Raw genomic sequence first — 65,786 nt, forward strand, 5'->3', positions numbered from 1 at the left:
TGCATTGCTCTGTGTATGTGTTTTGATTTTTTTCCCCAAAGTTCTCTTGTACAATTTGGATGAGCTCAAAAAGATGATGGACAAAATGAAACATTGGCAAATGAGCTTTCTTAACGGCTCATTTGGGCAAGAGCAGTATACAACACCCTCTCAAACACACCATCCTAATTCATTTATATGTCACACTACTGAATTATACAGAAACGGATACATTTGTATTTGTTCATCCTTTCACAGTTTTAATAAATATCATGAGTATTTATAATATCAATAAATTATTCATCCTAAAACCTATACAATGTTCTGTTTCATCCTGAGATTCACACGGTGAAAAGAAGCACAATTGAACAGAGGAGGTCAGAAGCCAGCAAGAATATTTACAGCAAATAACAGCAGAGTCAAGATCCGGTCCAGAATTTGGATTAACAAACTGCAGGATCAGTTGCCATCAGATCCACTCAAAGGTCCACAGTCCAGAGGTCACATAAGGATTGGAGTCAAGATGCTAGGCCAGCATATCACAGAATTTGTTGCAGCTTTTGATTGTTGCCGTGCTAGAATCTGGCTATCACATAACCCATTTGATGCTGATTAGAACTGACTTCAGAAATTGAAATATTCTAGAATTATAATCTACTTTCAAATTTATCATTTTTCTCAAGCGGACTATTTTGCCTGTTCTATTCTATGCTATTCTTCCTTATTCTGTTCTGTTAAGCAATCTGGCATGTCTTTGTCTCTCTGCCTTTGTTTCAGGTCATGTCTCTGCATCAGTTAGGGGAAATGGAAAAGAGTTTCACTAAGTTCTTATCAATCAAATCAGACTCCTACAGCTATTTATTCAGGTCTTAGTCTTCCATATCCTTCTTAGATGAGGACTTGGCTGAGAGGCCTCAGTAATTATAAGATGTACAACTAATTCCTTTCCTCTCCAATTGGCTGTGTCAAGAAGTTTTGAAAAGTCAGAACTCATACCTGGAACCTACTTGAGGGAGTTCTGTTACAAAACTGAAGTTGTTGCCAAACTGAAAGCAATGGAATATAGTTGTTTTCAATTGGAACAATCTTACTGAGACAGATGACAACTAATTTTAACTGGATGAGTATTTTTCAAACGCTTGTTTCACCCCTGTTCAAATAGTTATGAAATCTATGTTTGCTTCTGTAGGCTACTTTCAATATGATCAGGAAGTTTTATTTTAAAAAGATGACTAATATTAAGAATATCACAAAAGCACCATCCAGAGAGAACATATTCCAAAATATTGACCAGATTTTTTTAATATATATATATATATAATTTTCCTAAGTAAAGATAATTCCAGAGTTATTTCAATATTTTAAGGTTGCCAACACACTCCTATTTATGGAGCTGCTGACTTCAATGGGCAAAACAACAGATAAAAAACATCCATGTGTTGGGCAAGGAGAAGATAGCTCTCAGGATTTTATAAATACCCCAATTCTGATGGATCTTAATTTAGATATATCTGTATTTTAGACTTGTACCTACTATTTTGTTGATGTATTCCTCAACAATATTGTCTCTTGAATCTGTCTGCTTTCCTTGTCAAAGTGTCTTATATATAATTTTCTACAGCACACATGCCACTACAAAGAGCCTCTCATGAGTTAACTCGCTTTTTCCACACATGACTTGCTGAGTAAAGACATTGTTCCATATCAGTCAAAACATGCTTCTTCATGGAAAAAGCTAGTAGCTGTCCTCATTTTGACCTCTGCAAGTACATAATGCAACAGTAAAAGAAAGAGAGAATAAGTTCTTCTATAAATATGTTTATAGGCAGCAAAGGTGATTTACTGCCTACTTAGTTAATCCCTATAAAATGGCACAGCTGAACGCCTTTAAGCTGCATGCATACAAATGATTAATTAAACACACAGTTTAATCGCTTGACCTGCCACAATTCAGACCATTAAAATCATTATAGTAATGGAGCTTCCACTTTGCTTTGGGTACAAAGGCTTTTGATTTTATAGGCGCCTGTGGGCAAATTGCCCTCCTCCCCATTTCAGCCAAGGATGGATCAAGAAATAATTTTTGTTAGCACTGTCTTTGAGAAAATTATAATTATACAGTGCTGTATTGTATCTATGAAAATAGGAATGGAAATGAAAAAGAATCAAGTTCCAATCCTATGGATATTTATTTAGTAGAGGGCAAACCTCTGAGAAAACCTCTGTGGGATATTGCAACCCATCTCAAAATGGAGCTTGTTTCCAAATAAATATACTTAGAATTAGCAGCCTATTCCTTTTCTGTTCCCCTCTATATCAGTTTCTATAATCTCATATGATTGCAATCTGAAGGGACATTTGTGCAACTGAGAATTAGGAGCATCCATGCTGTCCGCCTTTTTTCATACAACTATGATAAGGAAAAAGAATAAAAGATCAAATGGATTTCCTATTTGCAAAGTCATTTTTTTAATGTTTTGCTTGAATGGCAAAGATCTGCTTTTAGAAATGACAAAGTGCAGTTCTAAAGATCAGGCTCTCAAATCTCAAAACATTTTTCCTTCCTGATCATCAGCTAAACAGCCAATATTATAATAATATTAATAGTTAATAGAAGAATCTGTTCTACACGGAGAAATTCTACTATGTTCAAATGTTGCTATTAATGGCAGCAATCTTTCAGCAACCCATAATTTTGACCATAGTACCCTTCTCGGATGGCTCAAGGGGTTGAATGTGGGAAGAACTACACTACAGTGCTTCTTCTTTTTTAAAAAAAAAACTTTTTAATTTTTTAAACAAATCAAAAACATAAAACAACCATCATCCATTACAATCACAAAAAGTGTATCGATCGGTTATAATTCTTTTATGCTTAATTTCATATCCTACAGTGCTTCTTCTTCTTTGTGGGAGCTGAGGTGGAACCCAAGGTCCCAGTTTTGTGAGTTATCTCAGGGTCCTACCCTCTTCCCACTCCTATTTAGCATCTGCATAAGACCATTAGGTGAGACCATCCATTGATGCAGGGGACAGGATCGTAAGAATGTTGATGATACTCAGTTGTACTTCTCTGCCCTGGGCCAACCAACAGTGGCAGTAGTGGATGGAGAGAGAGCCTTTACCCAAGCTTGCCTTCTACACCAATCTGGTCCATTCCTGGATTGTGAAGCCTTGCTCGTGATGATTCATGCCTTAGGCATTTTCTGTTTGGATGCTTACATTACATTATTGGATGTTCTACATGGGGCTGCTCTTGAAGCACATTCAGAAGCTACAACTGGCCCAGAATGCAATGACATAAGCAATTTGGGGCATTTCTTGTTACATTCATATAACACCACTGCTCTGGAGGCTGCACTTCCAATATGTTTTACTGTATGTGTGACTGAATATGCTGGATTTGCTTATAAAGTCTTAGCTGTCATAGAACCAGGGTATTTGCAGGAGTGCCTGTTTCCTATTGTCTCTACTCAGCCCCCAGATCTAGTAATGCATAGTAGTGCCTAATCCAGGTCCATTCCAACAAACAGTGCCATCTTATTGGACTCAGAAGCAATGCCTTTTCTGTGGCTGGGCTTCCCAGTAGAGCAGCATTGCTCCAGAATTCCAGAAATTGCTTTTCTCTCTCTCTCTCTTTATATATCTTGTGTGCAAATTTTTGGCTACTTTATATGTTTTTATGCATCCCATGGAAGGAAGAGTACCACCCGAGAAAGACTGCTGCTCCCAAACGAGGTAAAGTCACACTTGGAATACAAACTATAAATGTTAAATACATGCCATACAACTGTTTTGCAAGGATGGCATGCCACAAACTAGCTCCAACATAGTGTGCCTTGTTGGCATACCTTTGTAAAGAGGAAAAAAGATCCATGTATGCCATGAATTACAACACTGCAAAATTTTGTAATTTATGCCTTCCTCTTCCAGACTCTAACAATCTGTTGACAACCAGAACTTTGGGAGGGAAATGTATATGTGGAATAATCTGAATAATTCAGCTTCCAGATTTTATGATTGGCCTGTGAGATCTTAGGAATTTCTCCAAGATGGAAATGTTTCTGCAACATGTACACAGTTAAATATATAACACTACAAAATACATAAAAATCAAATACTTGTGGACTATTTATAAAAAGTAGCGTTATTGTAAATTGTTTCCACTAATGATCCAAACACAAAAAGGAGCAGTTCATTCCAAATATACCCATTTTTTTAAAAGTTTGTGTTTGTTATTCAGAAGGAACTTGACTATTTCTAAGTGATGTTTAAAATACGTCCCAAATCTAAGCTTATATGAACATGAAGCTAAGTAACATACAATTAATTTGTAGTTCCAAAATTTCCTTTATAGTTAGGAAACAGCCACATTCTGGAGTTAGAGGTTGTATTCATACCTGGACCTTAATCACATCTTCCTTTAAGACAGGGGTCCCCAACCCCTGGTTCATGGACCAGCACCGGTCCACGGCATGCCATAAACTGGACTGCGCAAACAAGCAAAGCCCCACCTACGGGATGGAGGCAGCATGTGAAACCACATCCCCTGTGGTCCATGGAAAACTCTCTCTTCATGAAATTGGTCCCTGGTGCCCAAAAGGTTGGGGGCTGCTGCTCTAAGAGTAATCTGCTCTGAGGGGAAAGCCTCCTTCATTCATTCTTTCTTTCAATCAATGAATCAGTTAATTGACCTAATTGACCTTTCTGAGAAGTGAAGATTTATTCAATTCACATGACTTACAATGATTCAAATTAGATTAATATTCCTTCTTTGTTCCAGAAGCTCAAGGCAATCTACATTGCATTTTCCCATTTTCTGGGCTGAGAGATAGCAACTGGTAAGTTTCCATGACTAAGGGTGGATTTATACTTGGTTCTCCCCAGCTTTTTTAATGAGATTTTAATGAAGGTATTTTAAACATTGCACTTCTCAAACAAACAAGGCAGGCCAAACATGGTTCTTTGAAATTCACATCTGCCTGAATTTAAAAAAAACAAACAAACATGTATATATAGTTTTTATTCAGGGAATGTGTACACCACAACTCATGTGCTACTGAAAATATGTCAGGGTTTTAAAAGATGTATTACATCAGGGGTGAAATGCTTCCGGTTTGGGGCAGTTCTGGATCCTTATTTTACTGACCCCGGAAGGATGGAAGGCTGAGTCAACCTTGAGCCAGTCAGGATCGAACTGCTGGCAGTCAGCAGAATTAGCCTGCAATACTGCGTTCTAACCACTATGCCACCAAGGCTCAGTGCTGCCACATTCCGTAGTCCCCATGTCCAATGGCAAAACCATGTTTTCAGGGCCTGTCAAAAGGCCAGTAGAAGTATTTCCTTTCTCTTAATGTCTTCTGTTGGCACATTATTTCTTATTCAACTCTATGCTTTGCATAATGTTGCTTATCCCCAAAGGAATAGCATGATGGGAATAGATGTATGTATGTCATTACTGACTTAATTCCTTATTGACTCTGTTACTAAACCTAATGCATGTATTTTAAACTAAAATAAGATTTACTTAAAATAAATAAATAAAGTAATAATAAATAAAGCCCCTGTGTTTCCTATTCCCACTGGCTCTGTGAGAAGGAGCACTTAGACCAGAGATCTTCAAACTTGGCAGCTTTAAGACTTGTGGACTTCAACTCCCAGAATAGCTGGCTGGAGAATTCTGGGAGTTGAAGTCCACAAGTCTTAAAGCTGCCAAGTTTGAAGACCTCTGACTTAGACGTTCTAGAAGAATGAAAAGAAAATATGGCCATGAAAAGAAAATAGGCTGTGCCACATCTTTTTCTTATCTCTCTGATTAATTTAAACAACTCCCTCATCTACTACTTTTAGATGAGAGAGTGTTGTAAGCCAAATCCAGATGTCCTTCTCCAGTGTATCCAAGCATATCATTATAACATTTGCTATGTATTGCTCTTACATATATATATATATATTTGCTTTTTTTATTGGCCATAAATTGCTGTATGAGGATGTTCTACATTCCATGTGAGTCATAGAGCCAAGAAAGGAAGCATTATCAGCCCAGGGAGAGATGAGTGATGGGAGATATATGAAAGCTCTAATTTGAACTGGTACACTGGTCCAAGCCATTACCATTCAGGTCTCTAATGAGAAGAAAACATCTGGACTTTTCAAGCCACTAACAGAATAAAAAAAAAATCTATAGAACATTTCATCCTAACTAGCTGAATCATCTCACTTAAAGGATGGTACATCTTGAATATACTGTCCATTTTTATTCTGCATATCTCAGCAAGAATAGTACTAGCTGCCATCATAGCTCAATATAATGCAATAGATGTCTTTGTACAGTTCTCCTCCAGCCCGTCCCAGTCCTTCAGATCAGTGGTGGGATTCAAATTTTTTTACTACCAGTTCTGTGGGCATGGCTTGGTGGGCCTGGCTTGGTGTGTGTGGCAGGGGAAGGATACTGTAAAATCTCCATTCCCTCCCCATTCCAGGGGAAAGTTACTGCAAAATCCCTATTTCCTCCTGATCAGCTGGGACTCAGGAGGCAGAGAATAGATGGGGGCGGGGCCAGTCAGAGGTGGTATTTACCGGTTGTCTGAAATACTCAAAATTTCTGCAACCAGTTCTCCAGAACTGGTCAGAACCTGCTGAATACCACCTCTGCTTCTGGGCCTATAATGTTTCACCTTCCCAGACAATGCCCTTGATAGCTAGAAATTATGAGAGTCATTGTGCCAATTTTTTTTGTGGGGTGGAAGAAGGCAAAACTATTTCCCCACAATGATGCATGGGCAACATGCATTTTACAGAATACAGGTAGTCCTTGACTTACAACCATAACTGAGCTCAACATTTCTGTTGCTAAGTGAAACATTTGTTAAGTCAGTTTTACCCCATTCTACAACCTTTGTTCCTACAGTTGTTAAATGAATCACTGCAGTTATTAGTAACACAGTTGTTAAGTAAATCTGGCTTCCCCCTTGACTTTGCTTGTCAGATGTTTGTTCCCAGGACACAGCAACTGTCATAAATATGAGTCAATTGCCAAGTGACTGAATTTTGATCACGTGACTGTGGGAATGCTGCAACAGTCTTAAGTGTGAAAAACAGTCATAAGTCACTTTTTTCAGTGCTGCTGTAACTATGAACGGTCACTAAATGAACGATTATAAGTCAAGCACATGGGTTATGTGTGTTGTTTATTTGTTTTATTTACTTCAGTTTTATCTGGCTGCCCTTGAAAATGAAAATTGTCCTGTATTTCTTTACATGAAGGTTTCTCTATATATGTCCCAAGTATAGGAAAAGAATAGATAATAATAATAAGATAAAGAAATTAAAGGAAAAGCATTGGATTTTAAAAATGAAAAGAAATATACTTAAAATTATTTGAAATCAACAGCAGTTTATATAGCATGCTGTATTGTTCTATACTTGCAAGTCATCCTTGATTTCATTGTATCCATACACTGCTTCTTACGTTGCCTTTTTATGTTTTATTGCTCCTTTTTTAAGGATTTCATTAACTCCATGCCACCATGATTTTCTCCACCTTCCTCTTCCTCTCGATCCATTTGGTCTTCCTTCATACATATATTTTCCAACCCATTCATCCTTTTTATATGATCAAACTATCCTGTTTCCCCCAAAATAAGACATCCCCTGATAATAAGTCCAATCGGGCTTTTGAACGCATGGCAATAAGGACAAGAGCTTATTTCAGGGTTTAAAAAAATACCTCAGTTTACTTTTTTTGAACGGGTGACTCACATTTATATTTGATCCTCGTTCGTTCATTACCCATTCATTCCTGATGCTCTCACTTCCTGTTTTACCACAAATCCTTCTTAAATCCCTGCAGTGAATATGGGGAATTCCATTTCAGGAGCTTTAGACAATGAAAATTTTAAAGGAAAGTTAGATTGACTATTTTCTATTCAGCCATCATGAGTCATGGGGAACTAGATAGCGTACAAATGTGATGATAGATATTTTAAATGGGGGTGGGGGGAGCTTCTATTTTACTATTGCCTTTTGAGGTTTGTTTCTCCTCTAAGGCTGCCTGAAAACAATGCTAAGGGCAAGGCTCCTAGGCAGCTGCAATGGAAGTGGAATCTAATTAATTTGGAGAGCAAGCTAGTATCGGTTACATACATAGATTCTATCTCACATTGTGGACTGAGACTTAGGGTAGGTGAACTTGTGTTGACTCTGTGTGTGAGAGAGAGAGTGGGGGGGAGGGAGAGAAAGAGGGGGGAAAGAGAGGGAGGGGAGAGAGAGAGATCCTAAAAGTGCACTTGTCTTGGCTAAAATTAACCTCTTCAGAAAGCCATTCTTCTTTTTCTTTTCAACTTTCTTCTAAATCTCTATTCTTGTCAGGTGTGATAATGCTTTACAACCTTCATTAACCAGCTGCTCATTTTTGTTGTTGTTGTATGCCCACTCAAAGTCACTTGCTTGCCCACCATGTCAGGCTACAAACAAAAGAAAAGAAGTTGCAATTTGAGTCCTCCCTAGTAAATCAGGGGCATCTTTATTTATCTTCTGAAATAAACATGGGAAGCAGCAAGGCTGTAGGAAAAAGGATTCAGGAATCCCTTAGGAGAATCAGCAGGGAGAGTTCAAGTCATTACATGCTCTGGGTGTGACCACTCCAGCCGTATACAACTTTTCTGTTTCTTCTAACATATCCAACTCTCACTGCTGTATGATAAAGAAGCATTACCCTTAATCACAATTTACACTTTTATCAGCATTCCTACCCCACAAGAGATTATACATTGCCCTCATCTTTCTTTCCATGTTTTCTATTCTTTTTCCCATTTTTAGCAAAGTACCGTATTTTTCGGAGTATAAAACGCTCCGGGGAGTATAAGACGCACCTTAGTTTTTGGGGAGGAAAATAGGTGGGGGTGAATTCTGCCTCTGCCTACCATGTATTCATCTGGCTAGGAGTCTTAGCCTGGTCAGCTTCAGCACATTAGTTCGCTGGTTATGAGCGTGCACGAATAATTGGAATAATTATTCCAATTATCTTGGAATAATTAATTTCGCACATATTCAGAAAATTGCATAATTTTAGCCAAAATTCATTTCTAGTTCTTCCATTGTGATAATTTAATTGGAGCTATCACTTACCCTATTTTGTTTAGTTTTATTTTAATCCTTTCATTGATAATTAAATCTACAACTTCCCTTTTCTGGATATTTTCATTCACTTCACAAAATCAGACCCCTGCATTCAGGTCTAATAAAGCCTTTCCCTTTCTTAATTGTGCACCCCGCGAATTTTTATTTATTTTTAATTAATTTCATTGAATAATTCATGCTCTTTAGCATTTACTCTTTTTTTCCATTCGAAGACATAATTTTCCATATCTGATAAGCATCACAGATGGCTCATAATGTTGACCTCTACCATCCCTAATAGCTACAGTCAATCTATACTTTTACACACTGATTTGTATCAGAATAGAGAAGGAGTAGAGTAGCTACCAGGCTTAGTAACACCACCACTTAATAATTTAGTAGTTAGCAGGCCTAATAGTTACCAGGCTTAGTAACAGCAGCATTCTTTTCTAATAATTAGTTCTGGCATATTTGGAAAAGTATACAGCAATCATAGTTAAAGTCCAAAGGGGCTTTTTTCCTATTCAACTTTTCCACATTTTATTTTAATTAAGTTTCTCAAATTCACAAGGTTTTTGAAATTAATTTCTGGGCCAAGATTCAAGAGGATGCTAGATAAACTCAAAATATAGAAGGACTATCCATGCTGCAGTTGATTCTGCTTTTTTAGAATTTACTTGAAAAGAAATCCTCTACCACCTGGGATTTTAGCAAAGGATTTGTGAAAGATCTGTTTCTCACTCCAGCATCAAATAGGAAAAGAAAATTGTACAAGTAGGACATATTGCTGAATGAATTGAAACAATTAGAATTAAGACACACATAACCTAGTTTTGGACATAGGTCATGAGATTAAAGTGATCCATAATCAAAGAGATTTTTTTTTAGCTTTTTTGCATGTCCACAGAACATGATAAATGTCCCCTCATGTTGCTTGCATTTCCAGCAAAGTTTTGAAATACCTTTACACAAGAGGTCTTCAAACTTGGCAGCTTTAAGACTTGTGGACTTCAGCTCTCAGAATTCTCCAGCCAGCTATGCCAAGTTTGAAGACCTCTGCTTTAGATAGTTTCTCCTGTGACAAATACGAATGATACATTTTATAAAAAATTCCCTTTAAGGAATAAGCTTCAGTCCTTTCAACCACATATTTTCTCATTGATCCATTTGTATATTATAGCCAAAGGTATTAGCTCATTTTATCACACATTCTTTCACTTGTTTGCCTTCTGTCTCATATTTCAATAAAACTTTAAACATTTTAGCAATGATGTGGTCATCACTAGTACATAATTTATTTCAAACTCAGTCTTACTTTGTTTTTAATAATAAGGTATTTTATCCACTTTAAATCTTTCTTATAATTATACTTTAGAAAACCATTGACATGAATATCCTGTTATCAAATCTGTCAAATTTTCTATTGATATCATCTTAGAGAATAATAGAGTTGGAAGGGACCTTGGAGGTCTTCTAGCCCAATCCTTTGCTCAGTCAGGAGACCCTATACCATTTTAGACAAATGACTGTCCAATCTTAAAAATCTCCAGTGATGGAGCACCCACGACTTCTGGAGGCAAGCTGTTCCACTAATTGATTTTTCTTTCAGGAAATTTCTCTTTAGTTCTAGGTTGGATCTCTCCTTGATTAGTTTTCATCCATTGTTTCTTGTCCTGCCTTCAGGTGCTTTGGAGAATTCCCTTCAAAAAATTCTAATACATCACAGTAAATTTACATTTGCCTTCCTATAAATACTTCTTGGGCTCAAGTCACAAAGGAATTTTCAGGCAAAACCTACATTTACGTTTATTCCATACTTTAAGGATAGGGCATCTAACATAATGGTTTTTAAAATGTATATTTTAGCTCTATCAAACCCTGGATAACTATTCCATTCAAATCTCAAATCATTATAGATCCAATAACCTTCTATTTCTTAACAACCAATCTTTCATTAAACTAAACAATTGACAGGAAATTTCAAATCTTGTCAACCCAGTCTTTCTCTTTCTTTGCATCTTATAGCACCTTATATTTAATTCATGTTTTTTTTTCTTTGCCATATAAATTTATGTTTTTCTGCTATTGGTACATCAGTTGTCAAAACAGGTATTGTCTGAAACAAAAATAACATTCTAGATAAATAATTCATCTTAATCACAGACATTCTACCCATCAATGATAATTGTAATTTTAATTGTCCCATGTTGGCATATCAAATCTATTTTCTTTTTCAAGAAGAAGATACAAATATCCAAATATGTAAGCTGGGCGAGAATATTGTTTCAGCAAAAATTTAAGTCAGCAACATCTCAGACCGTCCTCAAGAGAGATATGGCCATGTTTCAGCTAAGACACTAGATTTGCAGTTAATCAAGAGATATGAGAATGGCCTTCAAAAACTTAGACTGAATTTCTTCCAGGGTAAAAGTGTCCTTGTGCACAGAATTATACATCATAAGAAAGACTGACTCTGTGTAGACCCATATCTAAAGAAGTTCTACCAAATCCTTGCATCCTTCTACCAAATCCTTTCCTTGACTGAGAAAGATTTCCTTTTATGTGCAAGCAGTCTTGCCCAATTACTTTACAGTGGAATGATCTCAGCAGGTTATTTCAAGCTTGGAGCTCCCTCCATTCAAGACATTGACATTGCCTTCTGTAGCTGTTCGCCTCCATCACAGCAGGAACAGCAATCGCTCTTTTGAAAAGCTGATGTCATCATGTCAGCGCAGAAGAGAGCTACTAAACTTTCCTCTGCCTTGCAGATAATGGCATAACATTTAAGTACCTATTACAGCATAATGTTTGCTGCAGAAGAGATAACAAAGACTCTTTATTGTGCTTTCAATGCAATATTGATCCATAGATACATTGAAAAGCTTAAATATTGGCAGTGAAAATGCCACAATTTAAAACGTAGGCATGCGTGTTATTAACTTGGTCCCTGATTACCAATTGAGAAATTTGGCTAATCAGGAACCCTCCAATTCATAGCCAACAGTCACATTTCTATTATGTACAGATTTAGAGACTAATGGAAAATATCCTCAGGGTCCATTGTCCTTTTTAAGTCTAATTTTCCAGCATCTCTCCACTGTTAAAGAAACACAAGACAAAAATAAAAAAAGGTGTACAGGTAGTCCTTGTCTTATTATTGCTGCTAACCAACTCAATAGGTGAATCGTATTAATGATTCATCTGTGGAGATGGTTAGCAGCATCAAATTTCTGGGTGTGCAGCTAATGAGTAGGCTAGTTTGGTCGCTCAACAGCAAGACACTGGTGAAGTGGGCACAGCAGCGCCTGCATTTTCCACATCGCATGAGAAAAGTTCATTTTCTTTCCCCTGTCCTTACACTTTCTGTAGAGGGATGATCGTCCTCTCCCTTCCAAGCTGGGCAATGGAGCAAATTGCATGCATCTGGGGTTCTGCTTGTAGGCACCAGCAGCAGGTCGAGGCAGAAGCATGGGAGAAGCAGGCAATCAAGAAGCCCTGTGCTGGTGCTTGTTCGGCGCGGCCACAGGCAAGCTGAGAGATAGTGTGATGGAGTGCTGCGGACGCCCCTTGCTCTCCCCTTTGGTGTGGAGGGGGGCATGCTGTGACCCCTGCCCCCTGCACATGTACACATGACCCCCACCCAACTTGTGCATGCACGCGACCCCCCCCCCGGCCCAAAAGAGGCAGGGTGTGTGGTGCACATGGGCAGGGGGTGGGGTCACGTGCGCATGGGCGGGGCATGCGGGGGGCATTGCATTATGGGTGTGGGCACGTGTGCGTGCGACACCCCACACACACACGCTCCCTCCACTTTCGGCACGCCATAACAAAAAGGTTAGCCATCACTGGCTTAGGTAGTTATTAGCACATCTCATTATGGCCATGTAACAGCATGCACTCACCATAGGCTTTGGTGTGATTCAAGGATTCTGTCTGCTCCGGATTCCCGAGGATATTGACACCCACCAACAGTCCTTATCAAATTTATTAAGTAGCAAGAATAAACCAAAGTCCGGCAAAAGTTGGCAACCAGCCCAGAAAACAAAATACGAGAAGACTTTTCCAAAAATGCTCTGATGATAATTACAAGTTGTTTCCAGCAAGAAACTTACTAACCGCATGTGACTTAAATAGGCTAAGGGAGTGGCCAATTATCCTCAAGCCTTACTCTCGAGGAGACCTCCTCCTCCTGAGTAGCCACTCCTGCCTTTTGGCAGCCCTGCGTGCTTGAGCATTGAGGAGAGGCTCCTCCACTTCGCTCTCTCCACTTGAAGGAGCCTCTGGAGATTCTGAAGGCCCTGGCTGAGTCTCTGCCTCTGGCATCGCATCCTCTTCAGCCTCCTCGCTGTCCGACATGAGCGCCGGCTGCGCAGGCTACTGGCATGACCCCACACCAGCCTCCTCGTCAGCCACACAGGCTGCTGGCGGGCCACAACAGGTATTGGTTATCTTATCCTGAAGTCCAAACTACAAATTTGATTCTTCGTGTGCAGCTCTGTCCAGAACAGGTTGATCACCGCTTAACTAGAGAGATCCACTTAGTTTTTTTCTGAATTGAGTGTCCATTTCTTTGGCCCACATTCATCTCATTGCTGCAATCAGGCAATGGTTTTGCCATTCTACTGTTTCACCTGCTTCTGAAGAAAATGAAAGAAAGAGGAAGCTGATTATCATTTAATAGCCTGCTTCTACGATGGTCAACCACACATTGATGCCAGCTGCTTTCTAAACCCAGTTTAAGATGCTCCCTTTGGTGGACAAAGTCTTACAGAGCCTAGGTCTATATGAACTGAAGGAGTTTGCTTTTAAATCTTTAATGGGACTTTTGGGGAGATCCCATACAGATAAATCTAATAATGACTGCAAGTTTCACTTTTTTTTCCAGAATGGATAACAAACTCTTCTGGAGTTGAAAAAAAATCTTTTCCTTGGTACTGATTAAATCCTATTACTCAACCATTTAGTGGTATGGATTTTGTGTCCGTTTTTCAAATTTATACATAGGAAGTTGTTAACATTTACATAATTATATAGTAAGCCATCTAGGAGTGGGCAGCATGTCTATGTATTAAATAGATATACCTTGATTAATTAACTGTTGTTGAATTAGCATATTAATCTGTCATCTGCACCTCTATAACTGTCTGGTTTGGTTCTGCAACCCAACAAGACAGACACAGACTTCAGAGGATAATTAGAACTGCAGAAAAAACAATTGCTATCAACCTGCCTTCCATTGAGGACCTGTATACTGCATGAGTCAAAAAGAGGGCTGTGAAAATATTTACAGACCTCTCACATCCTGGACATAAACTGTTTCAACTCCTACCTTCAAAACGACACTATAGAGCACTGCACACCAGAACAACTAGACACAAGAGCATTTTTTTCCGGAACACCATCACTCTGCTAAACAAATAATTCCCTCAACACTGTCAAACTATTTACTAAGTCTGCACTACTATTAATCTTCTCATCGTTCCCACCACCCATCTCCTTCCACTTATGACTGTATGACTGTAACTTCATTGCTTGTATCCTTGCGATTTATATTGATATTGTTCCTGATTGCTTCTTTGTACCCTATGACAGTGGTGGGTTGCCCCCGGTTCAGACCGGTTTGCAAGAACCGGTAGTAAAACTGGCGGGAGGCTCCATCCACCACCCCAGATGTTGTCATCAGTGATCTGCACATGCACAGAAGCAAGGCATGATCCCGTTGCAAATCGGTAGTAAAGGTAAGTAGAACCCATCCCTGCCCTATGACTATCTTTAAGCGTTGTACCTTATGATTCTTGATGAATGTATCTTTTCTTTTATGTACACTGAGAACAAATGCACCAAGACAAATTTCTTTAGTGTCCAATCACATTTGGCCAATAAAAAATTCTTTTCTATTCTATTCTATTCTATTCTATTCTATTCTATTCTATTCTATTCTATTCTATTAATTAACCTATAATTTGATATATTCAGAGAACCCAGAATGCCTAGTATCAAGTAAAGCATCGTAAAACTATGACAGTAATACTTTTTCTTATTTCAGATAAGTAATACATTCTGATGCATGCATTTTTTTTGCTTTAGAAAAAGAAATAGCACAGCTTTTTTCTGATTTACAAGTTCATACTTGTTTTTTCTGTTCTTTGATTATATAAGAAATGTCAGTTGAAACAAAATCAGGTCTATTCAAGAATAGATTTTGAGATAAAACTCAAAGCATGACCATAACATTATTATATATTCTGATTTCCCCCTCCCCCCTACTTTCTGAAGCCCATGCTATTCCTGCTTGATTTGGCTAAAGAAAAGCATTGATTTTATGTGCTTGACGAACTGGTCAGTGAATTAATCAAGACATCTGGAGAAACAAGGAAGCCAACCTATGGATATGTGCCCAAACTGCTGGACAAATCTGTTTCTCGGGGGAAAAGACATTTGTGAAATGATAATGAAACAATTGCATGGGAAAAAAAGGTCTTCTGTTTTGCTGAACGTCAAGATCTAGCATTTACCCGGTTTTTTTTTTCTCTATGAAGTAATTATGCCACACCAAATGAAACAGAAGTTTAATTCCTGATCTATGAACTCCTTCTCCAAAAATGAAACACTGCTTTTTGTAAGATGTTTTGTTGTTTCTCCCCCACTATGTTTCCAATTGGAAAAAAGCTATTTAAACCACTGCAGATAGTTCTTGACTTACTGTCACAACTGGAACAGAAATTTACATCATAATTCAGAGTCACCATGTGACCAAATCCAATTTTATTACTACTTTTACCTCAGTCTTTAAGCAAATTATGCAGTCATTAAACTAATCCAGCTTCCCCAATGAACTTTTTTTTTTTTTTTGGGCTGGAAACCGGCAAAAAAGCTCACAAATTGCAATCATATGGCCACAGGTTGCTGAAAATGGTCATAAATGTGAATTGGTTGCCCAGTGCCTGAACTGTGATTATGTGACCACAGGTGTAGTGTGTGGTCACACGTACATAAGCGCTTTTTCCAAGGCTGTTGTTAACCTCGCACCATCATTAGATGAAGAGTTGAAAATTGAGGGCTATTTGTAAATTGTAAACTGTTCTGACTTCAATAGGTACAGCCATTCTTCTGTAGCCAGTGAAGACGCTTTCTTGCATTGGACAAATATAGCACCCTACTCCCAGGTCCTTTGCTCAATTTCATTATTTCACATTGATAATTAGTTCAGATATATTCCTACTTTTCCTTTATTGGTTTAGTTACAAGTTTGCCACCCCATCAGGCAATTTTAAAGTCATTTAATAGTATCCTCACCATCATATTAGCATTAATTGTTGTCTCTGTAAAAATAAATACGTGCTTATGATAATAGCAATACCACTTAGACTTATATACCGCTTCACAGTGCTTTACAGCCAGGGTTGGGTTCTACTTACCTTTACTACCGGATCGCAATGGGAAGCTTCTGCGCATGCGCAGATTGCCGATGACGACATCCGGGGCGGTGGGCGGGGCGTGCCACCGGTTTTACTACCGGTTCTTGCGAACCGGTCAAAACCGGGGGCAACCCACCACTGTTTACAGCCCTCTCTAAGCAGTTTACAGAGTCAGCATATTTCCCCCTACAATCTGGATCCTCATTTTACTGCCCTCAGAAGGATGGAAGGCTGATATTCTGAATATTCTGAATATTCAGGATATGTGTCTATGGAAATTCTCAATCATCCAGGTCATGGTTTTCCCAAAGGTGCTTTTCTCAAGAGGCAACTGGATTTTCTTGTTTTTCTTTGAAGATATTTCACTTCTCATCCAAGAAGCTTCTTCAGCTTCTTCAGAGCTGAAGAAGCATCTTAGATGACAAGCCAAACATTTTTTTAAACAAGTTTTATTTTAAAAAAAATCTTTCACATACATATTTTATGAACAGAGTATTGACCAGGTCACATCTTATACAATTTATAACATAGTCATATGTTGATTTTTATAATCTATTCCAATCTTTTTTTTTTCAAATACAATTTATATATTTCAATTTCTGCCATAAGATTCCTTTTTATCTTATCTCAATCTCTTCCTAATACATAAGATATGAACACTATCACCATCTGCCCTTCATATCCTAATTTCTTAGCATTACTTCAATTAATTAATTATTTTATTCCTCCATTTGTAAAGTATGTTTCTCAAAATCCCTATCATACTTTTTGACTATAAACAATGTATTTCATCTCATTCAATTCTTATATTGAAACCCTTTAACTTAATTGACCTTTCACATCTTTATCTTAATCTCTTCTTAGTACATAATAAGCAATATCACTATCCACTCTTAATTCCTGATTTCTTATTATAGCATAAATTAATTCTTTTATTTCATCATTTACAACCTATTATTTCAAAATTCCCATCACATTTTTTTACATTTCAATTTTGTCTCTTGATTTCAGTTTTTTTCATAATTGAACCAAATTACCACTTCATATTTCATCTGCTGTTCCATTTTACAATACACAATATACATCATCATATTTACTTCTTATATTCACAATTAGTAATGTTAATATAGTTCCCTTAGATCTACTAATATATACCTTATTTCCCTTCCTCCTTTCCACTATTCTTCCCCTTTTAACCATTTTCTCTTGGTCTCTCCAAAATTCCACTTCTTAATAATTTCCTCTCTTTGTCCCATTCTCTTATCTTCTTCTTTTTCTTTTTATATTTATTGTATCTTTTCTCCTGAATCCTTTCTCTAACTTTTGAGTCTATTACTCGCATAATTCTCCCCAAGCTTTTACCTAATCTTTTTCCATTTCCTTCTCCTCCCTTTGATTGATTCTTTTTTGGAGAATATACCCCCCATCCATTCTTTTTTTGCCACTGTAAATCCCAGTGTAATCATCTAACTTTTTACCTTCAATTTCTTTTCCTTCAATAGTATTTTCTTGCTTCTCATTTTTATTCTCTTTTTCCTGATTTGTGTGTTCTAACAAAGTTTCTAACTTTTTATTGCCCTTTATTGATTTGTGCACATTTTTAAGCATCCCAATTAATTCCTCACACATCCAAGACTCCATATTGTCAATTTAAAAAATTGATATTTTAACTTACATTTAATTAAGATTTAAGTCCATATAGTCTCTTTTTTATTTCCAGATGATATCCAGTACAAATGTTTGTCCAATCCACTCCAATTTAAAGCTTTATTGTTTTTCACCTCCTTTGAAAGTCGAGACTGAGCAGTTTAAAAGGAAACAAATACTCCTTAAAATTTCTCACAGTTGATCAAGGTCACTGTTGTTATTTCTTTCCATTTTCAGGCCAATTGTTGTAGTGCTTTCTTTCCACCAGCAGAGGTCTCTCTCCAATCCACAATTCTCAGAACAACAAAGTATCAAGCTTACAAAAGTATTTTAAATCCACATAGAAAATACTTTCTCTCAAATTTCTTTTCCTTTTATTGTTTTTAATTTCTCTAAATTCAGTTTTAAATCCAGTTGTAAAATTTCCTTTCTTGGGCTTTAATATTTTAACCTCTTCTTTGTTCTTCCTTCAAATATCAAAACTGTCAAAAATACTTCAAATCCTTATTAAAAAGTGCTTTCCCTCTGGTTTCTTTTTCTTGTATTAGTTTTAATTTCTCCAAATCCAATTTTAAATCCAAATATAAAGTTTTCTTTTTTGGGCTTTAGTACTTTAACTTCCTCTTTGTTCTTCTGCCTCCATTAAAATTCCCAAGTACCAATTAGCCGCTCATTTTCTCACCAGGACACCTTTTAAAGTGGTTTTTTTTTTATTTCCTTTTTTACCTGTGATTTGGCCAGTCACTCACCCGATACCAGTATTCCGTTCAGTTCACCGCTCCTGCACAAAATCTTATTCTGGTTGCCCCAGCTTCAAAGCAGTCATTTTTAATGGCCGCCACCCCCGCTGCTGGTTCGAAGAGCTGCCTCCGAACTTTCGAGGAACTTGCCTGTTCCTCTTGGTCGTCTGAGGCACGTCTCCTTCTTCACCGTCCCTATAGGATGGTTCCGGTCCGAAGACCCCCCAACAGTGATTTGTCTGGCTGGATTTTCACGAGGCTTGTCAGAGCCCACTATTTTCCAGCCAGTCTTGCTGTGATGTTTCAGTTTTCTTAAGCTAAACATCTTCAAAGAAAAGCAAGAAAGTCATTTCTTGAGAAAAACACCTTTGGGATTAGGGATATATATTTGTCAAGGTGGATTACACACCGTGCCAAAATGCAGCAAAGCAGAAGCACTTCATTCCCCCTTGGGTTAGAGTTCTCATCGTCCACACATGCAAGGAAGTCACTTGGCATTAAGGATCAATAGAAGTTAAAAACACAAGCAAGCTAATATATACTACGCTGTGGGTTTGTTTGGTTTTTCAGGAATGGAAATGCAAAGGTATTCGCCTTTTGTTCTCTGCCATTTTCTGCATATTTGATTCCATTGGGGATTTGGTAATTTTGTTCTCCCTTGGTTCTCTAAGTGACACTTAGACTTCTTAAGTCTTTCTATTCTACCTGTCATTAAGAAGCCAGTTTATTGCACATCTTAAAAGAGTCATAAAATGGTTTCCAGAATGTTGACTGTAATGGCATAGCTAAGTTTAATAATACACTAAATAAAACTTTATAGGTACCGGATAAATTGGGAAAAGATGAAACTGTCTGGAGAAAACAGCTTGGGTAAAATACAAATTAAATCTAAGCTTTCTCTAGCATGCAACCACTCTCCACTCTGATGACTGTAAAGGTTCAGAACATGACTTAATAAAATATAGTCTTTATCATCAGAAGTAGCAGAGTGTTACCAAAATAAAATTATTTTATATGACAACCAATCTCCTGTATTCCAAAAACTCTCTTATAGTGCAATAGTAGAAGGTGCATTCAAGCACAAGTTGCCGTAATGGCAATTAACCGCACCCTTTGAGATTAATGGCATTAAACCATTTTAAGCGGCTCCGGATCACAGTTCATCCAAAATCTACAATGTCTTTCCCCGTCTCCACATTCTGATTATTTGCTCAGTAATGTAATGCAATCTCTACCTTTTTTTGTCCTTCTTTCTTGTCTAAAAGTGTTGCTTATGCCCCCAGAATTGTACAAATAATAGAGTAAATAAATGTCTGTCTCCAACATGAATTTAGCAGAAAGCTTTCTTGTTGGAGCCTGTTCGTCCAAGCTGGCAAATCTTTTATATCCTGAAGTCTTCTGATATACTGAATAAGCAAGGGATTATCTTCCTGCCACCAAACCTCCTACCATTGCTCACTCAGCAACAACTTCATTCTTTTCCCAAGTGAAGTGAATTCCCAGGAGTTAAACCTACTCTTCAAATGGAACATTAATGGCAATGGATGTGTGAAACTGCCTTCCTCAACCAATTAGCATGCAAAACAAAGCTGTAGAAGTTAGCTGTTGTAACAGGGCATCAGAATCTTTTATTACTCTCACCCTGTAGCATGGTAGGCAGTTCCCAATGCATATAGTGGTTAAAGAGTTGTCACGGACATAGGCAACACAGTAAGCTCCAGATGGATATCCTGTGAACCAGTGTTCCTTAACTTTGGCAATTTTAAGATATGTAGACTGGAACTCTCAGAATTCCCCAGTCAGCCCTTCTGTCTTTGTCCATTCTCTTTTGGTTTGGTGAATCATGTAAAAAGAAACATGCTTGTGTTTGAGTTCCCTATAAAAATGCACTCAGTAGATTAACTTTAAGAATTTCCCTTATCTAAAATTTGTCTACAGTTTACTTAATTCCTTATTTTGGTGCTGCATATTTGACATGTGGTCCACGGCTTGGCTTGTTTGAGACATGTGTTCTGCAGATGGTTTTGCATTTAAATTGTTGCACAGTTTATTCTGAATAATGTGAGGGGTCCTGACAAGTAAAAATATATTATGTTGTCCAGTTAGATCTTATTGGTTATTTACATGCATTTTTCTTCTGTGTGAGATTGGGTGATAAAACAACATGAATGTAAAGATACCAAAGAACCAAATAATTCAGATACACAAATCTGAATCATCAGTCCTTGATAAACTTGAAATACTCTTTTTTTTTCATTCACTGATTATGATGAAGGCTATCACACTTTCAAGTAATGTAAAGAAGAAATTTAATTATGATGTTCCAAAAGGAGTGACATGATACCATCAGCTTTCAACAGAATCTAACCAACTTTCATAAAAGTCTTAAAATTAATTTTTAATCAGTATGTTTGCAAACCTTTTAAAATAATGCATGTAAAAACAATGAGCAGGATGATGGGGTAAGAACACCATTATGAAAATTAACAACATTAAGTGATTTTTGTTTGCCTCTACCATATTGCTAAATATGAATTGAGTGAATATGGTCAACCATCAATTATGGTCATATTATAGAAGAGAAGCATTATTTGTAGCAGCAGAAGCAATAACCCCCGCAGTAATTAATTAATAAGATAAAATAAAATTAAAGTAATTAATTAATTAATTAATCAATTAATTAAATAAATAAATAAATAAATAAATAATAAGTGATCCCTCTTTTCTGCAAGCAATTTCCTTCTATTTCAGCAGGTACACATTCCAGTCACAGGGATCTCAAGGGTTCTAGAACAGTGGTGTCAAACTCAATTTCATTGAGGGCTGCATCAGGGTTGTGTTTGATCTTGGGGTGGTGGGTGGAGTGGGTGTGGCCAGGGTGTCCATGGCCAGCTCAATGTCGCTCATGTCGAGTGTGCTTGTGATGGTCCAAGCGCTCTGCCAGCAAAAACGGGCTCGTGTGCTCCATTTTCGGCTGCGACAGCCTCCTGCAACTTTCTGCCAGCAAAAACGGAGCTTGGGAGGGCTACACACAACCTTCCCAAGTTCCATTTTTGTTGGCAGAGGCACCATGGGCCAGTCCTTCACCTTCCAGGGTGGCCCCATGGGCCAGATCTAAGCACCCTGCAGGCCAGATCTGGCCCGCAGACCTTGAGTTAGAGAATCAGGTTGAAATATGCAAACATCAGAAAATAAAATGAAATGGAAGAATAAAAAGCTCTGCCAATATGCATGATTTGTTGTCCTCCATTCCAACTGCATCGTTATAGATTTGTAAAGTTGGACAGGACCAAAAGAATCATCTCATCCAACCCAACAATCTGTAATGTACAGAAAATTATTTATTTATTGGTTATTAACATGCATTTGTCTTCTGTGTGAGATTGTGTGGAAATATTCTGAGGAGGTAACATGGAGATATCAATTTACATTTTATATTTTGTAACTGCCCATCTCCTTCAGAGACGGGATTTTATTAATCCATCAGTGAGATGTGGATGTCCACATTCTTCTCTAAAGCCTGCAGAGATAGAAATTCCACAGCCTCTCTACAGTAGGTACACTATTTCACTGTTTATAGATCTTATCATAAGGGCCTTTTTCTTTACATTGAAATGAAATCCAGGTAGCTGTAACTTATATCCATGAAATTACAGTTATGGACATTGCACCCTTTTATATCAAAGGCATATTACCTTTTCAATCCAAGAGCCACAGCTGGCTTCAGAATGGTACTCCAGCAGTAGATCGATAGATAGATGATAGCTGAAAGAGAACTAGAGAGAGAGAGATTGAAATGCCTGGCAGTAGGACCAGGTCTGAAACTACATTTGATTTAATAAAATGGATTTACTAACTTTGCATTAACTTTGCAAAAAAAAAAAAAAAACCCAGGAAAAATTGCTTTGATGATGCAATATATTCCTGGTTTTTTGTGAGGGTTTTTTTTAAAACAGTGATCACCTGTTTACTGATCATGGAAATATTAGCAAATATCATTCAGGTTAATTTTCAAAGATGAAGCAATCTTGCTTTCCTTGGCTTCAGAAATGGATATATAGAGTATTGAGAGTAGGACAGAAAGGTGGATGTAGGAGTACTTTCACATACATCTGCTGTCTGGAGGAGAGTTGCAAAGACTGAAGAGAGGTGCATAAATTCTAGCAAAGGGTGGAAGGGAGTGAAAAGAAAAGTTCAAACTAATAGCATATAATTGTCATCTCAAATCTCTAGTCTCTTTTTAAATGTGTAGGGATGACCTATGAATTCTGGGATAAGCAATTCAGCAACTCTGGAAGACATTAGATTTTAAAGACAGACAGAAGAGGTGGGGGGCAGTTCTTCTGCGCCCCTTTCATATACCCCTTTCATTTCTTCTTTACACCCAGGCTTATCCTCAGAGATAGAAAAATGAGAAACTAGGACTTGAGAAACTGGGATTCGAATTTGCAATCAGTCATGCTTTGAAGCACATCTCTCAACCTATCTTAACCCCAAAGTTGTTGTGGGGAGAAAGGAAGAGGAAGTCCTGAAGGACATATGGGGGAAGTAAAGGAGATTTTTAAAAAGAGATGCAGAGAAAACCTAATTTACTGGTCTCGCTAATAATTGTGATAATAGCTACAATAGAACATGGCAGAGGAAAAAAGGCAGTATGGAAAACTTTCTAGCCTCCTTAACTTAAAATTCTACTGATATCTTCCCTTTCCCAGCTTTGCAATACAGCTTCTGACTTCTAAAACATTTCTAACTTTTTTTAAGTCCTTAGTTTTTGTTTATTTCAGAAAATAAAGAAGGGCAGATTAAGGAAACTCCTCTTACTCTGATTTCTTGCTTGCTCTGGCCAAAAACTTAATCCAACCCGAGAAGACAAAGAGAAGACTGGAAGATATTTTCTTCAGGCAGTAAAGTTATACTGGATAAGAGACTAGCTTATTCTCATAAATTTGCTGATTCACTAATAAAGCTGGCTGGGGATTCTGGGAGTTGAAGTCCGCCAGGCTTAAAGTTGCCAAAGTTAGAGACCCCTGGTCTACAGATCTCCTCTTCTCTTAGAGGTACCTTTGGGAGAAACAGTTTCATCTTTATACCATTAGCTTACACATTATACATTATTTTTAATATATGTATATCATTTTTGCCTTCTCTCCCTGAACGGCAAAAATCTTAAAAGAAGCATGGAGCCTCCCTTTTTTTAATTTGAGATCATTCTGAACTAACTGACAAAGAAATAACTGAGAACGAAGGTGACTTCAGTATTATTTATGCTTCTGTTTGGCATCATGAGACCAGCAACTGATTTGCTTTTAAGATCAGCACATTTAAAAACCAACATTAAAGGCATTAAGCCCATATTTAACCACGCACAACAGCTGTTTATGAGATGAATCACGTACTTTACACATTTCTGAAATACAAGCTACAGATTTATGTGCCTGCATCTGTATATTTGGAAGGATAAGTAAGTGCACATTTACCATCAGCTCAGTCCTAAGTACCATTTGCTTTTGAAGGTTATACCATAGAGGAATCAGTCCTATCCGCTTTCCTTATAACATCTGTGAAGTAGGAAAGATGATTATGGGCAAAAGATATGGAAGAAAAAATTGTAGCACTTAGTCTTACTACTCTAACCCTAAAAAGAATAGAGGAAAATGAATTCACCAGGCCAGAAAATTTATCTTTCCAGCCCAGTAATACCTATTCTGATAGCTGGTAAACCCTTAAGAACTCATTCAGACAGCAGGGTTATCCATGGGTGATTGGGTGAACAAAGTCAAAATGGCAGCCATAACCATGAGGTTGAGGTCCTATTGCTTTTTTTATGTACAGTCATGGCCTTATATTGACTTTTTTTTAATTGCCCCAGATAGAAGTCCCAGTTTTTTAATCTGATTCTGTAAACTGGAGTATCAAAAATTAATTCCAGTCTTTCTATAAAACATACTTCTCCAATATGGTCCCCTTCAGATGCATTGGGATTCAGAATTCCCAACCAGCATGTGTTATAGGCCATATGCACTATCACTTAAATCTCTATGTGGTTTAATATAAGGGACCTCTTTGCTCACTCCTCATGCTCTTAATTTGTATATCGGATTCCAGTTTAAATGTTCAACAATTTATCTTTAAGAATACATCCTAGGTCTTTCTTTTCTGTTATCTAGTTTACTTCCAATCATAAACAATCCATATTAAATTTAAGTTTAGATATTGAAATAACTAATGGATAAATATTTGAAAGGAGGGAAAACATGCATTTTTTTCATTATCTGTCCCTATTAATCTTACTGTACAATCTCAGTTAAATAATTGCCGAATATTACATCAAAGTTATCAACCAATCAGCAATCTAACTTATTTTCTGTCAAGAGCATCACTGTCAGTTTTATCTGATGGTCACCACATTTTTCTATGCTCACACAATCATTCCCCCCCCCCCTACTTTTTGGCTCCAGAGAAGATTTATATTCTTGGCACTCTGTTCTCATTTGATGAGTTTCAGAAGACTCAAATTGTTGTTTTATCCCCAGGAGCAAAGCAAAAACTGACTTAAACTGATAATGACATAATTTAGCTGCCCTATAAACAGTCATTTTAACTCTGTGATATGTGATTGCTGCCTCAACTTTCAAGCAATGGAAACAAAATAATGATCAGTGAACTCAAGATAATGAAAAATGCTCTCCTTCAAGAAACTCAAAGAAACTTCATCCATTTGTCACTGACATAAAAATGCACAGGTGTCACTCTACAACTTGAAATGTATAAGTTATGATGGATGAATACAAGCATAAACACTTTAAAACATGCTAAATACTATTCTCAGATCGAATCTATGATAGTCAAGTATCAAATGTTTCAATAGATTAAATGTTTCTGGTACAAAAAAAATGTTTTCAAAAGCAATACAATTGTTGTTATTCTAGCTTTCTGGTTAGATTCTTTTTTAACAAACAGAAAATGTCTTCTGATTTGGTTCTGAAAATTTACAAGAGTTATCTTTGAAACTGACTAGAGGTAGACATTTTCAATTGAAATCATGGGATTGGTAGCCTATTTGGGAACAAACCTACCCCAAGTAAGTTAAATTACAGTTTTTAGTCCAAGTTATAGTTGTTCATTTGTTTGTTAAATCTAACCATTCTTTCTTCTGGATTCTGAAACTAGTTAAATAGGATTGTTTTATTCAATCTTCTTTTGGCATTACCTGTAGGCATTTTATGGTGAAGTGGATGAAATTTACAGATTGAAATGTCCATGAACACCAGCTAGCAGCCAGAGACGTGATGAAAACTCCTTAATTTCAGAACATAATATAGTTTCAACTAGGAAACTGTGAGCATCCTAGACCAAACCAAGTCCAAAAACCCTAGAGAATTTCTGGAAGCCTGGCACTCAGGCAAATCAACCATCAACAGACCCAGAGAGATAAATAACATCTACATACCACTCAAAAGAGATCATCAAAAAGCCAAAAAGGAAACAGCCAAAAAGGAAACAGCAGTCAAAACCGAGATGACCCCAGAGAGGGGTGGGAATGGAGATTTTGCAATATCCTTCCCCTGGAGTGAGGTAGGAATGGAGATTTTGCAGTTTCCCTCCCCTGTCATGCCCACCAAGCCATGCCCACCAAGCCACATCACACCCACCAAGTCAGGCCCACAGAACTGGTAGTAAAAAAATTTGGATTTCACCACAGCACTAGACCAACAATCAAGAAGTAAACAATACCCCAATTAAGGAACTACCAATTCAGACAAACTAGCTAACAGTAAACAAAAGCCTACTCAAGACCTCATCCACCAACACTGACAGGACAAGCCACTATTATATAAAATGAGAGCAAACCCTACTCCCTTTTAGCACTGATGGTGTTATTTAGTTTGGTAATGAAACTGCAAGAAAGTAATTAAGCTCAGACTGTACCAAGAATCTCACAGTGAGAGAGATACCTACCATCTTTAGGGGTTACCATAAAGACCCTAACCTTATCCTAACCCCAAGAATGAAAAATCCATGAAGGGAAGAAAAGAAAAGGAAGAGAGCGGTTACCGATTTTCCAACTCAATAGAGCATAAAGAATGAGCCCATGTACCCATAAATGTCTGGGCCTCTGGGGATTGAGATGGAGACAGTAAAATAGAAAATAAAGAAAAAAGCAAAGATAGATTCTTGGGCTCTATTGCAGCTTCAAATATTATTGAGACTGCTGTACATTCCATAATGTGACACTGATAGTCTTCTTACTTTTGTGACAGTTTGTGTCAATGGAAATTCTTCCCATTAGACTGATAAGATTAAAAAGAATAATTTCTGGGAATTAATATTCTGTGATTATGTTACCACCGCAATTAAAATGTTCTGACATTATTACATAACAAAGCATAAAACTTTCAGATGACATCTGCAGAATGCAATGAAAATTGGTCTTACTATCTCTGAACCAATTATGCGATTACTGCCACAAGACTATTATGCATATAAAAATGGAAAGTCTCTGAAATATCCACATGGGAGGATTGGTTGGTATAAATGACAGAACTAGCAGAGATGAAAAAATTAACTTGTTTGATTAGAAAAAGAACAACTATATTTATCAGTGGTTGAAAACCCCTTATAGACTTTTTGCTGAAAAAAAGAGAAAAATGAATTTATGGGTTTGAAAATTTAAAAAGATAGCTTATGGGGAAAAAAGGAAATTAAGATGCAATTTTAAAGAGAGGGTAAAATATAAATACATTTATAACTGCTGTTGAGACGATCAGAAGCCACTTCTTTATAATACTTTACTCTTTTTAAAATTTATTTTTCTATATTTCTTTTCCGCTTTCTTATTACTTTATTCTTCTTTAATTCACAATTTGTACTGTTTTTAATTCTGTTGAAAAACTTCAATAAAAAAACCTCCATCAGATGCTGCCATCACAAAATTCCTATAAAATATGGAATAGAGTAGCAACTTCAAGTGTTTTGGGAAAAGAAAGGCGTGGGGTGCTAAACCCTTGCCCTGCAAATAGAATATCCATCTATCCTAGTTTGTAGAAGCCAAACCTCTCTTTTCTAATTTTGTCATGGCCATCTCCAGGGAGATGATGGAAGAGCAGGAGATGGAAAAAGAGGCTGGCAAACCAGAACCTAGCTCAGAAACCTCAATAGAAACTCTGGCCTTGATTCTGCCAACTTGATCTCTGATCATGAAACAGGAGCACTGCCTCAAAATCTGCAGGACCTTAACCTTACTTTTGTCTATTAATCATTCAATCCTTTGTTGGTCTTACCCAGATTGTCCACTTATGCTATTCCCTATTCCATGAACTCTGGGATAGGACAAGTTTAATACAAAAAAAAACTCTAAGAAAGGGGGATTTATGTTTTGTGGTTGCTCTTTCAGGCAACTGGACTGATACATGGGTTACCTGATGATAATTTTCCTAAGGTGCAGTAAGATTTTTATATCAATACTACCGTATTTTTCGGAGTATAAGACGCAACTTTTTCCCCCCTAAAAGGGGGTGAAAGGGGGTGTGTCTTATACACTGAATGTAGCCCCACCCACCCACTGGTCCCCACCCTTTGGCCTCTGCCTTGCAACAGTTACCTCCTTGCAAGCAAACAGCAAGAAAAAACAGCTCCTTTCAGCTTCAGCACAGCCAAATTAGCACAAGTTGATTGGATCGGCCTCCCAACTCTCCGCTGATTTGCTCTCAGCTGTTTTGGGCAGGGTTCTGTTGCTTGCCCCAAAGAGGTAAATTGCTGGAGCAGATTTTTTTTTTCCTTGTGCTAATCAAGCTATGCTGAAAACGAAAATGAAAGTAAAGCAGGCTGTTTGCTGTTTGCTGCAACGAGGCAAAATTGCTCAGAGGCAGGGGCAGAGGGAGATTTCTTTTTCTTCTTTTCCTCACCAAAAAAGGTAGGTGTGTCTTGTACTCCTGTGCATCTTATACTCCAAAAAATACGGTATATGACCCATTGGCTCATCGTTTCTGAAATATTTCCTTACCTAAATGGAGAAACAGAGTGATCACAGATAGTTAAAAAAGCAGTGGGAGCAGCAGAAACTTCTGACTTCCTGCCAGCTTCCCCACTGAGTTTCCTTGTGGAAGGCTGACAGAAAGCATTGAAAATCTTCCACCCTTCCCCCTTCGCTTCCTGAAGCAGCCACAGCTTTTCCAAATTTCATTCACTCAGGAGTTATGGACACAAGATTTTGGACACATTCTGTAAGTTTGAGGTACTTTGGTTCAAAAATTCTTGCTCTGTGATGTACTGTTTCACCTAATTAAAGGTCATGACAGCAAGAGTTTTAGTAGCATATAGATTTCTACATTTGCAGCTAGGTGTATGCATTAGCTTGTGAAAATGTTATGCATTAGCTTTTGTCCTCTTTTAATTATGCATGCTCTCAATTTTGGGTAGTGCATATATGGCTACCCTATCCAAAAATGTCTCATTTCCCAGGTGTATTGTTTTTCTTGTTCAGGATTCAAAGTCTTCATTGAGGAAAGCATTATCGAACATCATTTATTGGGGGAAAGATAGATTTTAAGCTAAATCAATACAAACTAATGATAAAGACAGTTTGGAAAGGGGAGCATGGAAAAGTGATAGATTTACTATACTAAACTGATATTTACATCATTATCATATCTACTTTAGCCCTATATCTATTAGTATTGGTAATTTGCAATCATACTTTGGGGGGTAAGCTGTGAATATGGGGCAGGGGAATCTCCTGGACTCACAGCTCCAGCTAAAAGAACATATAGTAGATATGGCCTTTGCACAGCTGCATCTTATGTACCAGTTTGTGCCCATTCCTGGACCAGGAAGCTGTGGTTATGGTCACTCACAGCTTAATCACTTTTCAGTTAGACTACTGCAATATGCTATACATGAAGCTGCTTTTGAAAACCCACCAAAAACTTCAGCTGGCCCAGAATATAGTGGTGCAGATAGTTCTGGGTGCAGCTCATTACATGCACACAGCTACATTGCAAGCTTCACCAGTCCCTATAGGTTTCAAATTCCAATAGGTTTGTATGTAGTGATATGTAGAAATGACCCTACAAGATTGATCTTATAAATCCTTCAAGGTAGTCCAGACAAGAAGCACAACTATAAGTACTAACTCTTTTTTTAAAAAAAATTTATTAAAATTTATTATAATACAATACAATCACTCAGACAGTGTTATTTTTCTACACAGGTTAAATTGATTTTTCTTTTACTTTTCATCGTAAAATAACATAATTTATATATGCATCTTAAAATTTATATTAACTTTTATCTATTCTTTATTCTATTATCAATCCACCTGTACCAATCATCCCACACCGTATAATATTCTGAGTCTTCTTTCTCATTTAATTCTAATGTTAATTTGTTCTTTTCGGCACATTCTAGAACCTTCTGAATAATATGTTCCTCTGGTGGTGGTCCTTTCCTTTCCAATATTGGGGATAAGCTATTCTTGCTGCAGTAAGTATATGTATGATTAGATATCTTTTTGTTTTTCGAATTGATACCTGAAACATTTCTCCTGGGAATACTAAAGACGAAATATCAGATATAAGTACTAACTCTATCTTCACTGTAAGGTCATGTTAACAGAATCTTGCAAGTCCAAAAATATTTCTCCCATTCTTCTTTACTTCAGGAAAAATCCCTTCTGAAAAAATAATCCCATGTCCTCCCACTTCGGTTGATTGAAGTATTAGTTGTCCAATTGGTTGTCCAATCAATAGCACACCCTCCTGTCTCCCAAGGTCATTCCCACATGACCACTACATTGTGGGACCCCCTTCTTCCAAAAGAATCTGCCCATGCATACATTCCCATAAGAAGCTCCAGGTTTCCTCATTTAATCTTTGCTTTTTTAAAACTTTGCCATGGGATCTAGGAAGTGTGACTATTAGGTAGCTGCCCATGTGTCATAATTCTTATAACTGCTGATATAAGAGAGGCCACAACTTCACTTTAAGAAAGCCGTCACAACTTTAAGAAACCTGTTTAGACTTAAAAGAGGGGATGAAAGGACTTGTGTAATATTTAAGAGGAAGGAGGGATTATGTTTGTAAATATCTGTGAAAAGAAGGTAGAAGTTATTATATTTCTTAACTTTAGTTTATTTTCTTCTCGTTTCATTTCCTTCATTCTTTTCTTTTCATTTGTCATATATTCTGTGAAACATTCTTAATACATATTTTAAAAAAGAAAATTTGGGTTCAACTGAGTGAAGTTTCCTTCTGGCTCTTTAATTATTGTATTTGGCCATCATTTTGCACTTAATATTTTATATTTTGTGTATGTTTTCATGTTACGTGGTTTATTGTTTTTCTATTCTACATCACACTATTTGAGCTGGGCAAACCAATAAATGAGTAAATAAATATTGGCTATCTGTCCAAAGATTCTGAACTGAAACAGGGAACTGTTCATGAATTTATTTCTTTGGTTTAAGGAAAATATGTATTATGATTGAATACTGCATTGCTATATTTTGTGTTACTACTACTGAAGTCGTATGCCTGTGGGTGGGTGGGGTGGGGTGGGGTTATCATGTATTGTTTTTCATTTAATTCATCTCTGAACCAGACTTACCGGATATTCTAAATTCCAATTAATCAATTGAAAAATAATCAAACATTGTTCAGAACTTCTGTACGTTATCTGGAAGTATATATAAAGATCCACAACTATCAGGAATCTAATGACTAGCATTCAATTGTATTCCACTGAACTTTACAATCATCAATGACTCCAATAAATAAACAATATTTTCTTTACCATTAAGATACCAGTCTTCTCTGACTGTTGTCTTCCAGATCTGTTACACTACAATTCCATAATTCCTAGATAGAATGGCCAAAGCATCTGCAAAACATGAAGGCTGCTTTGTATGAAACAAGGTATATGACTTTGCTCTGTACTTGATAAAGATCTGGCCTTGTGGTCCCTGATTACTACAACTATGTCCCAGTAATTTAACCAATCAGCAAAGAGGCAAAAATCTGTGTACTTACTGAGAAGATACTATCAGCAAATACTAAACAAAATAACCAGCGTCTTTATTCCTTAGCTCTTCTTAATAGTATTTATCTTACTGGAATCTGGACACCTAATTCCTGCCTGTCATCCTCTTTTTTTCTCACCTTGAAATGTCTGTATTTTCACTATAGAGAGTAATTGCTAGTGTTACCTCTTTCAGATAGATGAAAAGGGGAGTGTTGACAGTCTATTTTATATAAAACTAACTAATATGTATTTTGGTCCCATACTTATAGGAATTTTGTTGAAAGCCAAAGTTTCTTAAGACGGAGATGTCAACCAAGAGCCATCCAGCTTCAAAGCCAAATGTTCAAGGTTAAAGCCTGTTAAACTATGGGAAGTAGCAACACCTTAAAACAGTGCCCCCCAAGTCACATAACAATTAGATAATGCCACCTGGGAACATAGTCAATGACAGCAAATTCAGCTGGGATATGTATATGAGCATATGTAGGCATAAGAAATCAGAAAATGCCTATCTCAGAAAGACCAGATAAAGTCATCTTGCATAGCAAATATAATATTTGCTCTTTAAAGTTGTTTAAAAATAATATTTCCTGAAAAGAGCTAAGCTGATGATGAGCTAGAAAAACAAATTGGAACAATGAACAGCTTCACATGAATTCAGTTCAAAATCTTTCAGACTTTGCATCCTAATAATGAATGACATCCATGAATGAATGATGGAATGATTGTCAGTACCATTATAATTAAATTTCAGTTTGATGCAGGATAGAACTTGAAATGATGGTAAAGGAAGGGTTTCTGGCTCATCAGTTTTGCTTAAGAAAATCACAATTTGGATTGATGACTTCCTTGAAATGGTTGTAAGATTAATATCCTCAAAACTTCATAATTCTGAAATGTTTTTTAAATAGAACCATTAACTCAAGATAATGATTAGGATAAACTCAAGATAATGATTAGGATAAACTAGAACAATCCCATTCACCAAAAGCAAATTGTTTTGCCAATAGATATTTCTTTAAAAGTTGCCTCAACATTTTGGGCTTAATATCATGTTTTTCCCCCCAGTTAGGCTTTAACCTTTAACTAGGTCCAATATTGCTTTCTAGCTTTTTCTAGGATCCTGTGGGAAATGCAAGAAGATTTCAATCCTCTTTCTTTATCTCTGTTCTGGTGGTCTTCAAATCCCATCTAATGCTTGCTTCTTCTCTTTTTTAAGCATCCAGATGGTTAATTAGGTGCTTACAATCTTATCAGGGCCTCCCAGTATCGTAAGATAAAGTAAAGGTTTATGCAACTATTCTGTCTGTTATTTGGTCCATACAACTGAACACTCCCCAGCAGTGGGTATACTATTTAATTAAGAATCATAGCAGTAGCTCACTAATGGAAAAGTATTTTGAGGTACCATTTTTCCTTGTCTTCACCATTTCTGTGCTAGGTAGATATTTTTCTTGTAACCGACTGTGCTGTAGATGTCCATATTTCCCAAAACTCTGAATTAAAGATTAATTCACTGATCCCCAATGAGAAAGGCAACTATATAAAACAAGGGTGGGCCTTTGATTGTGCAATTGTGACTGCCATATTTACTTTTTTTAACCTATCCTTCCCACAGACACCTCTGGTGTCAGTCAACTGATCAGCGACATTTAATCCCTCTACAGATTATTACTTATCTTCCTCCAGTGAAGATATGGAAATATACAAATATACAACTCTAAACAAAAAGTTTCAAGAGGTTTTAATTATTCTTATCACATAGAAAAAGCTTATGTTATTGGTACCCTATATACCAATATAACAACAACGCAGTGGCTCAGTGGCTAAGATGCTGAATTTGTCAATCGAAAGGTCGGCAGTTCAGCGGTTCGAATCCCTAATGCTGCGTAACGGGGTGAGCTCCCGTTACTTGTCCTAGCTTCTGCCAACCTAGCAGTTCGAAAGCATGTAAAAATGCAAGTAGAAAAATAGGGACCACCTTTGGTGGGAAGGTAACAGCGTTCTGTGCATCTTTGGCATTTTGTCATGGCGGCCACATGACCACAGAGACGTTTTCAGACAGCGCTGGCTCTTCGGCTTGGAAATGGAGATGACTACCTTCCCCTACAGTCGGGAACGACTAGCGCATATGTGCGAGGGGAACCTTTACCTTTACCTTATACCATATGAATGTATGAGATTTTAAATGAACCACAAGAATTATGATATTTTCAGCCTGTAAGGAAGAAAGAATATAATTATATATCAAGCCTAGCAATGAACCAATTAATAGTTAAAAGGGGATTTATACTTAATGTTAATTTGGTTCTGAATTCTGGGGCATTCTATGTTAAGAAAAGCAGTGTTTGAAGATTAATTATGCTTGTCTAAGATGAAGGTACTGATTTCAAATGTCTTAGCATGTTGTTAGACTGTGGGGGTAAAGCAAAGGAGTGTGGTACATTTCAAGTCTGAGCAATGTTGAAATACATGATTAAAGCAAGTTCTAAGGCTCCTAAGTAGCAGACTGTGATAATCTTTTGGGCTACATTGTGTGATTCCAAATTAATTTCTTGAAAAGAAAGGGAATGTTTAATCAGCAGAAAGTGAAATGTAAAAGCAAATTCAGAAAAGGATTTTCAGATGCATCCATGTGGAAATTCATGTCTTCATTTTCAAGTTTAATAATTAATTCATTGGGTCAATTTCATTCAGCTAATTTGAATTTGAATTTGACAATACTTAGGACTTCTAGGGTGCAGTATATGAAAATTGTTTCATTCAAACATTGTTCAAAGGAAAATGATTTGGGGGGTAGCATTCTAGGTGATATCAGGTTCATAGTTGCAAAGCTAACAGGAATGTGTATTAAATTATCTATTTTTCATGTTTCTGGATATTCATCCTCCTTGGCTTCCCACACTTTAATTAATCCCAAGGGAAGCCATCATACGAAAACTTTTCTCATGACTCTTTTTTCCTATCAACCAGGGAGGTTGACAAGTAATCAAGAGACTTGTCACTGGAAACTACGGCACTAAAACCTTCTGCAATCCAACAACAAAAAAAGAAACTCAGAAGTAGCACCAAAAGGAATTTTAAAGAATCTTGGAGATGAGGAAGGGAGGAAAAAGCCTTTCCTGCTGAAAGACAGCTCTGGATATAGTATTAGAATTATTTTATTTAGCTCAAAATGGTTTTTCACTCACCAAATTGTGTAAATATGTATATTTATCAGGTGGTTGGTTGAGTGGGTGGAGGGAGGATGGTTCCACTAGCTGGAATTAAGTTTCACTTGTGGGCAAATTGCAACTCAACTATAGATGGCAATGCCATCAAATATTCCAAGACCTCGGTGCCTTCCGCCGTGCCCTTAAAACTTTCTTTTTCCAGCAAGCCGGGCTGGCCTAACACTTTTTAAATGTTTTAATTGGTTTGTTACTGTTTTTAATTATGGGGCCAAATTTATATATATCTTTTAATGGTATTTTAATATTTGTAGTCTATGTTTTTACATGGCTGTACACCGCCCTGAGTCCTTAGGGAGAAGGGCGGTATACAGATTCAAAAATAAATAAATAAATAAATAAATAAATAAATAAATAAATAAATAAATAAATAAATAAATAAATAAATTCCCAGGAAATATTTACAGCAATTTTCAACTCACTTACAAAACCCCCTTAACCAGAGGTCTTCAAATTTGGCAGCTTTAAGACTTGTGGACTTCAACTCCCAGAATTTGCCAGCCAGCATAGTCTTAAAGCTGCCAAGTTTGAAGACCTCTGCCTGTAACATTTGTGAAAATTATTTTTCCTAAAGTCCTCCTTTCATAAACAAGGAATTGCAAGCTAAAGCAGCTTGTGTGTGTGTGTGTGTGTGTGTGTGTGTGTGTGTGTGTGTGTGTGTGTGTATCAGAGTTGTGTGTGTGCATGCGTGTGTACACACACACACACACACACACACACACGCATGCACACACACAACTCTGATTTCCACACAGGCTTAGCTGCTGCTCAGTAAAGTATGTATCACAGTGATAGTTTGCAATGTACACAAATACTTTGCAGTGCTGTAGAGAAATCAGCAGACCAATCCTATGGAGAGATAGGCAGATTAAGTCTTCAACTGGGCACCGGTACCTTAACTGTGCATTACATCCATTTAACAGAATAACAGAGTTGAAAGGGACTCTGGAGGTCTAGTCAGTGGTGGGATTCAAGCAATTTAACAACTGGTTCTCTGCCCTAATGATTTCTTCCAATAACCAGTTTGCCAAACTGCTCAGAAAGTTAACCGGTTCTCCCGAAGTGGTGCGAACTGGCTGAATCCCACCACTGGGTCTAGTCAAACCCCCTGCTCAAGCAGGAAACACTATACCATTTCAGACAAATGTTGTCCAATTTCTTCTTATAAAGCTCCAGTGCTGAAGCATCTACAACTTCTGGAGGCAAATTGTTCCACTGATTAATCGTTCTAACTGTCAGGAAATTTCTCCTTCATTCTAGGTTGGTTCTCTCCTTGATTAGTTTCCATCGATTGCTTCTTGTCCTGCCTTCAGGTGTTTTGGAAAATAGGCTGACCCCCTCTTCTTTGTGGCAGCCCCTGAGATATTGAAACATGCTATCATGTCATCCCTACTCTCCTTTACATTAAATTAGATATACCCAGTTCCCATAACCGCGCTTCATATGTTTTAGCTTCCAGTCCCCCTAATCATCTTTGTTGCTCTTGTCTGCACTCTTTCTAGAGTTTTAACATCTTTTTTTATATTGGGGTGACCAAAACTGGATGCAATATTCCAAGTGTGGCCTTACCAAGGCATTATAATGTGGTATTTAACACTTCATGTTCTAAGTTTTTATTTCATCAAGCTGGCCTGGCCTAAATCTTCTCCCTTTTAAAATTTTTAAATTTAAATTTTAAACACTAATTTTAATTTGTTTAATTATGGGATATTTTAAAATTTAGCCAAATTGTTTAATCTGTTTTAATCTATTTTAAATTTTGTATCTCTGTGTTTTATCTTTTGGCTGTTCACCACCCTGAATCCTTCGGGAGAAGGGCGGTATAGAAATTTAATAAAATAAAATAAATAAATAATAAAATAAAGTTACAGTAACATTGAAAAAATGGACCTGCAACCAGTTTTCAAAGTGCGGACACCTTATCGCAATTTGGGTGCTTGGCAACCAGCTTGCACTTATGGCAGATGCAGCATCTCAGTCATGTGATTGCCATTTGCAACTGACAATTTTTAAAAAGCATTAAATAAACAACACAGAAAGAAGGAAATTATGGCTGAACACTGAGGAAGAAAGGAACATATTTCTATTATAAATGAAGTGACGCAATTTACTTACAACTAAGCTAAATGACTGTTGTAGGAGAAGGGTTCCCATTCAGTTTACACAGATATTATTGACAAATAAAAGTTACAAGTCCCTTGCAAATGCTTTAAAATTGAAGCTATTCCCCATAAAAATCTAAATGTTGCATTACAGGAAGGAGACACAGTAAATGTTAACTTTTTGTTGTTGCTCACTAATAGTCCACATTTTTACAGAATGGAGAATCTTCCAGTCATGTGCAATGGGTTGTCTATTTTTTAACAGCAGCAATAACAAATGCTTGGCATTTTAATCATGTGTGTACCAATGATAGTCAATCACAAGCTGGATAGAAATCAGCAATCTGATGTAACTGCAAAAAATGCAATTTTTAGGCAATATCAATAACAATATAGTTTTAGATATTTAAATTATTCTGCACCAGTCAGATATCTCCTTGAATATTGTGCTTTATTCTGGGCACAATACATTAAGAAGATTTAGAAAACCAGAAGACATACTTTAAAGGTACCAGAGCCATGGTGGAACAATGATTAGAATGCAGTATTACAGGCTAATTCTGTTCACTGCCAGGAGTTTGAATCCCTCGATCATGACCGGCTCAAGGTTGATTCAGCCTTTCATCGTTCCGAAGTTGATAAAATGTTGGGAGCAATATGCTGACTCTGTAAACCACTTAGAGAGGACTGTAAAAGCACTGTGAAGTGGTATATAATTCTAAGTGCTATTGCTAGTGCTAAACAAAATAAGAATATTAGAGGACTGGAAACTAAGATACCTGAGTGGAGAGAAAGAGTCACCCAGAAATGTTTAACTTTGAGAAATGGAGTTGGTGTGTGTGTGCTATGATAGCATTGTTGACTGGTTATGCACAACTTGTTTAGCCAGACTGGTTAAAGATCAAGGGGCTCACACACAATATGCTGGGTTTGGTTAGTTTTAACTTGGGGGATATGCCAGCCTATTTAGCTGCTTTATGGTGCAACCATGTTATTATACAACTTCCTAAACTGAGTAAATTCTGGAACCAGATTAAGTGTTGTGTATCTAGATGGAAGTGTTATTATAAGGATGGCGTCATGTTCTATTTGTCCTTGAGTTCAGTAAATGGAATAATAGACTTAAATTACAGAAAAATAAATTCTTATTGAATGTTAAGAAAAATGTCTTAATGATATTATCTTAATGATAAGAACAATTAGGCAGTGGAACCAAGAAACTAGAGAGGTATTGGGAAGGTGTATTCAAACATCTATAAGGAACAGTGGTGGGTTTCAACCGGTGTAACAACTGATGCGCTTCACGCACGTGCTTTGCATTTCAGAACAGCTGAGGCATGGCAATCCACTCTGCCGCGCCTATCAGCTGGGCTAAAAAAGAACATATATAGGTAGGTATAGTGCAGGGGCGGGCAGGAGGGCCCAGCTGATGGTTGGAGCGAACCGGTTTACACTCAGCTCACCATCGCCGCTACCGGCTCGCCCAAACCATGGCGAACCGGTAGAAACTCACTACTGATAAGGAATGTTTTAAATTAGATTACTGCACTGAACCAGGGATTAAATTAATGGCTTAAATGGCACTTTCCAAATCTGTAATTCTATGAAATAGACAAAGCTTGAGGAGTGTCAGGATTTCAAAGGATGTGTTTGTAATGTCCAGTTCTATTACTTAAAAATAAAAACTGGAGCCAGCAAATATACCACAGTAATGTGACACCTTGTTTTGTCAATTCTACATCCACCAATCTAAGCCCCAACTACTTTTACTAGAAGATCTCAGAGTATGACAAAATAAAAAAGAACATTTTGAAATCCAGCCTCTTCCAACATGGTGATTTCCAACGCTTAACTATATTCTATGTAACTCCTAGCCAGTATGCCAAGCATTCAAACCATAAAATTTACAGACCCTTCTTTAAAGATGCCACAACTTAGAGAACAAGATGAGAGCTCAAAACACACATTCTTGAAACAATAAAATAAATCACTTTTTTTCTGTTCAGAAAGATGTCTGAAGTAGTTTCCTTAGAGCAGAAGGTCACAGTCTTTCAACCAGGAAAATTTCCTCATCAGTATTGCTAAATCACGAGTTACTGAATCATACTTGTCTGTGAATTCATCTTCTTCCAACTCTCTGGTCTTTTTGATCCTTTGGCTGAGGGAGGGGACTCTTCCTCAGAACTCTCTGACTATGCCATTCTCTTTCATGCCAGACAATAAAGAGCTGTCTGTGCTTCCCCACTTTACTTTCCTGTTAGATCTTCCTTTTAAAGTTCTTAGCACTTCCTCAGCCAGCTATACTTTCCTAAGAATTTTTATATTTTATTTATTTATTTTTTACATTTATATACCGCCCTTCTCCCGAAGGACTCAGGGCAGTGAACAGCCAAAGATAAAAATCCAAAATACAAAATTTAAAAGTAATTTAAAATAAATTAAATAATTTGGTCCAACAGTTTAAATACCCCATTAAAATTCAGGTTAAAATTAAACAATTTAAAAAATTTAAAAAAATTAGGCCAGCCCGGCTTGGTGAAATAAGAAAGTCTTTAGAGCCCGGCGAAAAGTTTGCAGGTCCGGGATCGTCCGTATCTCCAGGGGGAACTCGTTCCAGAGGGCAGGTGCCTTCTTCCACTGTTCCCAAATTGAATTAATATTAGGATTTGGGCAGATGGAATTGCTGGGGAATTTTCATTTCAGCTAAATGTTTAAAAAAAAATAGTACTTAGAGTATCAGGAAAACATTTACATGTATCTTATCTATGTATGTTATAAAACAGGGGTCTCCAACCTTGGACACTTTAAGCCTGGAGATCTTCAACTCCCAGAATTCTTTGCTGGCTGGGGAATTCTGGGAGTTGAAGTCCTCCAGGCTTAAAGTGGCCAAGGTTGGAGACCCCTGCTATAATCCATTAACTGCTACCCCCCCACCCACCCCCCCACACACAATCAGTGCTCAGTGTCCCAAGAAAAAGTTGGGAGGTAATTCCAAAAATATTTCTTCACAAGAAGTAATGAACAGATTGAACTGGATGACAGAAAATACTGGGATGGCCCTCCACTTGAGATGTTTTTAAAGAGATCAAATAAATGCCAAGTGGATATCAGAAACTATTGAGCGGGATACAAAGCTACAGTAAGTTCTATGTTCTATAGAACTATTTATTACTAGGTAATGAGAAGGAAGGACTCACTGGAGAAGAGCCTATTGCTGGGAAAGATTGAGGGCAAAAGAAGAATGGGACGACAGAGAATGAGGTAGCTGGATGGAGTCACTGAAGTAGTAGGCGTGAGTTTAAATGGACTCCAGAGGATGGTAGAGGACAAGAAGGCCTGGAGGAACATTGTCCATGGGGTCACGATGGGTCGGACACAACTTCGTAACTAACAACAATAAGACTGGACAAGAACACTTGCCCTAATAACCTAGCTTTTGGCCTTCCAGAGTCCAGCATCTGGTTTCACACAACATAGTGAACAAACTCCAAACAAGAGTAAGGTTTAGCAAAAACCACTATGTACTGATTCAACAAGACTCTGTTCTTTAAGGATAATAGACCTTGCTGAAACCAAGCAACACCATTATCTACAATGCCATATCCTTAGTGGAAGAGGAGGAGAGGGAGAAGGAGAAGGAAAAGAAGTTGAAGTTTAATCCAAAGTGGCTTGGGATAAAAAGCAGGTTAAGCAGGTTAAGGAGTACTTTTTTTCCATTAAAGACCACAAAATTAGGAAAGAGTCAAATCAAAAATGATATATGTGAAATGTCTAAATATACTTGCATCACTTTTCTAAATGATATGAACTGTAGAACTAATAGCCATTCCACAATTCCTGCATATGCTGGATGGATTTTTCCATCAGAAAGCTGGGCTTTCATTCCATGTCCATTGCTGTGCTATAAAGAAGGAGCCAGTTTGGTTATTAACTCATTACCCAGAGCAATGCTATCATGGATAGTTTCAAACTGTGCAAAACCACGGGCTCCTCCAAAAAGCAGCATCTCCCAATATATCCCCCTTCTATGAAGATGAAAGGCAAATGGGTATTTTGGCAGTTTGTTTGTTTTTTCAGTAGCCTAGAGATTCAAATTAAAAGAGAACCGTGCTCCCCGGGCCCTACCCCACCATTACATATATGAATAAATCTTATTCAAATGGCACTCTGGGAATTTCAAAGGGGAGAACAATGTCTCCTTAATTAAAGTGTACTCTTCCACATGCCAACAGCTAAACTGCAGGCCCCCCCGCATTTGTTTTCATATGAATTTATCATTGGCAAGTCTGCCTCTACCTATTGCCTTTATTGTTATAGTAAATTGATATTTCTACAGTACAATCAAAATGTCAGTCCTTTGAAACACCGGCACATATAAGGCAAAAGATAGATTCTGCTTGCAGCTATAATGACATGGACAACAGGGTAGAATCGATAGTACAACAGATTACATCATCTTGCTAGCTTGAGAGAATGAGATAGGACAGATTGCTTCTGTAGCTTCAGCTTGTCTCTTCATACAATTCATGTAGGAGTGGAAATTTCAAACATATTCTAGGTGAATTGTCTAGTCAACATCATCTTGACACAGGCTGCATACTAATGGCTAGCAATAAATAGGATCATATAACAAATCATCCTTTTCCAAATTGATGCCCATCAAATGTATTGGACTTCAATTAGATTGGAGGCTGTATGGGTCAAAACCCAGCATATCTGCAGAAAACCAGTTTAGAGATGACTGATTGGTACACTATTCCTCAAATGCACAATTGCACCATTTTTGTGACTGCACTTAGTACCAGTAGATCCTGAGTAAGCCCAATAGCAAAAGAAGGCATTAGGCATACTATAAAAGTTAGAGATGTTGCCATTTCTGTATGTACTTACAGTTCTAAGAATGCAAAGCGATAGAAATACAAATGTAAAGATTGTACTCAGGAAAGAGAGAGTGAACAATCTCAAAACACATAGGGTGGGAAGATTTGCACACTGATCACACATTTGTGATCAGTTTGAAATCAGCTCCAGAACAATCCTTCTCACAATATTGGCTGTTAGAGAATGATCTTGTGCATGTTTACTCAGAAGTAAGTGCCACTGTATCTTCAGGTACAATATTGCAACTTTTCTGTAAAGATATGAAATATTAATAATAAAAAACAGAAACCAGACCAAATGAATGTAAATATTTTTATCATTGAGGTATTGGTAGCAGTTTATAAATTTTTCAAAATAACGTTAAAAAGTAAATCAAAATTAATGAACAATAGAGGAAGAAAGTTTAAGAATGAAAATGGGATGGTATTCACTAAGTAAATGTAGTACAATGTAATATACTTTTTAGTGTGATACTGGGTTCAAAAGTTGTATAAAATGAATCAAAGAAATACATTAAATGGATATATTTTTAGTCTATCACACTTTTCCTCATGTACTCTCTTTAGCACAGGGGTGTCAAGCTCAAGGCCCGCAGGCCAGATTCGGCCTGATCTTAAGCATTCAGCCTGATGCTTAGATCTGGCCCTCAGGGCTGCCCTGGAAACAGTGAAGGACCGGCCTGTGGTGCCAGCAAAACTGAGTTCAGGAGGGCCGCACGCCACCATGCACAGTCCCTGACCTCCATTTTCACTGGCAGAGGCTGCAGGAGGCCATCACAGCTGAAAACAGAGTTTGTGGGGGCCATGCACAGCCCCCACGAGCTCCGTTTTCACTGCCAGAGTGCTCGGCCACTGAGTGATGTCAAGCTGGCCACACCCACCCTGGCTCCCCGAGGTCAAACACCACCCTGATGAAAATGAGTGAAAATGAGAAAATGAGGCCCTCAATGAAAATGAGTTTGACAACTCTGCTTTAGCACATTAACAATATATCTTAATTAATTATATCTTATATAATTATATCTTATATAATTATATGTTATGTTAATTATATCTTATATAATTAACAAGTAGGTAAATATATCTTTCAAAAATAATCCATTTTGTTGCCACATTTTAGTTCTAGATATTTAAACCCATGCATCAGGATACCATATACAACAGACCCACACAGGATTTTTCTCTGGTATCTGTTACAGTTTGAGGAGCAAATATCTGATGTTCTTCTGTTATATTTCAACTCCTAGAATTTTTACTATGTTGGCTGTTGAAATTTTGGGAGTTACAGTCCAATCCTTTTATAGGGTAAAAGTTCAGGGCAGGCTGATGCAGCACAGCATTACATAAAGACTATTCATTGTCTCACAGATATACTGCAAGTGTCTCATGATTCAACAGAGATTGCCCCAAAGCAATGAAGATCAAAATATAAGGAAGGCAAACACTGAGATTTAGCTTTCAATATGTCTCCTGCTAAGATAGAAGAATGAGTTCCCATTGCAGTATTTATCATAATATCTACTATGATCTGAAAGTTGTATGGCAAAAGATTTGTTATACAAGATGATGTATAAGAAATGGTCAAAGCTAATACATACAAAAGTTAATATGAGACACTTTATCTGAAATTCCTAGCATCAGGATCAGATGAAGAACTGGCAGATAAAAACTTCAGAGAAGCACAGCTTTTGTTTGATCATATATTACTTATAATGTAGCCAGCATACAGGGAAGAAAAGGACAAGAGTGAAGTGCGTAAGTGAGATCTGAATGTAAAGTTTTTCATATTCAAAGTTCCTTTCTTTCTTCCTTCCTTCCCTCCCTCCCTCCCTCCCTCCATCATATACACACCTCTTCAATTTTTAAAAATAGTGACATGACTGTGTGGCTTGATGGATATCTTTCTCAGAGGGCAAAAGAATTCAGTATTAATAAGAGAAATGGTGCCTTGCTACACCTAATCAGAATGTATTCCCCAAACATGATTTTCCCCCTCACTTTTGGCTTTTGCTTGTCATTGTGATATAGTATATTTCGTTAATCAAACTTATCTGATGAATTTACTGAATGTTCCGGTTATCATATTAACCCAGAAAATGGGGCAGTTCTATAATCAAGTTCAGCATATAACCAATGAATAAGTCGGTAAACTTATTTTTTAATCAGCTGCATACATTTTGATAAACCGAATACATTTGCACTCTAAGTAGATTTTTCAATAAATGAAAATATTTTCTGCAAAACATTATTATTAGTATTAGTATTACTGCTGACACCTACAGTATATGGGTATCATTTAAGATTTGGGTTTTTTTCTTTTGTGTCTGATTCTGTTCACTTTATTGCCTTTCTTTTTGGAAATGGAGAACAACTGCAATACCGAGTATTTTTCCCTGTCTATAAGCTTTTCACATTTTTCTCTGATTCCTGTTTTATTTTTTTAAACTAACCTGCATAATATTTTTCTCTCTATCTTCCAATAAAAGTATATATAAATTAAATGAGATATTAAACCCCAAAAGGAGGAAGAAATGGAGGAGAAGGAGACATAACAGCATTTTGATGCTGAAATTTTCATTCCTTCCAGCTTGTATTGCTTCAGGTTTCAATCTGTGTTTCTCGGCAGTCCTTTAGGAGCACTGCAGTAGGCCCACAAAAATCGCTAATGCTGATCCAGCGTGAGATAATGCATCTCAGCAGGGATGACATAATGCCCTAAAAGAAGACGATGATGTAAGATAGCTACAACATGAAATAAAATTACAGCCAATTTCCATTCCCTAGCCTTGAAGGGTAGATTAGAGCAATCAACATGCAGTTGAAAATTTGATGTGCAAAATGTTTCAGAGCTTCGGCTTCAAAAATTCCCATTATTTTTTTTAATGCTTTCTCAAGATTTAATATGCCTGTGCAATCATCTTGAAAAAGCTCTCTATCTTTCTTGATTTAACTCTTGTGTATAATAATATAATGTATGAATAGTTTGTATATATGGTGCAGTGGCAAATAGAATAGAGGCAAATATATATATTTTTAAAAGAAACTGTTGAAGTGCCAGGATTGCCTTGGGTGAGCGTGCCCTCCCTGTTTGAGACTCCTGATTCTATAAAGATGGTCAGAGAGTAGTGTTGAGTGCAGTGTGCTTTCTTTGTATGTTCAGAGGCACTCTTGTTGATTATCATTTCACACCTGTCAGAACAGAAACTAGGAAGTGAAATATAGTGAATTAAATGCTTTATAGGGATTTTCTTCCTATAAATCCTGGGATATCCGTGTTTACTTGACACCCTAAGATAAAACTAGCCAACTATTTAACCAACTTTACTGTGTGAACCCAGTCTGAGTAACCAATTTCTGATCCAGTGTATAGGGTGAGCCCAGAAAATTAAATTAATGTCATCAGCCGTAATTTAACTAACCACAAATAAGCATGTTGTGCAAAGCAGACAATATGTTGTATAGGAATAATAAAGTAAACTGAAATGATAAGTAATGGCTTTGTATACCCCACTCTGCACATCCATCTAAGAATAAGCCATACAGCTCAGTATCATTCTGGGCTTGCAAGCAGTTGAAATGAGGATTATTCATCATGCTAATTATGGCTTGTTGACTAAACCATAGTAGTAAGTTCCTATATCCTCAATAACCATCAACCATAGTTTACAGAGCATAGTGGTTGATTTCATAAAACATATTAAGCCAAAAATCTCAATATTGTTCATCAAAGTATGTGAAACCAGTGTTAAGATTATTAGCATATGTGAATGTTGGAATAAATATATGAATGTAACTTTAAGTACATTAAATCATGGACTGCATTCTTGTTTCTGAGAAAGGAATCAATTAATTATCACTTCTACCCTGTCTGATTGCTAAGGCTAACTAAACAAGTAAAACTCTACCATTGAGAGGAAGGTATCCAAAAAAGCTGAAGGAAGCCATACATGTCCATTGGCTGCTGAATGCTAATTGATTGACATGGCAAGGGGAAGGAGAAGGAGAAGGAGAAGGAGAAGGGGAAGGGAAAGGGGAATGGAATGGAATGGAGGGGAGGGGAAGGGAAGGGAGGGGAGCGGAGGGGAGCGGAGGGGAGGGGAGGGAAGCGGAGGAGAGCATAGGGGACAGGAGGGGAGGGGACAGAAGAGAATGGAATGGAGTGGAGTGGGTAGAAGCAGGGACATGTGTAGTAGAGAAGCAAAATTCAAGATGGTGTCTATGACCACATACAGCTGTTATATAGCTGCTGCATCCCCACCATCATCATTAAGATTTTGATTGCCACTCCCATCTGCAGACTCCTGAAAAAATGTTTTGTTGCAGAACCAATTGCCATTGTTTGTTATCACTATTCAACAATATTTATTATTGATAATTAGCAAATCTTATTATCAAGAGGATTGGTATTTTGATACAATTTCAACTTATCTCTCTCCATCTCAGATTTGCAAAGAGGTGGGGAAACTATGCAAAAAACGTTGACCTGCTTCAACTTGTGAGATAAATCTGAGTTTAAGGTGTTTTTTTTAATGTATAGGTGTGATCCATTATACCAAAATACCTTCTTTGAAGTTTTGCAGCCTTAGGTTTTAATGTTGATTCACTAATTTACTTGGAAGGACTATTAAACAAGCTAAGGATAATTATTGCTACCAGTCTGGTTGCAAAGAATGTTCCTTTATCAAATATCTATACGTGCATGATAGTACAAATTTCATCACTGTATTAGATCCAAATCCAAATCTCTCAAGATCAAGCAAGAGTAATTTTGTTCAATGTAATCATTTTAGGTGGAACTGAGCCAAACTTTCTCAGGAAACGCTTTGCTATGAACATTCCTGAGATTTTTTTTATTTTGTTCATCCTTCTGCCCCCACCAACAGAAAGTTACTTTGCAGAATTTTACCTAAATATTGTCCATCATTTTCATTTTATATTATTTGCTATTGCAGCCATATTTGTGTAGACTTCAAAATGTTGGTTGAGAAGTTCTGGAGTTGAAGTCCTCACATCTTAAAGTTGCCAAATCCTGTTTTAGGAGGCTAGATTTGGAGCATTACTGAAATACAAGCTAGTGGCCAAGGTAGTGAAAGGTTGATAATGCTACTATTCCTATGGCTTTTTTGAAGTGCAGATTTTAGTGTATCTCTGTGTGTAAATTGGCTGAGAATTAAGAAATGCTTTTCTGGATGTCAAACCATTCCTTCACTTTGGCCCTAGTTGTGGTCAACAATTTTACAGGTAGTCCTCAACTAACGACCACAATCGAGTCCAAAATTTTATGTTGTTAAGTGAGACAGAGTTTTTCTCCATTTTACGACTTTTGTTGCCACAGTTGTTAAGTGAATCACTGCAGTTGTTTCGTTAGTAGCACAATTGTTAAGTGAATCTGGCTACTCCATTGATTTTGCTGGTCAGAAGGTCACAGAAGGTGATCATTTAACCCCAGGACTGCAACCGTCATAAATATGAGTCAATTGCCAAGCATCCAAATTTTGATCATGAGACCATGGGAATGCTGCAATGGTCATGAGTGTGAAAAATGGTCATAAGTCACTTCTTTTAGTGCCGTTGTAACCTCGAATGGTCACTAAACAAACTGTTGTAAATTGAGGACTATCTGTATTTGGCTCCTGGTTGGTGGATTCTCCTGCTTCTTTTTCCAAGCCCCCCAATTGCTTTCCCTACTATGGGCAGGTCCTCTGAAGACCAATGGAAAAAAAAGACAAGAGTTTTACACTTCTTGTTGTCATTTTAGCCTTGAAAGTGAAATTTGGCAGAATGGCTGTCAACTTCACTCATTTAAAAGGGAAAATAAAGGAAGAGTGTTCCTCATCTCCAGTGTTCCTCAGATGAAACTATTAAAGCAGAAACCTAACAGTCAGCATCTTGTCAGTCCACTACTGAACCCAACTGAGGTCCAGATTCCAGAAGTCTAGCTGGAAACGGTTGATGAAATCAGAGAGAGGAGAATGAGAGACATGCCCACCAGGTCACACCAGGAGGCATTGGAGTAACACAGAGTGAAATGCAACAGGCAGATTACCCTGATTTGCCCTGATTTGCCCTGAGAAGGCAAAGATCACCTTCTCAGCTGCCAAGGGCAGGCTGTCCTACCAAGATGATAAGTGATTTGTTCTCATCCTGGGCAAGTCGGAAGTACAGATCAACCCTAGCATCAAAGGGAAAAGAAAAAGTGGGGGAAATGGTACTATTGCTATTAGAAATAATGGATCTGTTGAAGAATTTTTCTACTTAGAGCAGGGGTGTCAAAGTCAAGGCCCAGGGCCCGGATCCAGCCCACGGGGTGCTTAGATCTGGCCCATGGGGCCACCCTGGAAACAGCTAAGAACCGGCCCACAGTGCCTCTGTCAACGAAAATGGAGCTTGGGAGGGCTGCACTCCGCCCGTCCAGGCTCCCTCCCCGGCTCCGTTTTCACTGGCAGAGAGCTGCAGGAGGCTGTTGCAGCCTGAAAACGGATGAGTGACATCGAGCTGGTCACACACCCCTGCCCCCCCCCAGGTCAAACACAACCCTTATGCAGCCCTCAATGAAATTGAATTTGACACCCCTGCCTTACAGAAATGTGGTATCAGGGAATGTAATAATTTAAGATAAGCCCTTCTGGACTCAGCCTTTAGCTTATATAGTACAGCATGCTATGTGCCATTGGATAAACTTTGGGAAGTTTACAAATCTGGAGGGCAATAGTCTCCTTCCGTTTAATTCTCCTCTTTGCAGAATTAAAACATTGCCTCTGGTACCAAGTCATCAATATTAGAAACCATTAATAGCCTGACCCTCCAAGTCCATTCCTCATTTAAAATGTCCAAGTTGGCAGCCATTTACCACAATGGCTGGCAGTGAATTCCACCATTGAAGTCAGCACTATTTAAAAAGTATTTCCTTTGGTCAATATTGAACCTCTCTGCATTAGGTTCAATAGATGACCTCAGTGCCTAATATTGTGAGAGAAGGATAAAATTTGCTTTCTACTACCCACATTATCTATGCTATGCAAGATAATCATCTATGTCTTCTTATATCCCTAGCATATATTTTCTTAGCCTCCTTGTTCTAAGCCAAACTTATTATTTTAGTTGCTTTTTTCATGTTTTCATCTATAACATACTATTTAAAATGCTGTGATCAGAACTGAACCATGTTCTTCAAGCATAGATCTGTATAAGGGAATTATTGGCAGTTCTATTTTTCAGTTTCTTCCTCCTCCTGCTTTTTTAACAGCAGGTGCACCAAGGTTGACATTTTCAACAAATTGTCTTCAAAATTCCTTTTCCTCCTCAGCTACTGCCAGCTCATGTATCATTAATATATAAGTAAAGTTTGGATTCTTTGTGCATACAGAAGTAGAAATTTTACTCCTGTTTCTACTAAGCTGGGCTCTGCTCCTGCTGTTCACTTCCATTTCTTTACCAACCAATAATGCAGAGAATTTCAAGAAGCCATTTGCTGACAGCTTTAAATCTTTAGGGTACATATTATTTTAAATGCCCTAAGCCTAAATGTTTTCAGTACGGATTTTCATTAGAAATTTGTTTTCTTTAGCTCTTCCTTTGTATCTGCTGAAAGTGCCTCAAATGGCTTCCTTCTTTCATTGCAAAAAAAAGGGGGGGAGTGAATATTCCTTGCAATGGAAAACATACTAGTTTGTTTAGCACCTTTTCAGTCCTAGGTTTGGAAATCATAATCCCATTGCTCTTGAATTTTGCCACTGATCATTTGTCTCCAATGCTGAAGATATATATCTAGGCTGGATATCAGTATAAAGGCGATTCTCAGATTGAGAAGGATTCTGCATGACATCAGCCTGCCTGTGGCAGCAAAGAACTTCTGTGTGATTTATGAAGGGTCACTACACATGCTAAGATGATGCAAGGTCCATGCAATGCTTGCCTTGCATTTCATCAGAAATCTATCGAGTTGTAGGAAAGTCACTAGGCCAAAGTCATATAGGAAATGGCCTATAAAGGATTATTTTTTGAAATGGCTTGTTAATAAGATCAGCAGCATAGCTTGTACTTAGTTCTCTGTCCCTCACTTTTTTAATATCAGATATCTCTTCTTTTTGTTTTGAGGGATCTCCCTCAACTCTTCTGCATCCCCAAATTGTGAATCCAGATCTGATCTTCATAAATCCATTCACAAGACAAAAAAATAAATAAATCCATCCGTGGCACACAGTGCTTTCTCAAGGCAAATATAATGAACAGGCAAAAAATCTAAATAATTTAATAATCTTTTCTAGCTCCACTGACCAATCTGAAACCGTTAGAAATTATGTTTATCTAAAGCTCCACACAAAGCAAATAAAGAGTACAGTCACCATGTGCATTACTCCTCAATTATATTCCTGTAACAGGAAACAGGAAACTCTACTCAGAACAAAAGAGCATAGAGTATCAGTATATAGCATAGCTCCAAATTTAAAAATACTGCCACCTACTGGCTGAATACATAGTTGTTGCATAGAATTCCAACAATAAATTCCAACAGAAACTGTTGAGATATAAGACTTCACAGACCTGTCTTCAAGAACTTGTGAGCTAGTAGAATAGGAAGAATGCTTTAAACTTCAGAAATGGGCAAGATCCTTCCTAAATTTGTGGTCTCGGTATGCTCTGAGTTTGCAATTCCTTTGACAATGCAGACTGGTCATTCTGGGAGTTGCAATTCCAACACATGTGGGGGCAGGAGATGGATTAGAATTTAACCAAAGTTTCATTATACATTATTAAACAAATCTTTATGGAGCAATTTAAAAAGGTAAAGCATTTTCTAGTCAAGCTTCTGGCGTCGGTATCCCTGCAATTTACTTGACAGTGTGACAGAATTGGTTTGTCATTACATTCTTCTGGGATATTTTTCAAGTTCCCAATTTTGCAATTTAGGAAACTTCAGGGTTTTGTCCAGGCAGTCTCCAAGAATCAGACACAACTAAATAAAAGAAAAAAAATATCACTATTTTATTAAAAAAATAATTGATCCACAATTAATTATTATACCTAGTAAATATTTTCCATACACATTCAACAAATGAATAAGGGGTAAGATGGGCCCCATTGAAAAGTCTCATCACGAATGAAGGCAAAATGAAAGTCTCATCCCCCCATCACTTGCTTTGATCTTCAATATTTGTGTATGCAATGCAAACATTTGTCACATGTACTGTAGTGCTCTTTGCATCCAGTTTATATGCTCAAAGACCCCTGGATTCCAGCTGCAAAGTATCTACTGTGTAGGCTTTTGTATATAGAATAAAACTGCATGTCCCTTCCCCCACCCCAATTCACTGATTGATTGCGCAAGTCAAACAACTGCATGGGGATATCTTGGATCCATCAATCAAGTCTCTCATTGATGTCAGGTGAAAATCCCAGCCTCCCAAAGCAACAGGGAGGACAAAACAGAATATACTAGCTTGCTCAAGCTTTTGACAGTCTACAGTAAATACTTTGGAGGTTGAAAGGGTTAGGGTTGAAAGAATAACTGTTTTGACATGTGAAATAATATATATATATATTTCACTTTCCACTATCGTTGAATCCCACAAAATGCACTTATGCATGTGCACATTTGCTGACTTTGCACAATACTCTAGACTAAAGCTAAAATGGAGTTAGATAGTTCAAATGTTGAATATTACAAGAATCGAATTAACACATAAACACATAAAAGGGATTATTTGTTTGAGCAAAACATGGTATGTATGTAAACCAGTGGTGGGTTGCCCCTGGTTCGGACTGGTTCGTGAGAAACGGTAGTAAAACCGGCAGGAGGCCCCATCCATCGCCCCAGATGTCGTCATGGGTGATCTGCGCATGCGCGATCCCATTGTGAACTGGTAGTAAAGGTAAGTAGAATCCACCCCTGATGTAAACCCAGCTATTGTGTTTTCTTAAACCAATTTTTAGGGATTAGCATGTTTACTACTATTTGCTATTAAATGCTCAGGTTTTTTAGTGATCAGTGCAGAAGTCTAGTGGGGTGAGGAAGAAAGTAAATACAAAATTCTTTGTCTCATCCCCGTTTTGGAACAAAGATTCTTGTATTACAAATTCGCTGTTTGAGTTTGATTGAATCCCTGAATAGGAATGAGGATTTGGGGTAATCTCAATCTTCTCATTACATATCCAAGGCATATTTTCCTCGTGTTCCTTCTTCCCACCACGTTTTAGTGCCCTTTAATACTGTGACTTTATTACAGTTCATTGACTGCAACTGAGATCTTGGCTGTATGGAGGCAACCTAAGATGAACTGACCCAGCTTTTTAAATGAACTCAGCCAAGTGAAGATATCGGTTTTCTCTCCTGACATTTTCAACTACTTAGATGCTTAATTATCTGTTACCAGAAGGTCTCCCTGAAAGCACTAGCAATTTCACCCATTAGCAATTAGCCACTGAACTTAGGGCAATGGAATAAATATGTAAACACCCTTATCACTTGCATATGATCACAAGGAATGTTTCAAAGATATTAAGGGGTTGCACTCACGAAGAAGGACTGTGATGCCATTTCCATATTTGGTATATTGATATTCTGCCCATATTTTAGGTAGCAATCCAATTGGGGTATATAATAAATTTCTGCCCTGCCCATATTTCTGCTATCAATCTAATGGTATATTTATTTATTTTCCTATTGTATTGTCAGCAAAATCTTTAAGCGATGGGGTAGGGGGGAGGATCAGCTTATTATGAATGATTGAATTTACAGTTTAGCTTCTTTCAGAATTTTGCCTTGCAAATCTAACTGGCCTTGATCTTATAAGCCCCACTGGTAAGCAATTATTCTTGTTTCTTTCTTTCCTTTTAGGATGTGCTGAAGCTCCTCCCATAGGCTTTGATCAAAAACTCACAAAGTGCTATGGCTGAACATCTTGAAAGAACTATCTTTCAACAACTAAAGCAAAATTGGACAGGAGGGGAGAGGTGTCATACAGGGAAAACCTCTGTACAACGTTCAGAGTGAGTTTTTTCCACTATATTTTCTAGGCATCATAAAGGAACAGCTTAGAATCTTTTAGCAAGTTATAAACATACAGTGTTCCAGGCTGGCTAAATTTTTCCTGGAAATGTTCATCGCCTGTACTTTCATTACTGCACTTGTTCATTCATTCCCTCACTTAACTCTTGCAGCCAAGCATCTGTTCAAGAGCATGGATAGCTTTCTCTATCCAGAAAAAGGGCTCCATTGGGATCTTTTGTTTCAGGCCTTATCAGGTGCAAGGAACCAAGATTGACATGTGGAATTACTACAGAATAGTTGCTTTATTGTTGCTCCCCCATAGTCAGGAATCTTGCCAGACTAAAGCATACATCTGCATAACTACTAGATATAACCTGTGAAAGGTTAGGAAGGTCCACACTGGTTCTTTTCCTGCACACAGATAGTCCTCGACTTACCACCACAATTGAGCCCAGAACTTATGTTGCTAGGTGAGAAACTTGTTAAGTGAGTTTTGTCCCATTTTATGACATTTGTTAAGTGAATCACTGCAGTTGTTAAATTAGTAACATGGTTGTTAAGTGAATCTGGTTTCCCCATTGACTTTGCTTGTCAGAAGGTCAAAAAAGATGGCCGCATAATGTTAGGACACTGAGATCTGCAATCATCATAAATATGAACTAGTTGTCAATCATCTGAATGTAAATCACGTGATCATGGGAATGCTGCAGCGGTCATAAGTGTGAAAAATGGTCATAAGACACTTTTTTCAGTGCTGTTGTAACTTAGAAAGGTCAATAAACAAACTGTTGTAAATCGAGGCCTACCTGTACTAAATATTCCAGGCTGAGCTGCCTCTTTGCTCCCTGGGAAAGATTCCTTCCTTCCCACGACTCTGTACAACATTTCACACAGGTCTTTTATAATTGCTAATCTAACTTTTTTGCACAACATTGATCTACAAGGTGTCATTGTGATATTTATTTCCTAACCCCATTCTTCCAGAATCTGCTTCTTGTTCTCCCTATCTGTATGCCAGGTATCCGATAAGCTAACATTCCCTTTTCACTTTCAGATAATATTGTTTTGGGCTGACTCCACCTATGTTAAAGCTGGCTCTAATTCTTTTGCAGAGATTAACAATCCTTATTTTTATGACTATAGATACAGGTCTGCATTTTTATATTTTATTCTCAAGAATAATAAGTTCCAAAAGGTCATGGCAGCACAGTATGGATAAGATGCTTAGTAAAAACACCATGATGAATAGTTAGAACGATAAAAAATAGAAACTATCTGCTGCGGACCAGTGGTGGGTTGCTACCAGTTCGCACCAGATCGGGTGAATCAGTAGCAGCAGTGGCGGGAGGCTCCGCCCAACTATCCAGACACTTCTGCACATGCGCAGAAGTGGTGCACGCACGCACCCACAAGCAAACCAGTAGCGACGGGTTTTGAAACCTGCTCCTGCTACAAACTAACACCATCCATAAGTCAAATTTGGTGTATTTGTTTTGGGGAGAATTCTGATGGAGTTACATCACTTCTTCTATAATTCCTTTGTGGAAAAGGAGGGACTTGAGATTGTTCACAAGTGCTTCTGACAGATGGTCCTTGTAAGGATGCTAAAAGACAGCAGTCTTCGATAGATTCAGAGCTCTTGTAGATGACAGAATAGCCATATTGCTCAAAACATGGTCAGCACTTTCAAAAGGACACTGGGTTTGCATATAGATAGTTATCGACCTACCACAGTCCATTTAGTGACGGTTCAAAGTTACAACAGCATTGAATAAAATGATTTATCACCATTTTTCACACGTACGACTGTTGCAGCATCCCCATGGTCATGGGATCAAAAGTCAGATGCTTGGCAACTGACTCATATTTATGACATTTGCAGTGTCCTGGGATCATGTGATCACCTTTTGCAAACTTCTGAGAAGCAAAGTCAATGAGGAAGCCAGATTACTTAACAACCGTGTTACTAATTTAACAACTGTAGTGATTCACTTAATAATTATGGCAAGAAATGTCATAAAATGGAGCAAAATTCACTTAACAAATCCTTGCATTCAGGTTCAATTATGGTCATAAGTCAAGGAATACCTGTACTTCCTTTTCTAATCGTTTTCAGAAATTGCTTACCATCTGCTGTTTAACTATTAGGAACCTTCGCATCAACAAGTCTGAACTCTTAGGTACCGTAAGTAAGTTTTAAATGCAAGTTAAAAGATTTTTTTTATAAATTAACAAACAGCAAAAGACTAATTAGAACTTTGCTTTTGGAAAGTTAGAAACTAAGTATTTTAGGTTTTATCTTTTATACTATTTAAATATTGAATAGTAATATTTAATAAAATTACTATTCAAAAAGATTTTTTTTAAAAAAAAAGGAAACATTCTTCAGACAGAAGAATCTTGAAGTAAAATGAATTGCAAATTGCAGTTTTCTTGCTTACAGGTTTTTTTTAAAACAAATAAGCAGCCAGTTTAAGCATGGTATTTTAAAAGCCATTTTATTGCCTTGTACAGTTTGGCCCTCAAGCCACTGGCTTTCCCCACATCCTATATTGCAATTGCATTCATTAAAATTTTATATAGATGAAGTATTTTTATCCATCCTGAATCTACTGCAGATCAATTGTATTGATAAATCAATCAACTCCGTGATTATGAGTATATATAAAAGAAAATCACAAGAGCTTTTGTTTTGTTTGTTTTCATTTTTAATTTATGTAATCAATTTTAAACCAAGTGTGCTTCAGCCTAACTGTATTTTCTTGTCATGCAGCTTGTTTGTAATGTCACAAAATCTCTATAATCATTTTCTCAGAAATGAGGCTTCAGATTTTTCTGAACTGAGAAAACATTCTACTCTAGGAAACTTTTCTATGAAACCACATGCCCCAGTTCTACAATTGCTTCCTTGTTAACAAAGCAGATCCCTTTGCTATTTAGTGTCTCCCCCTCCACCACTACCACACACAGAGAGGCAAACTTGTGACCATGATTAAGGCCAAAAGGGAGAAAAAAAGGCCATCTTAATTGTTTATACTAGGGATTGTAAAAAGGGAGCCAGTTACAATTCCTCTGAGTCAAAATGCTGAGAAGTGTCAGCTGGAGAGTTCAAACCAGGAAACACGGTAGATATTAAATTGCTTGTAGCACTGGGTATGATGTACTCTGAGATACCTTAGCATATTATGTTTGCACATGTAAAGCATGCCTACACATGTCTGGAACCTGTATTATGCTTAATGTTGTATTAGATTTAATCCGTTTGCTGCCAGACACCGGAGGCTATGTTTCTAAGCACAGTGTGTGCTGTCGTATCGCCAACACATAATTTATATCTGTATAATTGCTACATGCACTTAATTGCAATGCATAAATGGAGAAAGGAGGGGGAGGGAAAGGGGAATGTTGCAACTTCACTGGTGCTTACAAGTAGATTCGCTGCCTTTTAACGGGACAAATTATGGTGATTTCATCCAATTATTATGACAGTGGGACAAAACAAGTAGGGCCCTCAGCAACTCATTGAGAACACATTGAAGTTTCTTATGTCATTTTAATTGTTTTGCATAGACTCATCCTCAACTTACAACAGTTCATTTATAGTGACCTTTCGAAGTTACAACAGCACTCAAAAAAGTGACTTTTGACCATTTTTTTACCCTTATGACCATTGCAACATCCCCATGGTCAGGTGATCAAAATTCAAACGCTTGGGAACTGACTCATATTTATGACCATTGCAGTGTCCAGGGGTCACGTGATTTTCTTTTGCAACCTTCTGACCAGCAGTCAATGGGGAAGCCAGATTCACTTAACAACCATGTTCCTCAATTAACAACTGTGATGATTGACTTAATAACTGTGGCAAGAAAGGTCGTAAAATGGGGCAAAATTCACTTAACATATGTCTCATTTAGCAATAAAAATTTTGGGACTCAATTGTGACTGTAAGTCGATGACTACCTGTATTTGGTGAAACGTTAAAAAAAAAGATTCCTCCTGATGGCCATTACAATAACTTCTATGTATACGTGGCAAAAATTTTCTCCTGATGTTGCTCACCCACCATTTCTACCCTTATTCTCTATCAATCTATCAGTTACCCTTTTCAAGCCGTGTAAGTTGGCATAGTGGCCAAGACATCTTGTGGCTTCAGATCTCATAAATGAAAAAGGACTTCCTTTCTCTGTTCTGAATCTCCTACCAGTCAATGTCATTAGAAGACCTTGAGTTTTAGCATGAGGAGCTTGAGAGTCAAACTCATCACTTTCTCACAGATGTTTAACTTTATAAACTTCATAGTATTACTCACCATTACCCTTTCTGGAACCTAAAAATCATTTTGAACACTCAGAGCACAATACCGAAAATAATTTAAATATGGCACAGGGCACTGCAAGACAATGATCTCACCAGGCTTCGGAGGTGAGGAGAAAAGGGATTTGCAGGGTTCTCTCTGCCACTAATTAGTTTAACTAGCAGCAAGTATAATCTCCTTCCCTTTGTCACCTCTGCCCACTTTTAAGCCACTATGAATTAAATATAAATGTAATGTTAAAAAAAAACATCCAATGTTGATTGATATTGAAACTGCCCACTACTTGCATTGTAAAGTATTGTCCCATATTCACTGTTGGCTAAATTAATCCAATTAATTTTTAGTAGTATATGGCAATAGATTGGTAACGTTCTTCTGCTCTATTTTCTGAATAGCTCCATATAGCCAAAGGCAATGTCTAATTTGTACACCTCGATGAAAAGTTAGGAAAATGCTAGACTTATTCATGCTTCAAAAATGATTGGAAGAATGCATTGGACATCCAATACCTCTTTTCTATTTATTAATAGATTTTTTTTCCAGGCTTCCGCACAAGGCTGAAAAAAGGCGCTGTTGCTTTATGAATGTAATTAACTTTAATTGTAAATGTAGCAAAGCATAAGATTTTTTTTGGGGGGGGGCAAGCTTAGATGGCAGCTTGAAGAAGAAAAAACTGCATTCTTTTATGAATAACAGAGAGATGCCATGCTTGCTCTCATACAAGTTCCACAGCATATTTTCAGAATTATTTCCAAAGTATGCACAGAAAATACTTTCTGATAGAGCACTACAGCCTTCTTCAGGCAACACTTTCTTGGATACAGCAACTGACAGTATCTGGGACTATTTCTGCTTTGCCACCATTTTGACTTCCCAAGCCTTCAGAAGCAATTCAAAAGTGGTCCATTATTTTGTTTTTCACTTCTGCCAACTTGAAATGCTGAGAGCCAGGAGTCAAAATCTATGCCTCGCTTCTACGCTTTCACAGCTGCTGCTGCCTGCAGCAACAAAAATACCCTTACCTCCACTCCACACAAAGTAGGGGGTGGGGGAGAAAAATTTCCTCAGATACTGAGAGAAGAAAAAAAATCTAGACAATTTCACTCTGGTGTGTGTGTGTGTGTACTATTGAGCTGGAGGTCAAAAGCTGTCAAGTTAATATCATTAGAGGATATGAATTTCAAGACTCAGGGCAAGAGTTGAATCAAGTGTTCTCTCCATGAAGAAAAAAAAACATATCAGAATCACAGAAACAAATGCTTGGTTTTAACTGCATCACTTTCCAACACTGACATAAAGACTCACCGCTGACTCAGAATAATCCTTGTGTCCAAGTTGCTCTGTGAAGCCATTTGGGAACCCTCCTAAATAATACTCTGTTAATGGCTATTAATCGTAATGGCTGGATGATGACTCCAAACTCAATAGCAGCAGCAGCCCTCTGAATACCACTTGAGGGGAGAACATCAATGAGAGAAGAATATGAACTTCCTGTCCTTATTTGTGGGCTTTCCATGGGTGATTTGGCTTTCTACTCTCCACCTCCTCAAAATTTGATCCTGGACTATGTGTACCTTATGCTTTCACAAGTGTTTATGATAATTAGTCCTATCTACTTTCTCTCATGTAGGCCATTTTGGGATGACATTTTTTTTTCAGGTAGAAATACTGCTACGGTGAAAGAAATCCCTACTGTAATGAAAGAGGGAAATGTGTGTATTTTCCTAGATATCAAAGTCTCTGTGAAATAAATTATTCTTATCCTTAGTATGTTTATTCAAAAGCAAGTCCTATAGATTTAAATGAGCTTACTTGAAGTATCTTGAGGATTACAGAATTAATTCACTTACAATAGATGAACTAAAATTTTATCCATACAGTCTTTTTACTAATACAGAATTGTTAAAAGAATTAACAAAAACTCATACTGAGAACCAAAAAATAACCTTCTCTATCTATGGTACTATCAAATAGAATATATCAGTGGTTTTTAAACTGGGGGTAATTACCTCCAAGGGGATGGTTTGGGCATATCCTGCGGGTAATAGAGCAATTTGCAATTGTTTGTGTGTGAGTCAAGGATCCAGTTTGGGACTGCTGCTGCCAAGATACTTGTGTAAAATAACGGAGTCTGGGTTTTGTTTTGTTTTCTTTTTGTGGCAGTAATTACATTATTTGAGACCGTAAAAGGGAAAATTGGGTCAAACAGTTTGAGAATGTCTTTATTTGTTGAATTGTATTTATCTGACGAATGAAGGCAAATAATGTTGTAGGATCCAATCTGGGTCAGTCATCAGGACCAGAGGTTTTGGACTCGTGCTGGAGCCCATCTTCAGGGAACTTCTGTCTAGCCTTGCTTTGTATTGTCTTGTTTTGCTCTGATTTGTGAGTGTGCCATTGTTTTAAGTAAAAAAAATTTTAATTTAAAATTTCTTCCCTCCACCCTCACTCCCTGGCAACATCACCCTACAGGCTAGCACAGGGGGAAAATACATTCCAAATGAGACACTGCAGCAAATTGATTGGGAGTAATTTTTTTCAGCCAACACTCCCCCCCCCCACAACACCCCATTTTAACATCTGTCAAGTAAAAATAATGGGAAGTATGAGAAGGTACCAGGGCAGAAATAGCCCCAAAGAGGAGAGCCAGATCCCCCCATGATTGTACAACTAGCTCAGTTCTATAGAGTGGAATGAGAAATTGATTAGTTGCTGGGCAAGCAGGTCTCTTACTCTGCAGGGAAGGGGAAGTGATTGAAAGTGGCAACCACAGGGAAACTGGCCAATAAATAACAAAAGCCTAGTTCAACTTCCCTCGTCCTTTTCTGGACAATGCAGTGAGAAAAAGCAGGGCTGCTGCACCTAAAGATAACAATGCAATTCAGAATCTTGTTACAGCAGAATAGAGCAAACATGACCTCTTCCTCCTAATAAAATAGCGGAGGTCTAGCTATTTCAAAATGTTATTAAAGAGGAATAGTGCTAAAACAACTCCTCTTCTTCCCCAAATCAAAGAGGTGAGCTCTGCTCTGAACCTGTCTACCAGATCTTACTGAAAGCCTGGAAAGAAATCAGCTTCAAAAATAAGGAAGTGGGGAGGTGACAGGCATGAGCAGGCATCTGCATTTTGTCCCAATGACAAAATGTGCATTGGGACATCAGAACAAAAAGCCTTTAACTTTCTTGCTTGCATGAAACATTTTGATACAGGTACAACATACCATTTTTGTCTGTCATTGCAATTCATACTGGTCATCTGAACATCTCAGGGGAAAAAGGGGGAGATGGAGGGAAGGGAGTGTTGACACAGCCAAATCCTAGAGAAATTCTTTGATCACACCATAACAGCTCATTCTTCAGTGGCAAATCGGGTGGCAAATCTTTACAGATTTTCTATTCTTTGCAGCTGCAGAGGGATAATATCCCTTGAAGATGGAAGATGCTACTTTAAAACTGGTAAATTTAATGATAATCTCAGGCTGCCTTTCTTCATGAGCTAAGGATAAGTAAAGACAATGTCATGGAGGTAAGGCAGAAAACAAAAGTTGTGAGAGTAATATGTGACATATTAAAGGGCAAGTGGGGACAGCACCTATAATAATAAAGGCACTTTTTGATATATGTTTAATAATTCAGGTATTGTTTCTTGCCAATTATGCTAACCTTCCTACTCTCTCTGCTTTCTCTGAGCATCTGTCCTTGTTTTTTGACTAAGTTGTTTTTCCCTTACATTGAAACATGTAAGGTCATGTATCAGAACTATTCACACACACACTGGAACTAAAGACTTTTTCAGGAACACAACACTGGATGGTAAAGAATACAAATGAACTGGAACCCAAAAGGGAGTGGAAGTAAGGCTGCAGTCTTATTCATACTTATATTAACTCACACACAAGGAAAAAACAACAAAATGGCAGTTGCAAATTGTAGCATCCAATAAAAGAAACACAATCATGCTTGGTTTTAATCATCTTACACTTTACATGGAAATGCCCAATAATAATACCGTATAATATATATTTTAAAGCCTTGGAATGCTGTCAATATTGAGACCAGTATTGAGACCAGTACTGAGACTGGGTAAAATCTTCTGAGAAGATCCTTCCACAATGGAGATATCATAACCACACAGAAACTCTTGGCAATGACAGGAAGGATCTTCAAGAAGGCAATCATTATGCCTAAATCCAAATAATTTTTTTTTTCAATCTTTTGATAATAATATGGAATGAGAAACATGTCACGGGCTTCATTCTGTTCCCAAAACACTCGCAACTGGATTTGCCATAAATAAAGACAGCTATAACCATGTAGCCTTTATATCAATTATGGAGCTAGCTATGTTTAAAGCTAACACATTTTCCCTGAAATAAAACATAGTTTGTGGATGTCATTGATCATGGAGAAGGAAGAGGATTATTCACATAATATTTATCTGGGCAGATTACTGAACTAGCCTACTTTCCCTTCACTCAGCTGTTGTCCACAAATAGGATTTTCCATAGTTTACAGAAGTACAATGTGTAGAGGAAAACTGAAGGAAAATAAAATAAAAAAATGAATGAAGATATTGAGTGAACCAAATCTGAATATTCTCTACTGAATATGTATAATAGGAACATTCCAGCTGAGGGCTTTTGGACTGTTATCCACAATTCAACATCCTCCCAGGGTTTAGTATTGAAATCATAAGTTAGTGTTTTCCAATTTAAAAAAAGCAAAATTAGAGGTTAGCATAATAATTAGTTAATTAGGGTCCAGCATTTGATTTATATATTGTAATATATATTTCCTCAAGATCATTTTTCCTACTTATCCTTAGCAGTTCAGCAATATTTTAAGGCAGATTATTGGATTTTGCAGGACTATATTTTACAGGCAGCATATTAAAGTCCCTCCTGTTGTTTTGGAAATGGTCGCTTTTCTCGGAATCTAGCTGCAAGAAGTAAGAGCAATTGCAGACAATCTCAGCAGCAATAACCCTTGCCTTGTTTATTCTTTATAGAATGTTTCTAATCTTGGCAAATATAGCATTTTATCTGATTTTTTTCCCTCGAGCAAGACTGCACTATGCCAAGAGTTAATGGCTCTGGCATGACTCCTCATTTCTTTAATGCATATAAGTTTGGGCCTGCCCTAGTTTGTTTTCTAGTCCAAAACATGCTGTTCTCCTACCACATTGGGGGGAAAGTGATTTTAATACAATGCCATTTCAGTTGTCTCTAGTCATTTGCCACTTTATTCATATGCAGCTGCTGCTCTTACTGTCAATGTTCTCAACAAGGAACAGTCCATTATAAAATTGAGTCCAAGAGGAGCCAAAAGAATGGCTATTCTTCTACTACAATTGTGTATTTATTTTTCTATCTGCTTATTATATGTTTCCAACACACATTTGAATTTTCTTCTCTGTTGGCTAGATTATGTTAATGTGGTCTTATCATAAAGTAGAATTAGGTCATCTGGCGTTTTTTCCTGTCTGGTCTACCTGGGAAGCCTGACATCAATCTGGCAAAGTCTGGAAGTAAAAAATCTCCCCCTCCCATCTCCTTTCCTGCCCAGAAACTGGGAGTGTATGAGGATATGGAGAGGTGATCTGGGGGGCAGGGGGAGAAATGCTGGCTAGAAAATTGTCCGATAAGAGAAGGTCTAGGCCACAGCTAGATAGTGGGCATAGCAAGCAGCTCAGAAGAGGCCCTCCCAAGATTTTTTCCCATACACCATTACAGATATTGAAAGCTGCTGTAGTTTAGCAAGATCTTAAGCTATTAAATCACCCTCTTCTAAAGCTCCCATCTCCAAGTTGCAAAAATATAGATGATCACTGGATGGCCATCAAGAGCACACACTTTCTGCTTCTCTTTCTTACCATTCTAATAGTCTCTTGATTTTTGCAGCCCAGATAAGAAAGCCCTATTCTCTTCTCCAGTTTGATGCAATATAAAAGTTGTTCTTAAAATCAGGTCCTGCCGCTGTTCATTACTAGGTTTAAAACAGATCAAATAAAGGTAAGGAGACTGTTAAAAAGCAATCTGGCACTGTGTACTTATTACTGCTATTACTGTTCTGCCAGTGCAGTCAGGATATTTTACATTTTAAAAGAATGGAATACTGTCTAATTTGCATGAGCAAATCTTATAGGAATAGTACAAAAGGAAAATAGGGAAGGGAAAAGAAAAGGAGTATCAGCCAATTCACATACTAATTCTGTCAGGAATGAAATGACAGCTGGTCCTAGCTGAGGTGCTGAAGAAATCTGTGTCTTTCTCCCTTTGCTTCTTACCTTCCACCTGGACAAAATCCCAGACACCCTCAGCTTTCATCACACTTCACAACACTAGCTGACCTTGACCTCAAAATAATTAGTAGCCAGAGATATTTGTCATACATGTCAACATTTAAGAGAAACTCTGAGAAACCTACATGGCCCATAACAATGATTTGCTGGAGAAGCTACACTTCCACTATGGTGGCGGTAATAATAATGTTGTGAACTAATTGCCATTAATCACTGCCAGTTGTAACTAGACATTATAAAGTCATTATGGTTCTACAGAAATGGACACACTGGGATCTTTTAACTGGGCTAGAGCAAAGAGATACCTACCAGACCAGCACTCTAATAGAGAAGCATTAATTATATATACATTTGAACAATGGAATTGACCTACAAGCTCATCAAAGAAGACGAATAATGGAGGTTTCACATTTATAGTCTGTGCTCTGTCCATACCAGAAGTGGGTTTCAGGAGGTTCTGACCAGTTCTGGAGAACCGGTAGCGGAAATTTTGAGTACTTTGGAGAACCGGTAAATACCACCACTGACTGGCCCCACCCCCATCTATTCTCTGCCTCCCAAGTCCCAGCTGATCAGGAGGAAATAGGGATTTTGCAGTAACTTTCCCCTGGATTGGGGAGGGAATGGAGATTTTACAGTATCCTTCCCCTGCCACGCCCACCAAGCCATGCCTCACCCACCAAGCCACAATCACAGAACCGGTAGTAAAAAATGTTGAAACCCACCACTGATCCATACTTGAAAAGAATATAGGGATAAACCGAGATATGTTTATCTAATGAAGCAACTGTAGAAGGAAGAGAAGGACCAAGCATATTCCTAAACTAGTAGTCTGTTTTATCACATTTTGTCTCCCTTTGTTGGATCTCTGTAAATGATTGGTAGCCATTCATTTTAATAAATGCATAAAGTACCATGCAAGATGAATAGCATATGTCTTTCAAAGAACCTCAAGGTGTTTTACAATGGAAAAACACCTCTTTAAAATATCGTAAAATATAATGATGCTGAAAGCAATTAAAAATCAGCAATAACTATAAAAGGTGTAAAGAGACAATAAAACACAATTGAAAAAAATCTGTGGTACCATCTATAACATCACAAATGAATAAGAAAGGTTTTCCTGGTTTTTACAAGATGTCAGGAAAATAGATCTAAGAAATAAATTCCAAATTTCTTTCTTGGCTAATTACCTATCTAAACTCAAAGTGCACCCAAGAAAAAGTTTCCAAAGAGCTCTGCAAATTGATTGGCAGACTTATGTAGAAGAAAGTGACTCTTGTAGCAGACTTCCCCACCCTCTGCTAAACACCTGAATAAGAAATAGCCTTAAACTGCATGGTTCTTATACAAGTGGTAGCGTGACCCAGATTAACTAGAATATAGAGTTGTGCTAAGTTTCAATCAAAGTACAGTATTCCTTCAGGTCTGTTTTAATATGCAAAGTAGGACCCAATATCCAGGGGTTCAGCATGGTTGAGTCACATCAAAGCAGCCATTTTGCTGGCCTTCACCGCAAACAAAGCTGAAGTAGTGCTGGACCTGCAAAAACTATTCCTTTCTTCTTACCATTTTTGGGCCAAACCAGCAGTAAGATCCTATCTTGGTATCTTTGGTTTGGTTGGATTTGGTTAGCCAACATATTTCAAATATTACAGTTCAAAGAGACTCATGTTCTCCTTCAGGACCAAGAATGAGTTTTAAAGTATTTTTGTAGGCATAAGAACTCAAATTCCCAGCATTTTCTCCATTAACAAGTATCTGGTTATTGAAATATTTTCAATATTGAAATATTTTACCTGAGATTTTGGATAGCTGTTTCCTGTTCAAAATAAACAGTGCCTGGATGAGGTGGAAAAATAGCCTCTTCAGATAAAGAACTATCTCCTTCCTTCCTCATTGTCTGTATCATTCAAAACTAACAAGTATTGCTACTACAAATTCACAGCAAAATGGCGTGATACATTTGTAATCAAGGAAACAGTCCTAATAAGTAGATTTATCAATATTATATTGGGCATAAAATCTATGACAGGAATCTGAA

General features: G+C 37.5%; 1 long non-coding RNA gene across 1 annotated transcript; it reads left to right on the plus strand.

The window, feature by feature from the left end:
- Positions 1-29,043: 29,043 nt before the first annotated feature.
- LOC148115072 (uncharacterized) lies at positions 29,044-53,175 on the plus strand. Its single transcript, XR_015731882.1, has 3 exons — positions 29,044-29,127; positions 30,311-30,385; positions 52,971-53,175. It is a non-coding gene; the product is annotated as an uncharacterized LOC148115072 (long non-coding RNA).
- Positions 53,176-65,786: the final 12,611 nt, after the last annotated feature.

The sequence above is a fragment of the Pantherophis guttatus genome, chromosome 2, assembly GCF_059756535.1.
Source record: "Pantherophis guttatus breed Tessera chromosome 2, ASM5975653v1, whole genome shotgun sequence".
NCBI lineage: Eukaryota > Metazoa > Chordata > Lepidosauria > Squamata > Colubridae > Pantherophis > Pantherophis guttatus.